Genomic DNA, 72089 nt, shown 5'->3' with positions numbered 1-72089 from the left:
ATGTTTTGGAAGAGGAAAGAAAGGGGTGACCCCTTTATATAACGGTCCGGAGTTACGTGACACGGACCGACTTAAAATTTGCTCGGCGCGATCGCGCTACCGGTGGCATGTTTGCGGGTTGCGGGGTCCCCACGCGCGTTCGCGCCACCTTCTAGCGTGTTCGCACAGGGTTAATTCCTTGCCCTGACAGCCGATCTTAAAACGCGCATAACATCTGATCCTGATATAGTATAAGGGCCCACCACCTATGGTTGGAAAGCTATTTCAATTATCTACAACTTTCATTTTTTGGTGTGACTCCAAATTCCAAACTTATAATGGCGTTTTTTCCTCTCCAAGTCGGATCATTCGAAAACGTATCCTTAAATCATCCTTTTGGAGGGCTTATGCCCATATTCGGCTTAAGAGTCCTTCTTAAGACTTGCTCAACTTTCCATGTACTACTCATATCAATTTTCATGTGTCCTTTATAAAACCCCGGCATGTGGGCCCCACCTTAACTTACGGTTACGAGGGCTACTTCAAAGTCCATACTTGAAACAACCAATACTTACAAATTTCAACGTACAGAACCACGGGGTGTAAAATTCTTCCCCCCTTAAAATCATTCATCCTCGAATGTTGTAATTGCAAATCCACGACGTTTTTACTGATGTCTTGAAGTGACTGCCCTTCTTTTATACTCCGATCGTCTTATTTTTAACATAGGTTGGTCAACCTCTTCTCGTTCTCCCTTAACTCTTTATTGAATTCCTTCATAAATTCTATGGCCTTCTGTTCTTATATAACTAAACTAATATTCAATTAACATTCTATTCCCGTAAAGGTGGTCTTGATTCTCCATGGCTACGGCTATTCGCCGGCTTGCAAGTACTCCCTCTTACTTGCTCTTCATTTCTCTATTAGTGGATAACTCCCTTGCTCGACTATGGCACCTTCCTTTGCTTACTCCCTTGGGGCTATCTTGGCTATCCCTTCTCGTGCTCGCTGATCTCGTATATGCACTATATTGTCTCCTTGTAGCTCATTGGTCAGGCTCCTTGATCCTTTACAATCTCATCATATTTTCACTTATGGTAGTGCTTAAATGACTTGTAATAGCATCTCCTTGCTAATGAATCCCTATTCTTAGTGGTTAGTTACCTCAAATCATCTCTTATACTCGTATATATGTAATGTTTCCCCACCATCATTATTATTCCTCATAGCAGGGTTACACTTATGATAACTAATAATCATAGTTCAAACTAATCCGTAGCTCAAAGTATCTTCGCACTCATATTGGAACTTTCCGTTAATTTCTTCTCCTCAAATCTTGCAATATAACTTTATAAGCATAGCACTGAGGTAAAGCCTCAATCTGTCATAAACCCCTTTCAACACGATGGTGCTCATCCTCGGTTCTCTTATACTGGTGACCATTTGCTTAGCCTTTATCCTGCGTTGACTTTCCCTCGTTGTCCTTACACCATGTTGTTGGGCAGTTCCTTACGACGATTATTCATATCGTTCTATCCTACGTGCTATATTCGGTTTCATTGGCGTCTCATGAGATACTCTCTAATCCCTGGCAACACTGCTGTCTTACTACCCATAATATACTTATTTCCAATCTATTTCTGGTTTTCCTGATACATTCTTGGTAAATTATCATATCTCAAACTTTGGATTCTTCAAACTATTACATCTCTCCCTTTGAGATTTTGGATAGGTCGTAGGTTACTTCAAAATTAAATTTGTTCTCCCCCCCCCCCCCCCCCTTTTTTTGGGAGGTTCTTATATCCCGATAACTTTTGAATGTAAATCACCTTTGACAACCCTCGACGGACTTATACGATCCTTCAATACCTCTGTTTCTTATAATGCTAGAATTCCTTTCATCGCATGGCTTGTCTTATTTTCCTTTCCGCTAGACTAAGTCTGGTATCCCATCAAATGCTCGTACATCTCAGATTCGCTATAAGTGCCTCCTTTATTATCTTTCCACTTTTACCTTTTATGACTAGTAATTCCTTGGGTAAAGGGGACAGCGGAATTCATTAAGTCCCTTCATGGAATATCCGATTATACCTCGCTTCTTTAACACTAGCCTCCTTTCTCTTTTTCTTTCTCACGAATATCTCCTTAATACTCTTAAAATTCTTCTTGCTCTGGGTTCCCAATTCCGATTTATGCCTATATTATACCGTTAACAATTAACATTCCACACCTTTCATTTCCACGACTCGTCCTTTCATCCGCTTAACTTATTGGTCCGCAATTCCCTTAACTACTTATTTGCATCATAACTATGCGTTATAGTTCTTCCAGTGTCCTGCTGCTTCTAGTTCTTATCATAAAATCCTTACAACTACACCTTCTCCTTTCTTCTCCTTCCTGTGGACAAAGCTGGTCCATATTCATAACTATTTCCCATACATCATTCCTTTATGATCGAAGTTTGATACCACTTATCCTCATCCCATGTTATTGATGCACTACCTCCCGGTTAGCTTTGTTAACTTATTATCCTCTCTTTTGTTGCACTTTGTCATTTGATAGTATTGACCCTGAAGTTCGTGAAATATCCCCTTCAAAAGTGCAATCCATTCTATTCTTAAGTCATCTTTTGGGAAGGCATCTCTATTTCCGAGGTAATCATGTCAATATGACTGCACTCTTATCTCTTTAAATACCTCCCACGGGCTGGAGATCCCTTAGTATCATTGCAGGACCTGATTACCTTACATTCCTATTTGTGGTTACTTCCTTTTAATTCCACTTATCGAAATCTATTTTTTGGCTCCGCACATTCATCTCTTGTTCCATGCCACCATACTCTATTCTTTTTGTATGCCTACCTCTGAATTTCATCTCAATAGTCCCTTGCCTTAACCATCGTCTCTCTTGGAAGCTTCGCTTGCCCTCGTTACTTACACTTCTCTCTTTTTCTCAAGGCGTTGCAATCTTTTTACTTTTGTATGCTCACCTTCTATTTTTCCCCGAGATTGTTGCATTAGAATTATCCCGCTCTAACTTTTAGTGAAAATAACGTCAACTTACTCTGTAGCATTTGCCACTTGAACTTCGTTACCCTGTTCGATTAGTACCTTTTATATATCGCAACGTCGGTTGCCGGGTACACATGCTGATTGACGTAGTTACATATGGGATGTCATATATATACACTTGCTTTTTCACACAGCACCCTTGCCAATATACTTTATGCGATAAAAAGCTCTTGTCGACATATGGCTCGTTACTACTGTACATCGTCCTCTTCACCCTTCTACCCTTTGTGCTCGTAATTCATTAGCATACTTATGTTCAAGGGTTGTACTTAAGCATATACTTATCCCCCATTTAATCATACTGACATCTCATTAATAAAATATTTTGAAAGGTTTAATTAACTCAAGTTTCACCCCAATCAGACCATCAATATAAGGAGTAACGTATGATAATGCAGAACCCGAATCAAGCAATGAATACACATCATAAGAAAATATTGACAATATACCTGTAATAACATCGGGTGAAGACTCCAAGTCCTGTCGGCCAGTTACTGCGTAAATACGATTCTGAGGACTACTCAAGTTGGACTACCTCCACCATGACCTGCTGATGTCTGAGTGTATCATCCCGGAGGGCACACTGATGACAACGATCCGGCTGCCAATCCGGTAGGCTACACCATCCTTCGATGGCCTTGAAATAGACACTTACGCATAATATGGCCTGGCTGACCACAGGCATTGCAAACATCCGAACCAAAACGGAACGGTCCGGAATGTGGCTTACCACATTGATTACACTATGATAAGGGCGCTCTTATCTGACCGGATTCACCTCCATACTGGGAACCCGAAACTCTAGAGCTCTAATCCGGTCCAGAATAATCAAACCTCTTGCCTGCAAATCGAGGAGGTGCACTAGCCACTGAGTGGCCTGAGTGCCTATAATTTTCTTTGTCTCTGACTCCCTCTGAACTCATTGGCGGCGCCTGAAGATCTGGCCTTCTTACTACAACCTCTATCAGAATCATGCTCACCTCTTGGCGGCTGCTGCTGTTCTTCCAAATTCTGGGCATGGGCCTGAATACGAGAGATATTCATTCCTTCCTGGAGTGAGGCCGTCAAGCATTCCTTAATCAAATGTGTCCCCAATCCACTCACAAACCGATGTACACGGTCTCCCATATCAGCTATCATAGCTGGGACATACCTTGCCAAGGAATAAAGCGAAGGTTGTACTCTCGAGCACTCATATTCCCTTTTCTAACATCCAAAAACTCATCAGTTCTGGCTCGTCGAACCTCCGGCGGCGCGTAATGTCAGAGAAAAGCATCCACAAACTCTTGCCATACCGGTAGAGGAGCATTGACTCTACGAAGACATCAAGCGCATACCAATGTCCGCAACATCCCGTAATCTATAAGAAGCTAATTCTACTGACTCAGTATCAGAAGCATGCATTATTCGTAACGTTCTCGACATCTCATTTATAAAGCCCGGCGGGTCCTCATCCGGTTTCTACCCAAAGAACTCTGGAGGGTCTAAGCTAATAATATCACGGGCTCAGCAACGACGACTCGTCATCATGTCCGTGCTTTGCCGGCGGGCACGAGCGGCAACTAATTGAGTCGACAAAGAATGGCCTATTTTATCTCCTAGCAGGGGCATGTAAGGAAGGCGGGGTATTAGGCCGGACACGAGGCCCCTTCTTGCTCCTCTGAAATGGGTAAGGTGGGAGAGGTCCGAGATGGGACATTGTTATGAAACTCAACCTCTTCTACTTCTGCTGGTGGTCCCCGCTCAGTTCTTCTTTCGGCCACCGTGTTTCCCCCGGGCCGTGGCTTTCCTTTTCCACGAGCATAACTGAAATCATAACACACGGTTAGGGAAAGGGGGTCCTGATAACATAGCTCTATCGCACGATCTAAGATAGAAGGAAAGGTCAATGATTCCTAAATGCCCCGCAGCCTACTGCTTATAAGTGTGGCGCGTTTCACACCCATAAACAGAACTCTACTGGACACGGCTCGTAGACACTCCCTAGTACGAACTGCTCTAATACCACTTTTGTCACGACCCGACTAGAGGGCCATGACGGGCACCCAGAGCTAACACACCGAGCACCTCTAAACATACATCTTACAATCATTTTTGGGTGGACCATAAAGATAACTCATGGATATCATAATCTGTAAGGATATATATCACAACATAATGACACCTCACTAGATAATCTCCAACAATTATATTCATCATCACCAGCAGACAAGGCTACTAAAATATTATCCAAAAATATGAACTGACAAGGTTATGAAACGTCTACTGTACACACATGTCTAAAAACCTCTAGATAGAATACAAGTAACCATAAGGACCAAAACCCATAGGCTATTTGCGGCTCCGAACGGGTGGAGTGCTCACGAGAAACGTGATAAATCACCTACGGGTCAGATCCGTCTACCTGCGGGCATGAACGCAGCGTCTATAAGAAAGGACGTCAGTACGAGTAATGTACTGAGTATGTAAGGCATAAATAACAACAGAATGAAAGTATGAAGATAACGTAATATAAAAGAGATCAGCTTATGCCTCTGAATGCCTTTTTAAGGCGGATGTCGTGCATGCTTAGCTTTTTAAAAAAAAAAAAGACTTTTCCATATATACATATATAATATCTTGTCCGGCCGTCAAGACGCGGTAATATATATAGCATTTTGTCCGGCCATTAAGGCGCAGTATTATCTTGCCCGACCATAAAAGCACGGTATTATCTTGCCCAGTCATGTAGGCGCGGTGTTATCTTGCCCGACTATGTAGGCTCGGTGTTATCCCCAGCTGATCAGTGGGATGCAATGCATACATACATACATACACATAAAAATACATAAATGAAGCCAACATTATCGTTAGCATTATCATTATCACTATACCATTCCTTGAAGGATCAACCCTCGTAAGATGAAATCGACGATGTCATGGGAGTCTCGAGAATCATAAACTTAGATAGTACTGAGAATAGAATCATTATCTTCGCTATATCTCACTTTGAAGGAACGAGTAACACGAGGTGAGACCATCAACAATAAGTAAGACCAAGGGATTCATGGAATGGTTCAATAATCTCATAATGCTCTCAAATCATAGCTTCGGAATTTCTGGAATAGAGTCACCATCATCGTCACAATCATTATAGAACATTTTTCATTTAACATCATAAGAAGCTTTAAGAGTCATGAACTTCTAGCTTTTGAAAACAAGGAGGATATGGAAACATTTATAGAATCATAACATAGGAATCATGCCTTTGAAAGAAAGGGACGAGCCTTAACATACCTGTTCAACCTCCTAGTATCTATGCTTATCCGTGTTACACCTCGCACTTTCAGATCATGAGCATGACACGTACTTCAACGTATTAATGGAGTATCGGAGATGCCCCATAAAGTTTTGGAAGGTACAAGCCATGGGAAGTACGTAACAATGAAGTAAAGAATGAATTACGATCTCGTAAGTCGTAACCGGGAAGGACAACCTTGAAATCAAAGGAAAAAACTATTATCAAGTATGATCAACGATAAATATCATGTATGGAGAGTTTCGGAAGATTTCGGGATCAAGCAAAGCGGAGAAAATAAGTTTGTCGAAAATTTGGAAAAAGTTAGCAGAATTTTGGGTCAACTTTGGAGGGGTATATCTCAGGGAATATAAGGAGTTTTATGGCGTCTCAAAAGCCTAAAATGAAGTTCTTCGAGTATAGTTCCAACGCAACAAACCGCTCATCAAAACGACATCGGAGTAGGGAGTTATGGCCATTTTAAGATAAAGACTCCAAGCTGCCAAATGGCTTTCGCGGGTCCCACTTGAGAAGGTCGGTAGAACCGACTTATGAGGGGTATAAATACCCCCATTAACTCTATTTTTTTAGCATTTTACATTCTCAATAGTCCTAGAAACTTCTCAACACATCCCCCAAACATTTATAGCCCATTAAATCAAGAATTTAGTAAGATTACACCAAACTAGTCCATGAAAGGTGATTGTTCTTGCTTCTACTTGATGTTGTGGTAAGTTTGGTCTTGAAGAAAGTTGGTGTGGCTGAATTTCTTCAAGTATAAGTTATGTTCTTCATCCTATATCTTATATTGATTTGATTTTAAGGTTTAGCAAGTCTTAAAAGTGAAAATAGTTATGGAGGAAGGGTCATAAAGTGTTGTGTTGTAGTTGTTATGTTTATGGACTGTTTTGAGCATTTTGTGGCCATGTGGCTGGGCTGATTTACATGTATAGAGATGGTATCTAATGTTGTTGGTGTGTTGATGGGATTATGCTCCTTTATTGAGAAGAAAGGAAGTGTATATTGTTGTTATATGTTGAAAAACATCGTGTGGGATGTTTTATGGAATATTTTGGTATTGATGATGATGTGGTTGATATTAGTATTACTATTATTGTTGTTTTGTTGGTATTGTGATTTCTGGCTAGGGATATAAATAGGAAAAATGCTGCTCGAATTTCGGCAGATTTTAAAGGGAATTAATTTGAGGGCTTAAGACAAGCATATGACGATAAGCCTAACGATAATATGAATTCTCTCGAGTGTAGAGTTGTGAGCTTGGAAGAATAAACATTGAACGACTAAGGCGACCGAAAGGTATGTTAAGGCCAGTCCCTTTCTTTCAAAAGGCATAATTCCTATGTTATGATTCCATATATGTTTCCATAACCTTCTTACTTTCAAAAGTTAGAAGTTCATGATTCTTAAAAGCTTCTTATGATACTAAAGATGATATGTTTTCTATGATGAACATGATGATGATGATTTTAATTTTACAAATTCCAAAGCTTATGATTTTAATGCTAAGATGAGATTACTGAGCTTATTTCATGATTTTCTTGATTCCACTCATTGTTGTTGATCTCACCTTATAATCATTGTTCCTTGAGGTGAGTAAAGCGATGATAATCATTCCATAATATAAATCGGAGGCTACGGACCTTACGTCACTCCGATAAAGTGATAACTTTTACTTGGGCTCTCTCATGCTAATTATGTTATATATACATATATATATATATATATATATATATATATATATATATATATATATATATATATATATATATATATATATATATATTATATATGGGGTAAGGGGAAAGGTGAGGCGTTATATACGCATAGCCACGATCGGTTGGATATCGTCCGGACGCGGGATGCCAGGAAGGCGGGATATATGGGATAAATGGATTGGTCGTTCGTTCCGCGCAATATATATAAGATGATGATATGATATATGGATCGGGCGCATTCATGACAATATAAAATATTTATAGATCGGGCTGCACGTTCCGCAGCACTATTATTTATTTATGGATAGGGCTGCACATTCCGCAGCACTATTATTTGTATATATATATATATATGAGGAATGTGTTTTTTTTTTTAAAAAAAAAAAAAAAACTAAGCATGCATGGTATCCGCCTTATGAGGCAATCAGATATACAGGTTATCTTTATTTCATGTTATGTTCTATATTCCTATTATGTTGTTATTCATGCCTTACATACGCGTACATTGTTAAATCGCGTCCTTTCTTGTGGACGACGTGCTCATACCCACGGAGTAGATGGCTCTAATCCATAGAAGCTTCAACAGGCGGAATCTCGGGAGCGCTCCCGCTTCGGAGGCTGCAGTTTATTGGTATTGGTCTCCACGGCCACTTGTATCCTATGTAGAGGCTCGTAGACATGTATGTACAGTTAGACCTTTCATAACCCTACCGGTTCATATCATTGTGTAACATTTTAGTAGCCTTGACGGCGGGTAATGATGGGCATAATTGTCGAAGATTATACAGAGATGTGCAGTTATATTGCGATATATGTCTTTACAGATTATGATATCCATGAGCTATCCTTATGGTCCACCCAGAAATGATTACAAGATGTATGTTTAGAGGTGCTCGGCGTGTTAGCTCCGAGTGCCTATCATGGCCCTTTAGTTAGGTCGTGACAATCAATCCTAGCTCGTAAATCTACATTCAAGAGGATTCGCATTATCGTTAGACTCATTGTTATATACTTATGCTAGGCTTTCATATTAAACCATTCTCTATCCTATCGAAAATCGGGCAGCATCTCCCCTTTTTATATGCCTAGCCCGAGATTATAATTCAGCAACCAATAACAACAACAACAACAACAATGACAATAACATCCTTTCCAACACCAATATGTGTCATAAAATATCCCTCACGACGTTTTCCAATTTTCACAACTAACCAACTCGCTATACGATTATTTAACGACTTTATCTCCATAAATAAATTGAAATTAACATTAATAATAAGAGATTCATACCTTACTCCCAATATTATAGCTATATCTTCACTTCCCTCCTTGAAATTGAACCAGAACTCATGTTATACGATTCTACAACCGCAACTATACGCTGTCTGGGCCGGAATTTGGGGAATTCTACTTGATCCGTGTTAAAATTTGATAAGTGCAGGTTGAGGGAAGTTTCCAGAAGATTTGAGAGGCCTTGGGGGGTGTTTTGGAAGAGGAAAGAAGGGGTGACCCCTTTATATAAGGATCCAGGTTCTGCCTGGACCGATTTAAAATTTGCTCAGCACGATTGCGTTGCCAAGTCGCGCGTTCGCGCTGAGTTGCAGGGTCCTCCCCTGCGCGTTCGCGCCACCTTCTGGCGCGCTCGAGCAGGGTTAATTCCCTGCCCTGACAACCGATCTTAAAACGCGCATAACATTTGATCCCGATATCGTATGAGGGCCCACGACCTATGGTTGGAAAGCTATTTCAATTATCTACAACTTTCATTTTTGGTGTGACTCCAAATTCCAAACTTATAATTGCGTTTTGTCCTCTCCAAATCGGATCATCCGAAAACATATCCTTAAATCATCCTTTTGGAGGGCTTATGCCCATATTCGGCTTAAGGGTCCTTCTTAAGACTTTCTCAACTTCCCATGTACTACTCATATCACTTTTCATATGTACTTTATAAAATCCCGACATGTGGGCCCCACCTTAACATACGGTTACGAGGGCTACTTCAAAGTCCATACTTGAAACAATCAATACTTACGAATTTCAACGTACATAACCACGGGGTGTAACACACCCATAGGATGGTTTGATGTTGGAGAGAATCAGCTAATAGGCCCAGATTTAATACAACGAGCGGTTGACAGAGTACAAGTGATTCAAGAAAGGTTATTAGCAGCACAGAGTCGACAGAAATCCTATACAGATAATCGGCTGCGTAAGTTAGAGTTTGAGGTAGGCGATTAGGTTTTCCTGAAGATCTCGCCTATGAAGGGAGTGATAAGATTTGGAAAGAAGGGTAAGTTGAGCCCTCGATACATTGGGCCATATAGAATTATTCGTACAGTGGGTAAGGTGGCATATGAGCTAGAGCTACCTTCTGATCTGGAGTCTGTACACCAGTATTCCATGTATCCATGCTCTGTAAGTGTATAGGATATCCCTCGAGAGTTGTTTTGGTAGGTGATATCTAGGTGACCGAGCAATTATCATACGAGGAGACCCCAGTGGCTATATTAGATAGACAGGTTCGTCGATTGCGAACTAAGGATATGGCTTCTGTTAAAATGCTCTGGAGAAATAACAATGTTGAAGAAATGACTTGGAAGGCCGAGGAGGAGATGAAGACTAAGTACCTGTACTTGTTTTCATTGTCCCAGGAGGCTCAGTTTGAGGCATCATCACCCCCAGGCATTGGTTTTATTTATAGTCATTGTGATTGGTCATGTGAGGCTATAATGTTGTATATTTTGTATATATTTTGCGTGGCATTGAATTATTCTTTTGCCATGTATATGTCGGATTAGTATAATTACAGGGGAGACTCTGCCAAAATTTTTATAACTCATGACTTGTATGAACATTCGAGGATGAATGTTTCTACGGGGGGGAGAATGTTACGCCTCTCGTTTTTGTCGTAAGAGAGTTTATGGTTTCCTAGTAATTTATACCCCTAGTACGGAGATTTGTACTCGGGTTTTAGAGATATCAAGTGCCTTACCTCACGCTTACCGAACTACAAGTGTGTGTTCCTTGCAATATGATAGGATTAGAAGTTAAATAAATCGAATCAAAGCTAACCGGAGCGACTCAAGGATTCAGGAAACCAGTGCACTTTGACGGTGCAAAAGGACGGCCCGTCAACATGTTGACGTAGCAACATTTCACACCGTCAACATGCTGAGGCCCCTCAATCTGGGGTGGCAAAACGATGGTGCAAGTCGACGGCCGTCGACATGTTGACGTCCCGTCGACCCACTTGTCAACCTGCAGTCGCTGGAACTTATTGTTCCACTTATATATATATAGCCCTCACGTTTTATTTTCTCATTTTTCATTCCACAACCAGAGAAAAACCCTAACATATTTTCTCTCAACATTTTCCATTAAATTAGTGAAGTTTTACTAAGATCCGAGCCCCGTGAACCCGAGCTAATGAAGGGAAAGTTGTTCCTAGGGTTCCATTGAACTTGTTGAGCTTGGGAGTTGGAGTTAAAGTTTGATTCTTGGAGTTCTAGTCCCTTCAAGGTATGTGTATGATTCTTACCTTTGTTTTTGAGTTAACTATCAAGAGTTTTAGTGGTTTAAGGTGAAGAAGATGGTGTTGTGAAGGCATAAACTAGTTTGTTGATATGGTTGCCTTGTGGGCTGATTTTGATTAGATTTTTGGAGAGATTCTTACTTTTTTATGTTTCCATATGATGTTTTTGTTGATTGTCGATGTTGTTGTTGATGCTTGGGTTGAATTGGAAATTGAGGGATTATTAGGTTTACAAAGGAAATGTTGTCTGAAATTCGTTAAGCTCTTTTTGTACTTAAATTGGTTAGTAAGTGAGGTAAATAGTCTAATGGTGGTATATGTTATCTTGATTGTAGACTTACGAATTCGATAAGTAGACGTTAGACGATTAGATACGCTCCAAGGTATGTTAAGGTTGTCCTTTCTATTCTTTTGGCATGATCCTTATCATATGAACGAAAGAAGTAAGCAGGCAAGTTCCAAAGAGTCTACTCCTAGATGGTATAGGATTCATCGTATCATTGATTTCATATGTTTCATGTCTACAGCTTCCAGAATATTCTTTCATGAGTCGTTCATGCATTTATATATATGTATAGCTATTTTCTCACACCGCGCCGCGCTATAGTCGGCCAGGCAGGCACGTAGATGTGCACACCACTGCAGTGGGAAGATTATGAGATTACCCCGGACGCGGAATGATATGATATATGGATCGGGCTGTACGTTCCACAACACTAACATTATGGATCGGGCTGTACTTTCCTCGGAACTAACAGTTATATTATATATGTATATGATTTTTAAAGAGAGCATGCATACCATACGCTGCAGAGGCACTTTCAGACATTGAGATTAGCTTTCTTGTTTCAGATATCTTTCATGATTCTTATGTTGTTCTTATGCCTTACATACTCGGTACATTATCCGTACTGACTCTCCTATTACTCGGGGGGCTGCGTTCATGCCGGCAGGTTCAGGTAGACAGATAGGCGGTCCAGCTCAGTAGGACTTCCACTCAGCGGTAGTCAGTGCGCTCTACTTGGTCCGGAGCTGCAGCTCATTTTTTTTGGTATGCTATTTTTGTCACGTATACATGGGTATGACGGGGCCCTGTCCTGTCCTTTTTGCAGCTTTGTACTCCATTAGAGGTCTGTAGATTGTTGTATGTAGTTGGCATGTGATGTATCCTTATCGGCTCCTATTCTTTTGTGTACAGCATATGTAACGGCCTAGTCGGCTTGCACTGTTATTTCCAGTAAATATATGTACAGGTGGTTGTGAGTTCTTGATGCATAGTTCATGGTGTTGTGCTTGTAAAAGTCAGTATAGCTCAGTTATAAGTCTTATATGGGCCACCCTGTTATTCAGTGATATCCAGATACGAGTATAAGGGTGTCTGGTCAGTAGAGGTCAGACACTCGGCACGACTCATCGGTTTGGGTCGGGACAATACGGTCCGTATAATTCGGCCGTGTAATACCACCCCAGTTTTCTACCTCTCTATTAAATTTTGATATCCTTAAATAAGGTCTAAATCTTAAATTGCGGACCATATCTGTGGGGCATGGTACACTTGTATTAATTATATATGTAGATGAGTGATGCCAAATCAAGACTAATTCATCATTTTATAACTCTAGAAACTTGGAGAAAAACATGGAGAAAAAAGAGAGACTATATTCGGCCATGGCCTGGCCGAATGAGGTCCATGGAAATTGATCACAAAAAAATATTTTCTTCTAGCTTTTCAACCAATTGGAAGGTCCTTGTTAACGTGGAGTGGTTGTTGGAGCAAGAAAAACATTCATTCTTGCAAGGCTCAACCCTAGCCAAGTTGAAGAACTAAGTGGAAAAGGTAAGGTTTAATCTTCTTTTCATATGTTATGGATGGTTTATGCGTGTTGTAATGTGTGGAAGTGGATGAAATTCATGAAATTATGTGTGTTGGTGTTGTAGCCGTGTGGTGGTGTGTGTGTGTAGGAGTGGAAGAACTAATTTTATTCAGTATTTTTGGTTGTTGTTGTTGTGGATTCTATGATGCAAATGAAAGTTTAATGATTCAAGTTGAAGTTGTAATCGTTTGTGGGCTGTTTTAGAAGCTAATGTGATTCTAATATAGTTTCTTGAATTTATGAGAATGATGTTGTTAACGTGTGGATTGTTGGTGTAGTTTATGAATTTGGAAGAAAGAAATGTGTTGTTGTTGTTCTTATTGAATTTGGAAGGTTTCGGGTGGAGTTATGTTGGTTGGGTTGTTTTGAATATTGTGCGGATTGTTTGAAGTGTTCTTGAGTCTTGTTTGAATGGTTTCGGATTAGTACTTGAATGTGTGAGCATTGATGTTGGCTTGATTGTATGTGGTTGATTTGAATATAAATGGAATGTTGTCGAATTATGTAGAAAAGAGTTACTAACGTTAGAATGCGTTTTGAATCAATTGTTGATGTTGTTAGTATGGTTGTTGGTATTGTTGTTGATGATTTGGCCGAGTTGAATTCTCGGGGTTTGTTGAATTTATAGGGGAAATGCTGCCCAAATTTCTGTAAATAAAGTGCTAGCTTGGGATTGAATTCCTAAGTACCTATGACTAATGTTTGGTATCTAATGACGTTGTTGTAGATCTTGGGAAGCCCGAGACTTAAGTTCGGATTAGCTTAGGAAGCGGACGAGGTATGTAAAGCCTAACCTTTCTTTCTTTTGGCATGTCTTAGTTGTAAGTAAGCTATGATACGAGCCTCGGGGTAACTCTATTCTTAAGATCCGAGCATGTCTACGATTCTTATTCACTTCTTGATGTTGGCATTCTTAATATAGTCGAACTATGGTCCTTATGTCTTTTGTATGACTGGATTTTAAAGGTTGCATAAAAAGTTTTGTTCCTAAAGGATTTTATGCTGAATAGTGTCTCTAACTTTCATAGATGGGCTCGGATCGCTTCGATACGTTCGTAGAAGATTCCATAACGAATAATGTCTCTAACTTTCATAGGCGGGCTCGGATTGGTTTGATACTCGTCCGTGGTCCCCGAGACTTTCCTTTGTATAGTTCTAACGACTTTTGAAAGAACTTACATGACTATCGTCTTTTTAAATGATGGTTCGTTTTGATTATCTATCGAGTCTTTAAAATGATTTTTATGCATATAGTTTCTCACAACTCTGCTCGTGCATACTATTGTTACATCTTTCGTCGAGTCCCGGGCCGGTTATGTTATCGTGCGCACTATGCTATATTCTGGAGTATGATGTGTTATGGTACACCGAGTCCCTCGCTAGAGGGCCGGGTACCGTATATATTTCTGGTGTTATGATGTTATGATGTGTTATGGTGTTATGATGTGTTACGGGGATACGGAGATATGAAATCTTCTGGAGTATGATGTGTTATGGCGCCAATGACGGGAGGGCGACCATATTCCCTGAGCCCCATGCATGATTTGTGTTTTAATCAGTAAGCATTTTGGTATTCTGGATATTGCACTTATTTTCTGTACTTTCTTGTTCCGATTATGATCCTGTTTACTGTATTTCATGCTTTGCATACTCAGTACATATTTCGTACTGACCCCCTTTCTTCGGGGGCTGCGTTTCATGCCCGCAGGTACAGATACTCGTTTTGGTGATCCGCCAGCTTAGGATTTCCATTCAGCTATTTTGGAGCGCTCCCTTGTTCCGGAGCCTATATTTTGGGTACAGATACCTTTGTTATATATGTGTATGTATATGTCTATTCAGGGGTACGGCGGGGCCCTGTCCCGTCATATGATTCTGTTATTACTCTTAGAGGTCTGTAGACACATATGTGTGGGTTGTGGGTAGTTATTGTTCAGTTGTGTCTGTGTGATTTGTGTTTGGACGTCCCCCCATATTATGATAGCCTTATCGGCTTATGTGCGATGTATATATATATGTTTATTGATGAAGTTATATATATATATATATATATATATATATATATATATATATATATATTGTGACTACGATATGTATATATATATTGTGTAGCTTTGGGCGACGTTTGATCTCTTTATATGTATAAGTTATTGTGTGCTATTTCTGTTACTGTGTGTGTATGGGTGCCCAGCTCGGACGCTAGTCACGGCCTACGGGGTTGGGTCGTGACAAAAGTGGTATCGAAGCGGTTCGTCCCGGATTGTCTACGGACCGTGTCCCGCGAGTCTTGTTTATGGTGTGAAGCCGGCCACACTTATAAACGGGAGGTCGCGGGGCATTTAGGAATCGGTGACCCTTCTTGTCTTAGATCGTGCGATAGAGCCAAGTCATAGGAAATGAGATTCCTTACACTAACTTTTGATTTCGGCAGAAGGACGACATCGACAGAAGAAAGTGATTGACGATATTGGAAGTTACAAAGCACGCAGGTAAGCAAAGGCACGAAAGATATATGTCGGGTAAGGTATTGAGGTACGATTGAAATGTAAAGTTAAAAATTGGAAAGGAAAAGTGGACTGGAAGGGTAACAGGTGCAGTTCGAGTTGGACATACGAGGTAAGTCCATCATTTTCATATTGTTGTTGATACTGGGAGCCCTGTGTGGCTGTGATATGATATGATATATATATATATATATATATATATATATATATATATATATATATATATATATATATATATATATATATATATATGGCCCTGTGAGGCATTGTTGGTATTTCCTGCGTGCAGGTTTTGAGATAGTAAGAAATATAGAGGAAACTCTGCCAAAATTTTCCAAGAAATAAAAAGAGAATGAGATATGGGTTTGTGATATGCCTTGAAAGGTCGTGTCAATAGTAAGGATAGGATTTGACTAAGTTGCAAGTACGGCTGACCTTGAGAAATAAGTTAACTGCTGAATTGATGGTAATAGTAATTAGGAGGTCGATATCGATATGGTAAAAAGAATTTGGAAAGGGCTTGTGATATTAAGAGATGATTTAGAAGAGGTTGGCAAATCTTGATAGAGTGTTATATTAAGGTACCAACTGAATTGATAAGCAGGGATAAATTATGACGAGTTTATAGTTAGAAGAAATAATAGTATGATTGAGACAAGAGTACAGAGGAAAAAGAATTGTGACGGATATGAATGTATTGATAAGACAACTTGTGAGATATTAAGGATAAGATTGACCAGAAAGGGTAAAAGGTTAAGAAGTGTTACACTATAAGATTGATTACGAACGGGATATTATGTGAATATAATAAGGATTGTTATGAAAATGAGCAAAGCCTAGCGAGGAAGTGACTAAAAGATATGACGTGATCTATGTGACTAAAGTATAAAGGTGAGCTATTGAAAAAAAAAAGGGGGATTTATGAAGTTCTTCTATAGGGAAAGTTCAGAATAGAGATTATGAGATAACGGAAATGATAGCGAGCACAAAAGAAGAAGGGGTTAATTGGAAGAAGGAGATGAAAAGAAAAGCGGGCGAGATAACAGTGCAGTAATAGATGATGACATGTGTAGCCGAGAACACGAGTAATATCTTGACGGAACTGTGAAAGACCAAACTATAGAAAGATGAGCAACGAGGTAGAATGAGTGCTAGGAAATGACTGGTATGATAAGAACAAATAGGGATGAACAGAATATGATTTGAAAATGAGAAAGGGATTATGTAGGAGTAGTATTTTCCGAAGGATATAGAGGTATTATAAAATTCCTCGTGCGCAGAAAAGAAGGATGGACATAGACTGGAGAAATATGGTAAGGGGATACTAAAGGAAGCACCCAAGATAGACGTAATTAAATGAGTACGAATATGGAACGAAAAGGGAATACATAGTTATGAATTTAAAGGTGTAGTACGACGACATGGTGATAAGATAAGACCATTATTGAGACGAACTTGGTATGTTTTTGAGTAAGTTAGAAGCCTGTGTTGGGTACACAATAAGGGTAAAAAGGCATAAAGCATAAAGGGGTACTGCGTGCACACGACTTCACCTCGAAAATAATGGAATCTTTAAGCGACAAAGACGGTAGGCTTAAGGAACAGATGGTGCAATATAATTTCATCAAAAGAAACAGATGATATAGGTTGAGATAAAGATACTATTTCAAGAGAACTTTGGACACTTATCGTTGGAATATAAGTGCCACCTAACTGAGAATTTGGAATGACTACGAGTATTAAATAATTATTGATTGGAGTAAGAGACCCTTTCTAATTCGGAGGGAGATGTGTTATGAGAACGTTTTGAAATCTGTTAAGACTTCAACTTACTCCAGATTAGGTGATGAAGGTCATGCGGTGAGGTGGACGCTATCATACTAGCATTAGAGCATCGTATTTCATCAGAGTTCCAAGGTTAAGCGTGCTGGAGTGAGAGAAATTTTAGGATGGGTGACCCCCTGGGAAGTGTACTAAAAGTCCTATAGAGTCGGACACAGGAGAGACAAATGGGAAGCTAGGGTAGCCTAAGAGAAATCAGAGTATACAGAGTGGGCAGAAACCTTAAGAGGTCACATAGGACGAGGCAGACTGAACCGGTGAAAAGAAAGAAGGTGCATCACAGCTTTAGAAGCAGGGTAAGTTGAATAGCGTTTGGAAATATTTTGTAAACAAGATGGTAGCAATTATGTATACGTATGTATATGATATCCCATACATGGCTATATCAGCGGGTATGTGTATCCCAGCAATCGACGTTGCGGCATATTGGAAGGCATTAATCGGACAGGGTAACGAAGCTCAAGTGAAAAAAAAATGGCACAAATGTTATAAGGCAAGCTGATGCTGTTTTCACTACAGGTTAAGCTCGGAAAGTTCTAATACAATGATATTTGGAAAAGAAAGAAAGTGAGTAGATGGAAGGTAAGGTGACCAAAATGTCGGAAAAAGCGAAAGAGTAAGAAACATGAGGGAGTAAAGCCTCCAAGAGAGACGACGGGCAAAGCACGGCACTATTTGGATAAAAATTTGAGGGTAGGCGTGTGAGAGGGATAGAGTGTGGTAGTATGGAACAAAAGAGGAATGTGTGGGGTTGGAGAACGGAGACTTCGACAAGTGGGATGAAAGGATAGTGACCACGAAATGAGAAGTAAAGGAAAGAATGATTAGGCCGTGCAACGATGCTAAGAGATTTCTAACTCTCGAAAGATAAGTGCCGAAGACGATGGATATCTAAAAACTATTGGTGTATTAGGACCTCCTTAATAAAGGGGGGAAGAACATATTGGACTTGAAAGGGATTATGGCGTTCTCATGCTCCAGAAGGGGAAATTTATTAGCTTGGAGCCAGAGTTCGAAACGATCGCCAATACAAGGAAATCGAAGACACGTATACTTGTGTTATGAGAGAATCGTAAGGGAGTAAGAATTTTCGTAGCCCTATGCTTTTGGGTTGTATTGTAAGATTTGAGGGATAAAGGTTAAAGAAAAATTGTGGCGAAAGCTAAAGGAAAAGTTGTGGCAAGAGCCCAAGGATTTAGTTTGAACTCGAATTATGAGTTGCCATAAGTGTAGGTTGTCTTTGTGAAGGATAGCAAAGGGCGCAAAACCATTACGTATATACATACTTTGGATCGATGGAAGTAGTTCTGGGAAGGAACTAGGAGGAATAGTTTAAGGGACATAACCATTATACTCACTAGCGACAAAGTCATGTTGGGTGAGCACTCGGAATGTAAAGGTAAATGGTGACAAGGATGTAAGGACTAATGACGCTGACCATTGAACCGCAAGGAGTCAGTACAAGAGCATATTCAAGACCATTTATCCAGTTAAAGGCTATGCGAAATTATATAGAGAGACTTCACAAAGCTCTCACATCTATGATCTCAGACAGAGGAGCTCAGTTTACAGCTTCGGAGATCACTAGAAGGATGAGGTCACAAGTGAATCTTGATACAGTATGTCACCCTCAGACTGACGGACAGATTGAGCGTAATATTCAGAAGCTAAGGGATATGTTGCGGGCCTGCGTTATTGATTTCAGAGGCATCTGGGATGATCATTTGCCACTTGTTGAGTTTGCTTATAATAATAGCTACCATTCTAGCATCCAGATAGCCGTATGAGACTTTGTATGGCAGAAAGTGTAGGTCACCAATTGGCTGGTTCGATGTTGGCGAAACTAAGTTAATTGGCCCGGATATGATTCGGCAAGCTATTGATAAAGTGAAACTCATTCGGGAAAGGTTATTAGCGCTCGAGTCGACAGAAATCATATGCAGATAATCGACGTCGACACTTAGAGTTTTAGATCGGCGATTGGGTATTTCTGAAAGTGTCACCCATGAAGGGTGTTATGAGATTCGGCAAAAAAAAAGGGAAGCTAAGCCCGAGGTATATTGGACCTTGTCAGATCGTCCGTAAGGTAGGCAAGGTTGCCTATGAATTAGATCTACCGATCGATTTGGAAAGCGCATGCATCCAGTCTTCCACGTGTCAATGCTTCGCAAATATGTAGGTGACCCTTCCAGGGTATTTCCCATAGATGATATCTAGGTGACAGCGAATTTATCCGACGAGGAGGAGCCTATAGCCATACAGGATCGTTGGGTGAAAAGGGTGCGTACTAAAGATGTAGCTTCCGATAAAGTATTGCGGCGGAATGATGACAGGGAAGAGATGAAGAATAAGTATCCCTACTTATTTCCTATGCCTACAGGTAATCTAAACTCCTTAATTGGTTATGTTGATTGATGAATGAACTGTATGTGATAGCTATAAAAGAGACTCCCCCGAAGTGCTTATAAGACCCTGTAAGACTAGTTTAACATTCGAGGACGAATGTTCTAAAGGGGGGGAGGATGTTATATCCCGTATTTTGTACATTGGGACATTCCGAGCTAACTACGATAAGTTAAGGACAAGACTATTCCGGGATACGAGGTAGAGACTTTTAACCTCCGATTTTGTTTTAAGGCACAAGTTGCTTATGATTTTATTGGTATGAAATATTAAGGAAAATTTGGGGTTAAAAGTGAATTATGGAAAGTTAATAATTTCATGAAAATGGCCAAGGTGGCCGTGTGGCATAGGTGGGGTACCACCCATGGCTTGGCTAATTTTAATTGATCCAAGCCATGAGTGGGCATGGTACACTTGGATTAATTATATATGTAGATGAGTGATGCCAAAGCAAGACTAATTCATCATTTTATAACTCTAGAAACTTGGAGAAACATGGAGAAAAAAAGAGAACTATATTCGGCCATGGTGGCCGAAATGGTCCATGAAAATTGATCAAAAATAATTTTCTTCTAGCTTTTCAACCAATTGGAAGGTCCTTATTAACGTGGGATAATTGTTGGAGCAATCAAAACATTCATTCTTGCAAGGCACAACCCTAGCCAAGTTGAAGAACTAAGTGGAAAAGGTAAGGTTTAATCTTCTTTTACATGTGTTATGGATGGTTTGTGCGTGTTGTAGTGTGTGGAAATGGATGAAATTCATGAAGTTATGTGTGTTGGTGTTGTAGCCGTAGTGGGTGTTTGTTGTGTAGAGAATGATGAACTAATTTTATTTAGTATTTTTGGTTGTTGTTGTTGTGGATTCTATGATGCAAATGAAGGTTTAATGATTCAAGTTGAAGTTGTAATCGTTTGTGGGCTGTTTTAGAAGCTAATGTGATTTTAATATAGTTTCTTGAATTTATGAGAATGATGTTGTTAACGTGTGGATTGTTGGTGTAGTTTATGAATTTGGAAGAAAGAAATGTGTTGTTGTTGTTCTTATTGAATTTGGAAGGTTTCGGGTGGATGTGTATGTTGGTTGGGTTGTTTTGAATATTGTGTGGATTGTTTGAAGTGTTCTTGAGTCTTGTTTGAATGGTTTCGGATTAGTACTTGAATGTGTGAGCATTGATGTTGGCTTGATTGTATGTGGTTGATTTGAATATAAATGGAATGTTGTCGAATTATGTAGAAAAGAGTTACTAACGTTAGAATGCGTTTTGAATTAATTGTTGATGTTGTTAGTATGGTTGTTGGTATTGTTGTTGATGATTTGGCCGAGTTGAATTCTCGGGGTTTGTTGAATTTATAGGGGAAATGCTGCCCAAATTTATGTAAATAAAGTGATAGCTTGGGATTGAATTCCTAAGTGCCTATGGCTAATGTTTGGTATCTAATGACGTTGTTGTAGATCTTGAGAAGCCGAGACTTAAGTTCGGATTAGCTTAGGAAGCGGACGAGGTATGTAAAGCTAACCTTTCTTTCTTTTGGCATGTCTTAGTTGTAAGTAGGCTATGATACGAGCCTCGGGGTAACTCTATTCTTACGATCCGAGCATGTCTACGATTCTTATTCACTTCTTGATGTTGGCATTCTTAATATAGTCGAACTATGGTCCTTATGTCTTTTGTATGATTGGATTTCAAATGTTGCATAAAGGGTTTTGTTCTAAAGGTTCTATGTTGAATAATGTCCCTAACTTTCATAGACGGGCTCGGATCGCTTCGATACGTTCGTAGAAGATTCTATAACGAATAATGTCTCTAACTTTCATAGGCGGGCTCGGATTGGTTTGATACTTGTCCGTGGTCCCCGAGACTTTCCTTTGTATAGTTCTAACGACTTTTTGAAAGAACTTAGTATGACTATTGTCGTGGTTTTTAAATGATGGTTCGTTTTGATTATCTATTGAGTCTTTGTAAATGTTTTTTATGCATATGGTTACTCACGACTCGCTCGTGCATATTGTTGTTACATCTTTCGTCGAGTCCGGGCCGGTTATGTTATCGTGCGCACTATGCTATATATTCGGAGTATGATGTGTTATGGTTCACCGAGTCCCTCGCTAGAGGGCCGGGTACCGTATATATATTTACGGTGTTATGATGTGTTATGTGTTATGGTGTTATGATGTGTTACGGGGATACGGAGATATGAAATCTTCTAGAGTATGATGTGTTATGGCCCCAATGACGGGAGGGCGACCATATTCCCTGAGCCCCATGCATGATTTGTGTTTTAATCAGTAAGCATTTTGGTATTCTGGATATTGCACTTATTTTTACGTACTTTTTGTTCCGATTATGATATATATATTATTGTATTTCATGCTTTATATACTCGGTACATATTTCGTATATGCCCGCGGTACGGATACTCTTTTCGGTGATCCCCGCTTTTCATTCGGCATATTTGGGTTGCGTTTCATGAGCCTATATTTTGGTACGGATACTTGTTATATGTGTGATCCGCCGCTTAGGATTTCCTTAGAGATTCGCGCGCATATGTGTGGGTTATGGGTAGTTATTTTGGAGCGCTCCCTTGTATTATTCGGATGTGCCTATATTTTGGTATTTATATATATGTGTACCTTTGTTATATATGTGTATGTATATGTCTATGGGTGTGTCGGAGTCAGCTCTCGGGGTTGGGTCGTGACAAAACATTCTACCTAAATTTTAATAGAGTTTCTCCTGTAACTGTATCACTACCAACCTGCCACAGCAACCCAAAATATACAGCGCCACACAGGGCCACAACAAGCAATAACAAAAATGGCCCCACACGACCAATAAGAGTAGCTGATAAATAATGCATACCTGAAGACGATCATGATGTAGTCTGGATCTGTTCTGGAGCTGAAAACAGATGAGGATATCTAGACTTCATATCTTCTTCAGCTTCCCAAGTCATCTCCTCCATATTCTTATTTCTCCACAGGACTTTAACTGAAGCTACATCCTTAGTTCTCAATCTCCGAACCTGTCTATCTAGAATGGCAATAGGAACCTCTTCATATGATAGTTTCTCAGTAACCTGAACATCATCAATGGGCGCAACTCTTGAAGGGTCTCCAATACACTTACAAAGCATCGATACATGGAAGTTCGGATGAACGGACTCCAAGTCTGGGGGAAGATTTAATTCACAGGCCACCTGGCCCACTTGACGTACAATCCTATAAAGCCCAATATATCGAGGACTAAGTTTTCCTTTCTTACCAAACCTCATAATGCCTTTCATAGGCGATACCTTCAATAATACCCAGTCATTAACTTAGAACTCTAAGTCTCGGCGGCGATTATCTGCATACGACTTCTGACGACTCTGAGCTGCCAATAGTCGATCTTGACTAAGCTTGACCTTTTCTACTGTTTGTTGAATCAAAACTGGCCCAACTAACTTAGTCTCCCCCACTTTGAACCATCCAATTGGTGACCTGCAATTTCGCCCATATAAGGCTTCATACGGGGCCATCTATATACTGGAATGATAACTGTTATTACGCGAACTCAATAAGCGGTAAATGATCATCCCAGCTACCTTTGAAGTCTAGTACACATTCCCGTAGCATATCTTTGAGAGTCTGAATAGTGCGCTCAGCCTGCCCACCAGTATGGGGGTAGAATGCTGTGCTACGATTCACATGAGTCCCCAAACCCTTCTGGAAAAACCTCCAGAAATTTGCTGTAAACTGCGAACCCCTGTCGGAGATGACAGATACCAGAACACCATGAAGTCGGACTATATTCTTGATATAAAGCTTCGCATAATCCTCAGCTTAGTAAGTAATCCTGACAGGTAGAAAATGGGCCGATGTTGTAAGCCTATCCACAATCACCCAGATAGAGTCAAACTTACGTCGAGAACGAGGCAAGCTTATAATGAAATCCATATTAATTACTTCCCACTTCCAAATTGGGATTTCCATAGCCTGCAATAGCCCGCCAGGCTTCTGATGCTCAATCTTCACCTGCTGACATTTAGGACAGTGGGCTACGAACTCTGCTATGTCTTTCTTCATTCCATTCTACCAATAAACTTCCTTAATATCATGGTACATCTTTATCGTTCCTGGATGGATAGAATAATGGGAACAATGAGCCTCCCCTAAGATCTGGCGACATAATCCTGCAACATCAGGAACACATAGTCGGCCCCGATATTTAAGAACTCCATCTGCAGAAATCTCGAATGGTGACATTTTCTTCTGGGGAGATGTATCTCTATAATGAACTAACATGAGATCCTTATACTGGCGCTTTTCACCTCAGTTACTAAAGATGGAACTGCCGCATTATGAGTAGTAATTCTCGAATCGCCCGAGTCCATTAATCGAATTCCTAGGCTTGCTAACTGCTAAAACTCAAGAACTAACTTCTTTTTCTCTGGCTGCACATCATATAAGATACCCATGGACTTGCGGCTAAGAGCATCGGATACTATGTTTGCCTTTCCAGGATGATACAAAATGCTAACGTCATAATCTTTTAATAACTCTAACCATCGTCTTTGCCGCAAATTCAGCTCCTTCTGCTTGAAAATATACCGGAGACTCTTATGGGATGTGTAGATGTTAACATGGATGCCATACAAATAGTGTCTCCAAATCTTCAATGCATGAATCACCGCAGCCAACTCTAGATCATGGGTCGGGTAGTTTTTCTCATGTTTTTGCAACTGCCTTGAAGTGTAAGCAATAACTTTACCGTGTTGCATCAACACACAACCTAACCCAACGCCTGAGGCATCACAATAGATAACATAGCTTTCCGATCCTTCTAGAAGTGTCAGAACCGGGGCCGAAGTCAATCTGTTCTTCAACTCCTGAAAACTATGCTCACAAGCATCCGTCTATTGACACTTAGCCGATTTCTGAGTCAGCTTCGTGAATGGTGCAGAAATAGAAGAAAAATCCTCTACAAATCTCCTGTAATAACCTGTCAAACCCAGAAAACTATGAACTTTTGTAGGCGTGGTAGGTCTCGGCCAAGTCTTTACAGCTTCAATCTTCTGGGTACCATCAGCTGAAACAATGTGCCCCAGAAAAGTTACAGAATTCAACCAAAACTTACATTTAGAAAACTTTGCATACAGCTTTCGATCTTGAAGAACTTTAAGAACAGAACGTAAATGGTCTACATGCTCTACCTCTGATCTAGAGTATACCAGAATATCATCAATAAACACAATCACAAACAAATATAGGAAAGGCCTGAATACACTGTTCATTAAATCCATGAATACCGTCGGTGCGTTCGTTAACCCAAATGACATTACACGAAATTCAAAATGACCATATCTGGTTCTGAAGGCCGTCTTCGGAATGTCTTGCTCTCTAACTCTCAACTGGTGATACCTAGATCGTAAGTCTATCTTTGAGAACCATTTGGAGCCCTGCAACTAATCAAACAATTCATCAATTCTTGGAAGTGGATATTTATTCTTTATTGTCACCTTGTTCACCTGTATGTAGTCGATACACATCCGTAACGAACCATTTTTCTTTCTTACAAACATCACAGGTGCTCCCCACGGTGACGAGCTAGGCTTTGATAGAGCCTTTCTCAAGCAAATCCTTCAGTTGCTCCTTCAACTCCCTCAATTCAGCAGGTGCCATTCTATAGGGAGGAATGTATATTGGCTTAATATCCGGTAACACATTAATGGAAAAGTCAATCTTCCGTTCTGGTGGAAGCCCTGGAAGCTCATCCTTGGAATACATTCAGAAACTTATTAACTACTGGGATAGACTGGAGAGTCGGCGACTTTGCTTCTGTATCTTGAACCCGGACTAAACGATAAATACAACCTCTAGCAATCATCTTCCTTGCCTTGAGATTGGAAATAAACCTACTTCTCGGCGATGCTATATTACCCTTCCACTCCAACACTGGTTCTCCTGAAAACTGAAATCGAACCACCTTCGTTCTGCAATCAACATTAGCATAACAAGAGGCCAACCAATCCATACCCATAATAACATCAAAATCTACCATACTTAGCTCAATCAAATCTGCCAGGGTATGACGGTCACAGAATATAATCACATAATTTCTATATAGCCGTCTAGCTATCACTGGGTCACCAACGGGTGTAGACACTTCAAAAGGTTTAATTGACTCAGTTTTTACCCCAAACTGACAGTAATATACGACAATGTAGAACCTGGATCAATGAATGCATATACGTCATGAGAAGATACTGATAATATACCTGTAACAATATCAAGCAAAGACTCAAGATCCTGTCATCCAGCCAGTGCATAGATGTGGTTCTGAGGACCGCTTGAACTGGATGCTCCTTCTCTACCTCTAGCACGGCCTGCCGATACCTGAGAGCTTTGCCCCAGAGGGCGTACAGATGATGAAGAACCTGCTGCTAATCTTGTAAGCTGAACTATACCTCTACTACCTCTCGATAGACAGTCACGCATCATATGGCCTACCTGACCGCAGGCATAACAAGCATCTGAACCTAAGCGGCACTGTCCCAGATGTACCGTACCACACTAAGTACATTGTGGTAAAGGTGCCTCATCTGGCCTAAATCACCCCTATACTGAGAACCCGAGATTCTGGAACTCTGATCCTGTTTGGAATAAATAGGTTGATCAAATCTCTGGCCTGCAAATCGTAGAGGTGCACTAGCCGCTGAATGGGCGGAGTGCCTAGAATACTATTGCCTCTAACCCCCTCTCAACTCACTAACAGAATCTGAGGATCTGGCTATCTTACTATAACCCGTATCATGCTCACGATCAACCCTCCACTGCTGCTGTCGCTCCTCAAGATTCTGGGTGTGGGCCTGAATACGAGAAATATCCATATCTTCCTGAAGTGAGGCCGTCAAACAATCATCAATCAGATGTGGTCCCAAATCACTCCCAAACCGATGGACACGATCTCCCATATCAGCTACCATAGCTAGAGCATACCTAGCCAATGAATTAAAACGAAGGCTATACTCCCGAGCACTGATGTTCTCCTATCTATAGTTCAGGAACCTATCAACTCTGGCCCGTAGAATCTCTGGCGGCAAATAATGTTGAAGGAAAGCATCTACAAACTCTTGTCACACAGGTGGAGGCGCGTTAACCCCTCTAGAAGACATCCAGGTATTATGCCAATGAATAACAACATCCTGTAATTTGTAAGAGGCCAACTCTACCGACTCAATATCTGAAGCATGCATTACCCGTAATGTCCTGAACATCCCATCTATAAAGTTCTGCGAGTCCTCATCTGGTTTCGACCCAAAGAATTCTTGAGTGTCTAGATTAATGAAATCACGAACTCTAGCACTAACAGCCCTATCACCATAACCCGTACCCTGTCACTGGGCCTGAGCGGCTACTAACTGGATCAACAACTGAATAGCCTCTCACATCTCTTAGGCTGAGGCATCCGGTGGAGGAATTAGGGGTGCTAGAACATGAGCTCCTCTATGCTCCTCTGGAGCGGGCGGAGTATGAGAGGACCAAGATGGAACCTCATTCTGGGACTCGCCCTCCTCTACATTAGTAAGAGGTACCCTTCCAGTCCTCCTACCTGCCACTGACTTGCCCTTCTGGGCCGCTGTAGCTTTTCTCTTCACAGGCATCGCTGAAATTATAGCATATTGTTAGAAAAGGAGAATCCTTACAACATGGCTCTATCGCACGATCTAAGATAAAAAAAAAAAGAAAGGTCAATCGTTCCTAAATACCCCGTAGCCTCCTGTTTATAAGTGTGGCGCGCTTCACACCCATAAACAAGACTCTATTGGACACGGCTCTTAGACAAATCCTAGGACGAACTGCTCTGATACGACTTTTGTCACGACCCTGCCGGAGAGCCATGATAGCCACCCGAAGCTAACCTACCCAGCACCTCATGACATACGTCTCATAATCGTATCTAAGTAGGCCACATGGCTAACTCATAACTATCATAATCTGTAAGAGACACAAGTCCAAGAGATATATGCACATCTATATAATCACCATCAACTACGCCTATATATACAAGTCGACAAGGCTGCCAAAATAATATACAAAGTATGAACCGATGAGGTTATAGAGCATCTAACTAGATACATTCTGTCTACGAGCCTCTATATAGAGTAAATAACATCATAAGGACGGGACACGACCCCGCCATGCCTATATATATACACAAAAGAATAGTACTAGCCGAACTGTAGCTCTGGAACAAGCTGAGCACTCATGCACAATTGCTGATGAAGCAGCCTAGGGGTCTGGTCCGTCTCCCTGTCTACCTGCGGGTATGAACGCAGCTCCACAACAAAAGGAAGTCAGTACAAATGATGTACTAAGTATGTAAGGCATGAATAACAACACAATAAAGAATGCAAAGAAAACATGAGATAAAAGAAATAACCTGTACATCTGAATGCCTCTTAAGGCGGATGTTATGCATGCTAAGCTTTTTAAAAAAAAACACTTTTGTACATATATATATATATATATATATAGAATCCTGCCTGGACATTTAGGCTCGGTGTTATTATCATATCTGTTATATCCCGTATTTTGCACATTGGGACAATCCGGGTTAACCACGATAAGTTAGGGACAAGACTATTCCGGGATACAAAGTCGAGACTTTTGACCTTCGATTTCGTTTTAAGACACAAGTTGCTTATGAAATTATTGGCATGGAACATTTAGGAAAATTTGGGGCTAAAAGTGAAATATTGGAAAGTTGGCAATTCTTGAAAATTAGCCATGATGGCCGTGTGGCATGGAAATGGTCCCCACACATTTTGTGGCCAAATTTAAGTGGTCCAACCCATGTGTGGGACATAGGACACTTGTATAACTTGTATAAGTATACAAAAGATGACTAATAAGTCATCTTTTCATCTCCCACACTTAGAAAAAAAAATCAAGAACTTGGAGACCAAGAACAAGGCCATTCGGCCAAACCCCCAAAAATTGAAGACCAAAATTAGCCATCAAAAAATTATTTCTTTCTAGCAAACCCACTAATTGAAGGGTCCTTGTTAACGTGGAGTTGTTGTTTGGGTCAACAAACGCTCGTTTTCATCCGTTGCCAACCCTAGCTAAGTTGGAAGTTAAGAAGAAAGGTAAGGTTTAATCTTGTTTTTATGTGTTATGAATGATGTGTGCATTTTGTAGTAGATAAAAATGGATGAAACTCATGAAATATGGCCTATGGAAGTTGAGCCGTGTGCATGGTGTATGGCCGTGTAGGTGTGTGATGTTGTGTTGAAATGATGAATTAATTCTAGTTATCATGTTTGGTTGTTGTAGTGTGAAGAAATGGATGAGAATCATCAATATGTGTGTGTGTAGTGATGGCCGAATATAGGTCATGCTATATGACAAAGAATGGATCAATTCTATTTAGTATTTTGATTGTTGTCGTTATAAATTCTATGTTGGCGATAAGAGTTTAATGATTCAAGTTGATGTTGTAAGTGTTATGGGCTGATTTGGAGGCTAATGTGCATTTGATGTAATTTCTATATTTATGAGAATGACATTGTTAGAGTGTGGATTGTTGGTGCAAATCATGATTCGGAAGTGAGGAATGTGTTATGGTTGAGGTTCTCGGGTTTCAGCGGGTGAATTGGTGCATTGTTGGGTTGTTTGAAATATTGTGTGAATTGTTTAAAGTGTTCTTGAATATTGTTTGAATAGTTTCGGATTAGTAATTGAATGTGTGAACGTTGATGTTGGTTTGCACGTAAGTAGTTAAATTGAATATAATGGAATGTTGTTGAAGTATGTGGAAAGAGCTACTAATGTTAGAATGCGTTCTAAATCGATTGTTGATGTTGCTAGAATGATTGTTGGTGTTGTTGTTGTTGATTTGGCCGAGTTGAATTCTCGGGGTTGTTGCATTTACAGGGGAAATGCTGCCCAAATTTCCGTAGAATTACGTACTAGTTTGGAAATGAACTTCTAAATGCATATAGCTAATGTTTGACGTCCATTGATGTTATGTAGATCTTGGGGAGTTCGAGACATAGGTTTGGTTTGGATTATCTTTGAGAGCGGACGAGGTATGTAAAGCTTAACCCTTCCTTCTTTTGGCATGCCTTAGTTATGAATAGGCTATGACACGAACCTCGAGAAAATTCTATTCTTGCGATCCGAGTATGCCTACGGTTCTTGTTTGCATTTTATCTTTGACATTCGTAATGTAATGGGATAATGGCCCTTATGTCTTTGGAATAATTGGTTTTCAAATGTTGCATAAAAAGTTTTGTTCTTAAAAAGTTCTACGTCGGAAAAAGGGCCGTAACTTTCGTAGACAGAACCGGATCGCCTCGATATGTTCGTAGGAGGTTTTATAGCATATGATGACTATGTTTTCCATAGGCGGGCCTGGCTTGGGTCGACACCCGTCCGTGGGTCCCGTGACTCTCCATTATGTAATTCTGATGACTTTTGAAAGAACATGGTATGACTATTATCCCGACTTCAAGTATGGTCAGTTTGCTTATCTTTTGAGTCTATGATAATGATTTTATGCATATGGTTACTCACGACTCTGCTCGTGCAAATGGTTATTTCATCTTTCGCCGAGTCCCGGGCCGGTTATGTTGTCGTGCGCACTATGTTATGTTCCGGAGTATGATGTGTTCGGTTCGCCGAGCCCCTCCGCTATAGGGCCGGGTACCGTGTATATGGGATATGTGATATGTCGGGTTTTCGGAGACATGAAATCTTCTGGAGTATGATGTGCTATGGCGCCATTGACGGGCGGGCGACCATATTTTCCGAGCCCCATGCATGATTTGTATTTTAAAAGTAAACATTTCGGCATTTTGGATACCGCACTTATTTTTCGTACTGTTTTTTCGATTATGACTCGGTTCGCTTTTTATCGTATCTTCGCTTTGCATACTCGTACATATTCCGCACGACCCCTTTTCTTCGGGGTCGCGTTTATGCCCGCAGTACCGACGCACGCTCCCGGTGATCCGCCGCCTAGGACACCCATTCTCTGTTTGGAGTGCTCCTTTGTTCCGGAGCCCATATTTTGGTATATATGTTCTTCCGTCGCATATGTATTTGTTTATCCAGGTACGGCGGGGCCCCCGTCCCGTCATATGATTCCCGTTGTTCGTTTAGAGGTGGGTAGACATGTATGTGGGTTATGGTTATTTCGTACGTGTGTGTTCGTATGTTTATGTTTTGGGGATCCCATTTCCAGGCAAGGCTCCTGTCGGCCCGCATTTGTATATATATTTTGGTCGTTGCGCATACGATAGCCTTGCTGCTTCGTGATATATATATGTTTGTGTTGAGACGATTTGAGACAGCGTCTCGATATTTGTATACGTATAAGTCATCCGTATGCACTCGGTTAATAAATGTGTTTGGGTGCCCAGCTCGGGCACTAGTCACGGCCTACGGGGTTGGGTCGTGACAATATCATCATCATCCCGCGTCCGGGGTAACATCATAACCTGCCCACTGCAGCGGTGTGTACATCTACTGTCACAACCCAGCTAGAGGATCATGACGGGTACCGCAGCTGGCTACCGAGCACCACTCAGCATGCTAACTGTCATACCCAACCTGAACATATACATATAATTTCCTCAAAGTATTGCTTATTATGAAATGATCACTACACATCTCCCAAAAACGTGCATTTATATACATTGGCCCATAAGGGTCCAAAAATGAGGTATAAATATACACTGAAGAGATTATGGGGCGTCTATTACCCACACATGTGAATCTACGAGCCTCTAACTGGAACACTGTAATCATAAGGACGGGACAGGACCCCGCCCTGCCCCAACATGTACACAAAATAATATACCAATAAGCGGCAACTCCGGAGTAGTGGAGTGCTCCCGCCGTCGCCGAGTAAGTTCCTAAGCGTCCGGGTCGTTCCGTCTGTCTCGCGCGGGCATGAACGCGAGCGTCCATAAAAGAAAAAAAAGTCAGTATGAATAAAGTATTGAGTATGTAAGGCATGTATAATAGCATAATAAAGAAATAAAAGAGCATAACAGGAAGAGAAACCTATGACTGATTGCCTCTTAAGGCGGAGTCATGCGTGCTAACTTTTATAGTAAAAATAGTATCATATCATACATATATAAGTCACGGACTATATGTAAGGTGTGATCATCATTAGCCCGTGTCCGTGCCTCCGTCCGGGGCGTAAGTCGCCACTGCTGGAGTGGTGTGTCTCACCCGGCCACCCATAGTGGCAACGCGGTGTTGCTCACGTCTCGCCATGTAAGTACTGTGATCATACATGAAAATATCATAAAGCATGCATGAGATCCCAAACGAAAGCTACGACTTTATCGGAGTGACGTAAGGTCAGTAACCTCCGATTATGTTATGGTTCAACATCATCGCTAGGTCACACCTTGAAGGAACTAATATCATGAGGTGAGGCAACAACAAGAAATAATATCAATGAAGTCATGAAGGTAGAATTATCAAGCTCATAATCGCATCATCTCATAGGCTTTGGAATATTTGAAATAGCATCATTATCATCATCATTATCATGGAATGTATCTCATCTCTATCTCATAAGAAGCTCTTAAGAATCATAAACTTTCAACTTGTGGGATGTAAGAAGGCCATGGAAGTATATAAGAGATGGTGGTATAAGAGTCATGCCTTTTTGAAAGAAAGGGACTAGCCTTACATACCTTTATGTCTTCTAAATGACTAGACGTTCTCCCTCCAAGCTCACAACTCTACATTCAAGAGAATTCGTATTACATTAGATCATTGGAAACATGCTTAGGACTAAGCTAAGGCGGCTAAGAGCTAACGAAAATTGGGCGGCATTTCCTTTGTTTCAACAACTTCCTCCATTTAATAAACAATTCCCAAACATCAATAACAACACCCATAATATTATAATCAATAAACTTCTTCAAGTTAAACATTATTCAATCCTCACAATTCCCTACCAAATCATCCACAACCATAGCTACAGCACAACACCATATTCATTCTCATATAATACTTCCTCAAAGTTATTAGTATCATTCACAACAAGATTATACTCACCTCATACTAAGAATCATGACTCAAATGAACCTACTACTCAAAATCTCATTATCTCCATATTTAAGCTCATATTCTATTTCCTTCTCTCATCCAAGTCTTTCAACCACTCAAATACCCTTAATAAAATGAAATAGATATAAAACTCACCTTTTTATGGAGGTATGAACTTTGGATGAATATACTTTACTTGAGAGAAACCCTAACTTCAATTCCAATGGAATTCTTGGCTTCTATTAACCCTAGTGAGCCTCCTTTCCACTTGATTCTCTTGATTCTTGGTAATTAGTCCTTGATTCCCTTGGATTTGTATTAATATGGTGTGGAGAATATTCTAGAGTCTTCAGGACTTGTAGAAAAAGTGGAAACTGAAAAATAAGAGCAATGGTCGTCTATTTATAACTGGAACTGAAAAGTTCCAGCGAGGCGGTTCGACGAGCGGGTCGACGGTCCGTCGACTAGCTCTGTCGACTTACGCCTGCAGATCTCTGATTGCAGAAACATATTGACGGTGCACAGCGACGGTCCGTCGACACCGACCGATGTCCGTGCACTTCGATTCGGTTCTAAATTCGTCGATTCGATTCGTTCAACTTATAATCCCGTGACTACCAGAATATTGTACATTTGTGTACGGGGTAAGACACTCTCTACCTCCAAAACTCAGGCACAGGTCTCCATTCCTAAGGCATACCCGACTAGGAACCATAAGTTCTACTATGACGAAAATGAGGGGCATAACATTCTCCCCTCCTTAGAAACATTCGTCCTCGAATGTTGGGTTCTCGGGATTCTATAAAATTTTGACAGAGTTTTCCCTATAATATGGCACTACCATCCTATCACAACAACCTAAAATAACATCGGCTCACAGGGCTACAACAACAATAGCAAGATAACATGGCCACACACGACCAAGAGCATCAAAAGAAAGCATTACATACCTTACGAAAATGGCGTCTTATCGTGAACCTCTTCTGGGGGAAGAAACAAATGCGGATATCTGGACCTCATATATTTTTCTGCTTCCCAAGTCATTTCCTCTCTGTTGTTGTTTTTCTACAAAACTTTAACTGAGGCTACATCTTTGGTTTTGAGTTTCCGCACTTGCCTATCTAATATGGCAATGGGTACTTCTTCATAAGCCAATTTCTCAGTAATTTGAACATCATCTACTGGCACAATTCTGGAAGGATCTCCAACATATTTATGGAGCATCGATACATGAAAAACTAGATGGACTGATTTAAGTTCTGGAGGTAAATCTAGCTCATAAGCTACTTGGCCCACCTTGCGCACAATCTTATAAGCTCTAATATATCGAAGACTAAGCTTGCCCTTCTTACCGAATCTCATTACTCCTTTCATCGGCGACACTTTTAGGAATACCCAATCATTAACCTGGAATTTCAAGTTTCGTCGACGATTGTCCGCATAAGATTTCTGGCGACTCTGGGCTGTCAACAACAGGTCTCGAATAAGCTTGATCTTTTCTACTGTTTGCTGAATCAATTCTGGACCTATTAGTTGTGTCTCTCCTACTTCAAACCATCCAATTGGCGATCTATACTTCCTTCCGTATAAAGCTTCATACAGGGTCATTTGGATACTAGAATGATAACTGTTGTTATATGCAAATTCGACAAGTGGCAAATGATCATCCCAATTACCTCCGAAATCTAATACACATGCCCGCAACATATCTTCCAATGTCTGAATAGTGTGTTCAGCTTGTCCATCAGTCTGTGGATGAAATGCGGTGCTGAGTCTCACTTGAGTTCCCAAACCTTCTTGAAAGGACTTCCAGAAATTAGCGGTAAATTATCCTCCTCTATCTATGATAATAGATACTGGAACACCATGAAGTCGCATTATCTCTCTAAGATACAACTTTGCATAATCTTCCGTTGAGTATGTAGTCCTGACTGGAAAAAAATGAGCTGACTTCGTGAGTCGGTCAACAATTACCCATATGGAGTCATACTTACGCTGAGAACGAGGCAAGCCTACAATAAAGTTCATGTTGATCACTTCCCATTTCGTGTTGGAATTTCCATAGCCTGTAACAATCCTACTAGTTTTTGATGCTTGATTTTCACTTGTTGGCAATTTGGGCACTGAGCTACGAACTCTGCTATACCACGATCGCACAATTTCTATATATTTGTCTGGCTATTACCGGGTCACCAACAGGAGTAGATACCTCAAAAGGTTTGATTGGCTCAGGTTTCACCCCAATACGGCCAGCAATATAAGGAGTGATATATGACAAAGTCGAACCCGGATCAATTAAGGCATAAACGTCATGAGAGAATACGGATAATATACCTATGACAACGTCAGAGGAGGACTCAAGATCCTGTCGTCTGGCTAATGCATATATACGGGGTTGAGGGCCTCCCGAACCGGACGCTCCCCCCTCGCCCTGCGCTCGACTGCCGAAGTTTTGGGGAGTTTGCCTACAGGCACACGGACGAAGAAGAACCGTTGCGATCGTAGGGCCGAGCCTCACCTCTACCACTCATCGAGTGACAATCACGCATCATGTGCCCAATCTGACCACAGGCATAACAAGCATCTGAGCCTCGACGACACGGACCCGAATGTAATCTACCGCACTGGCTGCATCGTGGTAACAGTTATCTCCTCTGACTGGGATCACCTCCAAACTGGGAATCAAAAACTCTCGAACTCTGACCCGATTCGAAATAAATAGGGAGATTAAATCTTTGGCTCGCAAATCGAGAAGGTGCACTAGCCATAGACTGGACTGAATATCCAAAATACTGTCGCCTCTGTCCCCCTCTATACTCACCACTAGCACCAACAGATCTGCCCTCTTACTATGCCCTCTGTCGATATCGCGCTCACTCCTATGCGGCTGCTGCTGCTCTTTTAAATTCTGGGCATGGGCCTGAATACGGGAAATGTCCATCCCTTCCTGGAGTGAAGCTGTCAAGCAATCTTTGATCAAATATGGCCCTAAGCCACTCACAAATCGATGTACCCGGTCTCCCATATCGGCTACCATGGTCGGAGCATACCTAGCCAATGAGTTAAAATGGAGACTATACTCCCGACACTCATATTTTCTTGCTTTAGATTCAAAAACCTGTTAGCTCGGGCCCGACGGACCTCAGGTTGCAAATAATGGCGGATGAAAGCATCTACGAATTCCTTCCATACCGGGGGAGGTGCCTTGTCTTTTCTCGAAGATATCCAATTATTATACCATAAAACGGCTACATCCCGCAATCTATATGATGTTAACTCCACTGACTCAGTATCGGCAGCATGTATTATTCTCAGTGTCCTCAACATCTCACCTATAAAGCCCTGTGGGTCTTCATCCATTTTTTACCCGAAAAATTCTGGAGAATTCAGACTCATAAAATCACGGGCTCTGGCACTAGCGGCTCTGTCACCCGGACCCGCACTCTGCCGCTGAGCTTGAGCAGCAACTAGCTAGGTCAACAACTGAATAGCCTCGGTCGCCGGGCAAGCACACAGTGGGGAACCGGATTTGTGAGCCGGGAGCCGAGACCCTTTCTGTCTTCGATAAAGGCGGAGTATGAGAGGTATGAGATGGAGCCTTATTATGGGACTCACGCTCTTCCATATTCACCGGTGGCTCCTGTTCAATCCGTCTTCCTGTCGCAGTCTTGCCCTTCTGGGCAACTGTTGCTTTCCTCTTCATTGGCATCGTTGAAATCATAACGCACAATTAGGGAAAGAAAAAGTCTTATTTTACAGCTCTATCGCACTATCTATAAAGAAGAAGGAAGGTCATTATTTCTAAATGCCCCGCAGCCTCTTGTTTATAAGTATGGCGCGCTTCACACCCATAAACAAGACTCTACCGGACACGGATCGTAGACACACCCTAGGACGGAACTGCTCTGATACCACTTTTGTCACGACCCAGCTAGAGGGCCATGATGGGTACCCTGAGCTGGCTACCAAGCGCCACTCAGCATGCTAACTGTCATACCCAACCTGAACATATACACATAATTTCCTCAAAGTATTGCTTATTATGAAATGATCACGACACATCTCCCAAAAACGTGCATTTATATACATAGTGCCCAAGGGTCCAAAATGAGGTACAAATATACACCGAAGAGATCACGGGCGTTCATTACCCACACGGTGAATCTATGAGCCTCTTAACTGAACACTATATCATAAGGATGACAGACCGCCGTGCCCAACACGTGACACAAAAGTACCAATAAGTCGGCAACTTCGGGTGAGTAGAGTGCTCGCAATCGTACGAGTAAGCTCTTAAGTCAGTGCGGGCCATCTCCCGTTCTTACCCTGGGCATGAACATAACATCCATAAAAGAAAAAAAAACATCGGTACGAAACAACGTCATCGAGCATGTAAGGCATGTATAACAAAGATAATACGTAAATAAAAAGGCATAAGAGGAAAAAAAAACACAGGATGATTGCCTCTTGGCGGAGTCATGCATGCTAACTTTTATAGTAAAAATAGTATCATATCATACATATATAAGTTGCACGACCATATAGTGCGGTGTGATCATTATTAGCCCGATTCAGGTTCCGGGCCTCGAGTTCCTGGCGTAAGCTACCTTTGCTTGGTGGTGTGTACGCGGCACACCTATAGGGCGGCGCGGTGTATCTTGCCGCCGCCGTATGTAGGCACGGTGTGATCATACATGAAAATATCATAAAGCATGCATGAGATCCCAAGCGAAAGCTACGACTCTATCGGGATGCATTTGACGTAAGGTCGGTAACCTTTGATTATGTTATGGATCAACGTCATCGCTAGGTCTCACCTTGAAGGAACTATATCATGAGGTGAGGCAACAACAAGAAATAATATCAATGAAGTCATGAAGGTAGAATTATCAAGCTCATAATAGCATCATCTCATAGGCTTTGGAATCTCTGAAATAGCATCATTATCATCATCATTATCATGGAACATATCTCATCTCTATCTCATAAGAAGCTCTTAAGAATCATAAACTTTCAACTTGTGGGATGTAAGAAGGTCATGGAAGTATATACGATATGGTGGTATAACAGTCATGCCTTTTTGAAAGAAAGGGACTAGCCTTACATACCTTTGTGTCTTCTTAACGACTAGACGTTCTCCCTCCAAGCTCACAACTCTACATTCAAGAGAATTCGTATTACATTAGATCATTGGAAACATGCTTAAGACTAAGCTAAGGCGACTAAGAGCTAACGAAAATTGAGCGACATTTCCTTTGTTTCAACAACTTCCTCCATATAATAAACAGCTCCTAAACATCAATAACAACACCCATAATATTATAATCAATAAACTTCTTCAAGTTAAACATTATTCAATCCTCACAATTCCCTACCAAATCATCCACAACCATAGCTACAACACAACACCATATTCATTCTCATATAATACTTCCTCAACGTTATTAGTATCATTCACAACAAGATTATACTCACCTCATACTAAGAATCATGACTCAAATGAGAATCATGACTCAAATGAACCTACTACTCAAAATCTCATTATCTCCATATTTAAGCTCATATTCTATTTCCTTCTCTGATCCAAGTCTTTCTACCACTCAAATACCCTTAATAACATGAAATAGATATAAAACTCATCTTTGATCATGTAGGGATGAACTTTGGATGAATATACTTTACTTGAGAGAAACCCTAACTTCAATACCAATAGAATTCTTAGCTTCTATCAACCCTAGTGAGCCTTCTTTCCACTTGATTCTTGGTAATTAGTCCTTGATTTCCCTTGGATTTGTGTTAATATGGTGTGGAGAATATTCTAGAGTCTTCAAGACTTGTAGAAAAAGTGGAAGCTGAAAAATAAGAGCAAGGGTCGTCTATTTATAACTGGAACTGGAAAGTTCCAGCGAAGCGGTTCGACGAGCGGGTCGACGACCCGTCGACGTGTCGACGGTCCATCGACTAGCTCCGTCGACTTACCCCTGCAGATCTCTGATTGCAGAAACATATTAACGGTGCACAGCGACGGTCCGTCTACATGTCGACGGCTAGTCGACACTCCGACCGATGTCCGTTGCACTCGATTCGGCCTCGCATTGCGTCGATTCGATTCGTTCAACTTATAATCCTGTGTATTACTAGGAATACCTGCTTGTACATTTGTGTACGGGGTAAGACACTCTCTACCTCCAAAACTCAGGCACAGGTCTCCATTTCTAAGGCATACCCGACTAGGAACCATAAGTTCTACAATGACGAAAACGAAGGGCGTAACATCTACGTGCCTGCCCAGCCGACTATAGCGCGGTTCGGTGTGAGAAAATACATACATAAATATAAAGCATGTATGAGAGCCCAAATAAAAGATATAACTTTATCGGAGTGACGTAAGGTCGGTAACCTCCGATTATCATTACGAAACTATCATCATGAACATATCTCACCTTGAAAGAAACAATAATCATAAGATGAGATCAACATCAATAATAAGATCAATAACCAACAATCATAAGATAAGGATCAACAATATCATACGAACATCAAGAACATAAGCTTCTAATATTTCTAAGAGAGGGATCACATATACTTTGTGTAAGCTCGAAGCAGAAAGGGACAGCCTTAACATACCTCATTGTCTCCTTAACTACTCAACGCCTATCCTCCCGAGCTTGTAAATCTACATTCAAGATGATTCGCACTAAGGGTAAGTCATTGAAACACTTATAAGGTCAAACTAGATTAATTGGTAAGCTAATGAAAATCGGACAGCATTTCCCTTATATCTTCTACTCCCTCCAGTCTTCAAAACAACTCCCAAAACCACAATAAAACATCAATAATTCCATAATCAAAAGATTACATTCAAATTATACTCAATTCAATCCCAAAACTTCTTTTCATAATATCCATAACAACAACTTTAACACAACCCCTTATATACTTGTATATGACACTTTCTTAACATCATTATTATCCCTCATAACAAGATTATGCTCAAAACATGCTAATAATTATAGCTCAAGTTAATTTACAGCTCAAAATATCATCAAATTCATATTTGAACTTTTCCTCCAATTTTCTTCTCCTCAAATCTTAACATAATTACCACACAAACTCATAAACATGAAACTAAGATGAAATCTTACCTCAAAATGCAAGAACACTTCAATTTCAAGGTTGCTCCTCCTTAAAATACTCACCCAAAGATTCTTCAAAGAGAGAAGTTAGATTTAAACCTCACTTTGAAACCCTAAATACTTTTATCTTCACTTTGATCTTTGATTTTGGCTTGGAGAAATGTTGGAATATGTTTGGAGAGGTTTCTAGAGCTCTCTTGAACTTGGGAGTGTGTTTAAAATGACTAAAATGAAGAGGGGTCGTCGTACTTAAATTCTGGAAATTTCTACCGACTTTGTATTACCTTTGGCCGTATAACATTATACGACCAACTTGCTAGCCGTATAATATTATATGGTCCGTATAATTCAGCCGCGTAATACCACCTCAGTTTTCTGCTTCTCTGTTAAATTTTGATATCCTTAAATACGGTCCATATCTTAAAATACGGACCATATCTCACTTATACGAGCAGTATATCATGTTTTCCAAAAATAACTTTTGACGAACCTTCCCGCTTCGATTCACTTATTCTCTAATTCTTCCGTAACTTACCAAACACGAATTTAAACATCTATAATCACAAGTTAAGCATGTCCAACCTCATATATCCTTGAAAGAAGTCCCGGTGTCCAAAATTAAGGCACCAACGTACTACGAATCTCAATGCACAAAACTACAAGGTGTAACACATCTTAGGCTTTATATCTCGGAATTAGGTGATTCCAACTTCCAAGAGGAGATGGAACATGATAATTTGTAGTATGAAAATAACTATTTACTCTTTTAAAACTAGTAAATATTGAGGGTGAAACGATGGAAAGAAAGTTAAGGTTCTGCGTACGAAATATAATGCATTTTAATCAAAATACGTGTTCTTGAATGATCAAGTCACTTGAATTAATTAGCGTGATAAAGAAACACGACACGCTATTAAAAACAAGACAAAGACTATCAACACGTTGCTTGGAACAAAAAACAAGGATAAAGAAGAAGAAATCGATAAAATAACTTTATTCAAACTCAAAAAACGTGAGGTCCAATATTGCATGGCACGAGAACTCTTTATATGGTCTAGGACCTCTTCTTTGATGACAGCAAATCTCTATTCTACTCTAGAAAGTAAATAGCTAAAACTAAGAAAAGTAAAAATTCCTATTCTACAAGAAAATAGGAAAGAAAACTAAAATTATAATACTAACCAAATTAGAAGATTAATAATAATAATAAGAAATTAAATTTCGACTACAATATAAATCAAGAAACAAGAAGTCTCCAATCTTAGAATGAAAGGATCTTCAAACTTGTGATTTTAGGACTTTTTTGGCCTTGAATATTAATCTTGTGCTCGTGGTTTTGTTGATCTTTCATCATATAGTTCTAACGGAGCGGGACTTTATTTGAACCATGTAGGTAATAATGACAGTATTTTTATACAGATAGTTTAACATAGGCTAAAATTAATCCTTTTGACTTAGTAGAGGGGCAAATTTAACCATTTTTCCTTTTTATGTTTTAATGGTTTCATTAGATGAACTGAAAAATAAGAATTAATTTGTTTCAATTTTGTAACGACGAGGGCATGACGATTGACCTTAAGTTCATACGTAAGGCAAAAGGCATCATTCACAAACGCAAATTTGGACCTTTCCTCTATTATAAATTCTTAATTCTCATCTACGCTATATATCTCCACCTCATATTTTTTTTTCTTTTAAAAAAGCCACCATAAAGGTGGAGATTTATTCATAATCAAATAAGTTCTGTACAGAATCTGCAAAAAAAAAAAAAAAAAAAAAAAAAAAAAAAAAAAAATACTGCAGCACAAAAAGAAAGAAAGAAAATAAAGGAGCTATACAAGAGGAAATGTAAACTAGACAACTGCCAAAACTTGACAAAAACTAGGCAGAAATCTATCAACTAATAAAGCTCGATATGTCTTGATTTGTATCCATCTTTCACACCAACAAGTCTCACAGGTGGAATGGATCAAATCTCTTGAAGAACTCTTCAGACAAATATGGATGTAACTGATTCAATCTGCTGAGAATGTCAATATCAGAAGCATCCAGTTTTTGACTTTGATCAGATTTAGCTGGAAACTTGTTTGCAGTAGCTACTGCATGCATGAATATATCAAAGCCAAGCTAACCTGCTTTGCATCCCCAAACCAATCATAAACACATCTTTAATAAAATGAATCAAGAGATTAATACCACACACTAAAGATGATTCTATGATCAGTTTGTTCCCTTCCCTGAAAACTGTATTATGTCATAGCTGATCTTATTCTGAGGTTTGGAACTTATGCTTTGTCCAGATTAATGAATCTTCTACCTTGAGTTGGAACTTCCTCAAAATGCCTGAATTGAATCATACATTCAGTAAAATCAAAAACTAAGTTAGCAAAATAATCACCAAGCGGGTTTCCTTCTCTCAAACATGCTCTACTTGAACTCGCTCGTCTTTCTTTAAGTGTTGTATCCTCTCGAACCACCAAAGATATATTCCAAGGAACCTCCCATATCCCATCCAAGACTTTCTTCATGGTTAATGAATCAGTTTCCAATATTACTGGTAAGAGTTGCTGATCAATACAATATTGTAAACCTTCCTCTATGGCAACTGCCTCTGCCACCTGATTTGTAGTGTTTGTTAATCTCTTAGCTTTAGCATATATCAGATCCCCTTCATGATTTCTGATACAAAAAGCTGTTGAACTAGGGCCTGGATTCCTCTTGATGCTCCATCTGTATTGCATTTGTATCCTATGCTTGGCTTCTTCCAACTGACTTGCTTACACACCAATGGCACCTTATGATTTTCCATGAACTGAATCATACCTGGCCAGATTTTTGGAAGGTTTTGTATCCTTGGATATCTCATCTGAGGAAAGGAATATAAACTCCTTGTTGTTTCATGAATCACCTTGCTATATGAGATAGATCCACCATGCCTCAATGTATTTCTGCTCTTCCATATCTGCCACATGATCAATGCTGGAGCTGCTTGGTATAATGGTTTCAATCTCCACCTCATATTGCTTGTTCATTTGCCACATTCTTTCTATCCGTTTTCATCTCCATTTACATTTTTTTTTTGCTGAGACTTTTTTCTGGATTGATTTTAGTTAATCATTTTGTTTTTGGAAAAGGATTAAAAATGCCATTACGTAGCAAAAATGTTTCAAAACTCTCTCCTTCCACCTATTGGATCAAATTTTCCCTTCTTCTACCTATTTGAATAAAATTGCCCTCAACATATTAGAAATGACTCAAAAATCTCCTCTTCATCAAATTTGCCCCTAACAGTATTTTCAGACTTAAAATTGTCCCTCCATTAATGATAGAATTATAAAAACATTTAATTAAACACATGACCTTTATTTATTGGTCTACATAATTTCTGACCTTTATTTATTGCTCTACATAATTTCTTACTCCCTCCATTTCAATTTAAATATATTAGTTTGACTGGACACAAAATTTAAAAAATATTTATTTATTGGTCTACACAATTTCTTACTCCCTCCATCTTAATTTAAATGTATTAGTTTAACTGGACACAAAAATTTTAAAAAAATAAAATTGAATCGGTTCTGGATTAAAGATGTTGTAATTTAAATGTATTAGTTTGACTGGACACAAAATTAAAAATAAAAAAAAAATTGCATGGGTTCTGGATTAAAGATGTTGTAATGTACTAAAAGTCCCGTAGTGAATTGTCAACTTGACCAACTAAAACTGTCAACCAACAAAAACTGTCAACTTGACTGGAAGAAGTATTAAATAGATCGTCAAAAAGTGTTCTATAATTCACAATCGAATCTGCACCTTTTCTACATAGTTAATTAAGGAATTTCTACAAAAAGATTTAGAACTAAGAATTGGGGGTGGGTGTGGGGAGGCCCGCACAAGCGAGTTCTGCAAAGTAGGCAGCGTCAACACTTGGCCAGCCTATAACCCCTCCATAAATTCTTGCGCAAACATTGAGTTTCACAAGCGCTGCGTCCGGCTCTCACCGTCCGCTTTGTTTTCCTTACTCATTAGTTTAAGGCAAGTTTTAAAGTTGATATACTTCCTATCCCTTTATACTAGTTCCATATTCATTGATAACATTCTTGTCCTCGATGTGGGACTCAAAATGCTTTGCTTTGTATGTGAATCTATTTCTTTTTTAATTCGTGTCAAAATAAATGACGTCTTTCCTAATTTGAAAATAAATTCACTTTATGAAATGATTTACAGCCACATAAATATTCAAAATTTATTTTGAATCACAAGTTTCAAAAGTCTTCACTCTTTCTTAAATGTCGTGTTCAGTCAAATGGGTTCACATAAATTAAAACAGAGGAAACTTTAAGTGTCTTAATTTGACTAGACACATAGTATACGGAATAAAAGGAAACTTTTGAATGTTGTGCTCCTAAACTAAATATCCTTGAATCTTATGGTTTTAAAACTTGTCATGTAAGATATTTTAATTGTCAACTTACTAAATACAGAAATAAACATTCTTTTTTAGACAAATCAAAAAGAATGTAAGACACTTAATTTGGGACGAAAGGAATATTAATTACGGATTGGTGCCTAGTAAAAACATGATTCTAACATTTTGTTAGCACCGCTTTTTATTGGCTCTTTTTTGATTGGATGTAGAAGCTTTAATTAAAAAACATCTGGTAAGTTGGATGAAGTCAGTATCTCAATAAATTTACCAGGCATGATTGCAGATAAGTTTGAAAAAAAATTATCTTATATTTTTTTAATCGGAAAAGGGCCAAAATTACCCCTGAACTTTGAAAAATAGTTCATCCATACCCTTCGTTATACTTTAGGGCTAATTATACCCTTACGCTATTATACTTATGGGGTCAATTATACCCTCTGTTGTCAAGCCCCGCTAGCACGTGGCATCATCCTAGCCCTTCAAAATTATTTTACCCTCAAATAATTTTTTACTCACTAAAATAACTCAATCTGACCCGATTTTTTTTTTCAGCAAAAATAATACGGAATTATTTTTCAAAATTGACATTTCAGATTTTTTTGGTTAAAAGACATTGTACGTAGGTGTTATATGTGTGTACTTTTTCTTTTTTGGACAATAAAGTGCATAAGTTACTTTGCTGGAAGATGGGTTCACACTAGATTCTACGCTACACGTTGCATTTGCAGCCTTTTCAAATGACTCATCAAAAAACGTGGGTCACTCGAAAAAATTTATGTGGAAGTCTCTGTTTGCAGGTTTTACTTGTCCATCTCTCCATAGCTTTTTTAATAAATATCCTGCACATTAGCTTTCAAGTGTCTTAAATAGACAGAGAAACGTAAGCAGGGATTCATTTTATCAAAATCAGTTTTTTAACGAAGTAACGTCACTTAATGTTATTTTGTGATCAAATTATTTAAATGTGTTTACACTTTACTACAATGTTTAATGTTCTATAAAGAAATTAAGATAAATATCCAATGTACTAAGTTTCTAATTATGGAGCATGAAAATAGCCAAAATAATTTATTAGTAAATACATAATTATGACAGGTCAAGTAAAAATAAAGGATAGAAGGAGTATTTTATATCACATTTCCCATGTTATATGCCACCATATACTCATATAATTACCCTATATATGAGACATTGATTTATAATAAATACCTAGAGTTTGAACTGCATATTTCAAATTTTATAAATAATTTTTGGAGTATGAACCGTGTTAATATTGTTTCTAGGAATTTTTTATGTAGTCCTTGTATTTCAAGTTATGCATATATGCGAAGTTTAAAGATTTTCACGTTTTAATTTAGGAGTATGATCGTTCAAATGATGTTTTCGAATTTAAAAAATGTAATTAAATTTTAATATGTTTTGAAATGTTAGTTAAGGTTTGATTAGCAGTTTAAAAAATGATTATTAACATATTTCTTTCAAAAATAATAAGAATAAGGTTACATTACTTGAAACAAATAGATACACTATAACACAAATTGTTGAATCTATGCTCCCAAAACTTCTAATTTTTACACGTAATTTTTAAAAAATTCATAAAATACTTTGAAAGATTCTTATAATTGCATAGAGAAAAAAATTATGGGAAAATGACATAGGGTACCTACTCAAGACTCTTTATTACAAAGTATATAGATAGTTTTTCTTATTTACAAAATATAACGATATTTTACGAAAGATGACGGATTTTCATATATTTTTCGTTTTTTTTTATTTTTTTCAGAAAATAATTTTTTTAAAATTTTTTTTGTAAGAATTTATTTTTTTAGACATTTATTATTTATTTTTGCTCAAAGGCTTAAAAAATTATCTGAAATTTTTGTGCATAAAAGCTGTATGAAAAATGTATGAAATGTGTATGTGTGAATGAAATTTTTAATATGTATATATATATATGTGCTTTACCCTTTACAATATATGTTGGGCCCGTGCTGACACGGGCTTCGATATCTAGTAGAATTAAGATATTTTAGTAAACTTATCTGTTGTAATTCAACGTAATGCAGTCAAATCGAACAATTCAAAATATTATTAAAGCAGGTAAACGATGCAATACAATGTATCAAGACGATATTGCATCCACAAAATAATATAAACTACATATGGTACGACATAACACAATATAAAATGGTGCATTATGAAATATTGGGTAACAACCATCCAAATAAGTAGTTAGCCGTTGGATTAGTCTATTTCCAAAAATAGAGAAATTGGCATAAATAGTCACCCAATAAAACAATAGTCACAAATGTATATATTTTTTGTATATTGATATAGGATATACATAAATGATATATTTTAATACATAATATATTTTAACACGTAATAGTATATATGTTTTGTATATTTGGCTAGAACATGTAAATATTTTGGTTGATCGGCCAACTGCCTAACTTGCCGGAACAAAAAGAGGATTAAAATAAAGAGAAGTGAGATAAATAGCAGCCCACCAAAATAATAGTGAGCAAATATATATTTTTCATATGTATTAGTATGATATACATAAAATTACATTTTTGAAATACAAAATAGTGTGTGTTTAAATATTTTTGGGCGACCAGCCAAATCCAAATAAAACGAGGACAAACAGATTTGAGGGGCTTGTGTATGTGTAGATATAGCCCAATAACAAGGGCAATTTGCAGGATTGTCCTTCGCTGCGGGTGGTCTTTAATTTTTGTCCATCAAATATTTTTATCCTCTGTCTTTACAAATTCTTCCTTACATGGTCATATTTGTAAAATTCTGCCTGAAGATAAAATTTGTAAAGACAGAGGAAAAAAGTTAAAGACCACCAATTTGAAAGGCAAAACTTAAAGAGTGCCAATTTGAAGGACAAAAATTAAAGACCACCCAAATGAAGGACAAAAAAAAAAAAAAAAAAAAAAGCGATAAGAATAGGTGTTTCCATGCGTCCATTGACATAAAACCCGTTTGGACCATCGAATTTCCCGCGCATCCATCCATCGCAATCGGCAGCAATAGTTTGATAATGCTCAACAACAATTCCCCTACTATCGACATAGATGGAGGCGAAATGGCAAGTGAAGTTGACAGAGACGAAGAAGAAGCCGTTACCGAATTACTCCGTGATCGTTTCCGGCTATGCACAATCTCCATTGCCCAATCACAGGGTACGTTATTTTCCCAATTATTCATTTTGAAATGATGCCGTCTTTTAACTTGTTCATTTTGGTGCATTATTTTTTAATAACAGCAAAACAATCTGCTATGGAGGTTTCTCAACCCATCATCACCTGTATTTCTGATTTAGCCTTCAAGTTTGCAGGTATGTTCAATTTGTGCTTTTAAATATATACTATTTTTATGATTTGATAATCATATTAAATATATTTTGGAGGTGTCATTTTTCTTATCAGACAACAAAATATGACAAAAAAAATATATCATATGAGATGAACATATTAAGTACTATTAAAGATTAAAAATATTATTAACTGATTGAAAATGTGCTTTGATCAAAATCCTAGAAATTAATAATATTACTATGTGTTATTATGAGCAAGTTATAGTTTATAAAGTTAATAATATACTAGCATGGGGTTGAAAAAAGGATAATTATAAGAAAATGACTTCCGTTAATGATGAGGAAACTCAGTTTCTCGTCTTATTGCGCTTCAGTGTCGTCATCAAGGCTTTACGACAAACTTTTCCTTGTGAACGAGCGTTTTTGATGAGGCGACACTAAATCTATCGATATTTCACTTTATCGTGAAAAGAAAATTTAATTTCTTTGTCCACATATTTGTTATTCATGCTTATAATTATTAGTCTTGGGCTAAACATATTTATTTATATTTTTTTTTCTCCATTTGGGCCTTTTTGCATTAAAGCCCCCGCTCTATTTGCGCTTAAAGCCCTGATGGACCTTAGAGCTTTTTTGCGCTTTTCGCTTTTGATAACACCGATCTTATCTAATACATTTAGTTTGTTATAGTTCGATTTCATTTATTTGAATTATTTTGAACACCTTATCTAATCTTTATCTAGAAGATTAGAGTATTAGATTTGGTTGTTAGGTTAGCTCTTAGAATATCTCAAGTTAGTTACAGTTTCATGTATTTAAAGGAGATTCACTCAATTGCTCCACTTCTCGAATACTCTAGGTTTTAGTTAGAATTGTTTTAATAGCAATGAGGTTCCATCCCATGTTGGTTTTATTCCTATTTGCACTAGAGGCTTGAGGGCTAAGGAAAATACATATGGACTTTAAGCGCATATGATGTGACTTGAGATATAGAGAGCCTGTCAGGAAAAGAAAAATGCCTTGAGGTATAGAAGTTATTGGTTGTTTTTTCATAGGACATTCAACATTCACTTTCGTTTGATTGAGGATGACACTTCAATCTGTCTAAGGAGTGATATGCTGACCCTGCATGTTGACGCTATCTGCACTTTCCATCATAAAATGGACAATATATTTGAAGATTTCATTTGCGACTAACACGAAACCTGTTTCATTTTCAATGTGTACAGTTAGTCACTAACAATACAAACACTGAAGGCCCATCAAAAAGTGTCACCACATGTAGTAGGCAACTTCAAGGCTGTTCTTGTACCAAATGTTATTGATCTCGTATCTTACTGGCTGGTCTGTTTTGTACAAAATCCCATATGCTACAAACTCCATGCAATCGTACAATTTTGTCATCCACTATAGCTGCTCGTCTGAGAACTGTAATTTTATGCACTACTGCTTTAAAATCTTAGCAATAGCTCCCCCAAAAAATAAAAGTAAAAAACAAAAAAAAAGAATCTTAGCAATCTTAGCTGTTCTGGGATGTGAGGTGGGGGCCTTTCCTTGGGCTCTAAAAACAAGGCCATGGAAATATGGAATGGAGTGATTGAAAAATGTGAGAAAAGATTGGCTTCCTGGACAAGTCAGTACTTGTCTTTGGGTGGTAGAGTTATATTGGTAAATAGTGTGATAGATGCATTACCTACTTATGTGATGTCTCTGTTCCCCTTACCTGGCAAGGTAAGGGATAGAATTGATGCTTTAAGAAGAAACTTCATTTGGCAAGGAAATAAGGACAAGCAAGCTATGCATTTGGTCGAATGGAAGTCCATAATCACCTCCAAATAAAAGTGGGGTTTGGGAATTAGGGATTTAAATGCTCAAAATGCAAGTTTATTGATGAAGTGGCTCTGGAGGTATAATGTGGAGGAGAATAGCTTATGGAGAAGGTTAATCCAAGACAAATACGGCCAGGTAGGGATGTGGTGCACAGATATTGTTACTAGTCCTTATGGAGTAGGGGTGCGGAGATCCATCAGATCTCATTGGGACACACTTTTAAAGAACTCAAAGATTCAGGTTGGTAATGGAAGAAAGACTTTGTTTTGGGCAGACAATTGGCTCGGGCATGGAAGTTTGAAAGATCTTTTTCCTGATTTGCTGAGTATCTCTACCTCTCCAAATGATTATTTATCTACAGTTAAGGGATTGCAAGGATGGAACATTACATTTAGGAGGGCTCTAAATGATTGGGAAATTGAAATAGTGGAGTTTTTTAAGACCTTGGAAGTCTTCCAGGGGTTATCAGAAGCAGAGGAGAAGCTGATTTGGAATCCAAGCAAAGATGGGGCCTTCACAGTCAAATCTGCCTACTTATCAATCAGCGACTATGCTCATCAGATAGTCGACTGGCCATGGAAGTTTATCTGGAAGACTTATGCTCCTACAAAGGTTCTATGTTTCACCTGGCTGGTGGCTAGGCAGGCAGTTTTGACTCGAGAAAGGTTGAAGTTACACTAGAATTACATCTTATTCAAGGAATAAAATAATAATTTTTTAAACAACAATGAAAAATGTCTTGGGGCTCTTGAGGTTTGAGATGGCTACATCAAGGAGCACAAGTGGTTGACAGTAAAGGTAGTTAGTAGTGGTGGTTGTGCGGTGGAGGCTGGTGGTAATGGCTAGAGCAGTGGTAAAATGTCACGTTTATAAGACTATCTAAATAAACATCTTCTTTATGATTTTAAGACTTCATACAAGATTTGAATGAACCAGACCTAGTAATAGCAAATAAGGGGTCGTATATAAAAACAAATGTACTTAATGAGTTGAGATGTTAATGATTCATTGAGAACTCTATTAAGTGGAAACAAATGAGGCCGTAGTTGTCTCGTTGCCGTTTTAATTGAATATCATGTTCAGGCATGTCTCTAACTATATATCTTGATTGCTGAAGCAATTAACTTACACAGTACTCTTTTTCAAGCGCAGAACAGCTAGCGAAGGACCTTGAATTATTTGCACAGCATGCTGGTCGTAAGTCCGTAAACATGGAAGATGTTATTGTTTCCGGTGAGTTCTTACTAGTCAATATCCGTAAATGTAGATCGTAGACATCACTCCTTATAAGCACAACTTAGTTTTATGTCTACTTGGCCTTGTCTATACTCACAACCTAGCTTTATCCACTTTCTGTTAAATTTACAGTCACTTTTCCCAGATACTCAAGAGTATTTTAAAAGTTTACTTAGCAGTTCACTGGAAGAACAATGCTGCTTCATGTATATGGAATCATGTGTGTTTCATCTGATCAGTTTAAAAGTATTGCATGTGTCCCTAATTTTTTTCCCGCCCTGTCCATAAGAAAGGTTGATAATCATTTGCTACTACAGTCAATTATTTCAAAATTGATAGTGTTTGCCCTTTGCACAGCTCATTTTAGGTTCATTCAAGATAGACAACATTCAATTTTCCATAGCATGTGTCTTGTCAGAGCAGTTCATTTTCAAAATTGATTTAACAATGCTCCTTTTTATGAACCTACGAGCTACTAATGTTTTTAATACATACTTCCTAGCACATCGGAATGATCACCTGGCTGCCTCATTGAGGTCCTTCAGCAATGACCTAAAAGCAAAAGAGCCCAATTTGGAGAGGAAGAGGAAGAAAAATTCCAGAAGGGAAGATAGAGTTGCTCGAGAGTTACTTCGTACTCCGGACACTTAGTTTAGAGGTGTGCCCAGTTTCACTATGTGTCCAGTAGCCTAATAGCTTGGTAAGAGGAGCATCTGTGCAGCAACCACAACTTTTTAAAGTAAACAGGTTGACAGCATTACTGAAAAGCTGCCTCAAAGTAGCGCCTCAAGTGCAACATGGTGCATTCTTTCTGAAAAAACGTTCATTTTTTACTATCAATTAAACCAGAAATTTGGTGATGAATTAGAGAAGATAAAGCAACTTAAACAAATTGGTCTGGTTGTACTGTTGATGTTGTAAAATATCACATTGTACTATAAAAGAAATTTCCAAGCTTATCTAGTTTCTCTATTATATGCAGGAAAGGGCAACTTGGAAGCAGGGAGAGAAGAGTATGAAGTGGAAGGATAGGAAGAACTTTTGGATTTGAACTTCCATGTCTCATTAATCTGGGACAAGCTCACATATTGGAGCTTGGAATAGTATTGGACAATATTGATATCATGCTAGGCACATAATGTAGCTGCTGAGAAGCATTCTCTGTACATGAATGTAGCACTTTTGCACAAATAGAGTATTTTCTGTATAAGTAATCAGTTTATAAAAAAAATTACTGTATTATACTTTTTTTAGTGAAGATCGAAATTGTAACAAGGCAATCTGAGCAATCTCGCCAATCCGTCCCACAATCGGAAATGAGGCACAGTCGTTGGTAAAAGCATTCATCAGTTAGTTTGGCCCTTTTCAATTTGGTTTTGTTGCCTATGTTTTGATAAAATGGTCTTATCATCTAAATCAACAGCACCGCAAGAAGCAATGGAAAGGATTTTGACGCCTCTATTTAGGGATGAAGCAGAACCGATATCATTCGAGAATCTCTTTCTATATTAGCTAATTAAGTTGGCTTTCCTTTTTCAACTTCAGAAAACAAAAAGCTAATGTGCGACAAAGAAAATAACTACGTGAGGGTTGTGGTGGGAGGATTGAGTTCCCTTCATCTTTAACCCGAGTTCTCCGGTTTCAGCTATGAGGATAGAGAGCTTTTGCTAGGAAAATTTTACGCCCTTTAGTGAATCAGCTTTGATAGAATTTGGATTAATCATACCCCTTTTAGTGAGTTAGCTCAGATGAATCCGAATTAATCACACTAATGAAGTTAGCATACTAGATCCTTGAAGAAAAGAAAAGAAAAGAAAAAAAAAGGTCTATGAAAAATGAAATATGACTTTTTTATCCCTCGATTTATTTTAAGACTTAAATATCGTATTATAGAAGAGTTTAATATCGGTTATATGTATCAAGAATTAGCATTATAAGGGAAGCTGGAAAGACTTTTTCTCTCAGTTGTACAAAATTAAATAACGTATGTAACTTAAATCCCATATAAATTGGTCCAATCAGAACTGTTTTCCAACTTAGCCAGTTCTTACAAAAGGTGGTAAAAAACCCAGAAGAATAATATCTAAACCGATTAAAACACTTAAAGAGTAACAATAACTGCTCATTAAGCACATCAGATATCTTCATTTTTAAGCATAAGATGAAATAAATACAGGTTTAAAGTTTGAAGTTTGAACAACATTTGAATTAGTATTTAGTGCAATCAGTTGGCTGGAAGGACACTTTATTGGCCACAAGATCATATCCAATTAGGAAATTGGCCTGTGCCAAGTTTCCAAATATAGCAATGTCCTCTGCTGGCACCATTGTAAGACAAACCAAACCTTCCTCCACTTGTGCAAACGTGCTTGAAGGTGATAACTCTAAATCCGCATTTGTAAAATGTGCAACAACCGTTGGACATCGATAGTGCCATTCTTTGACTCGTAACATAGACCAAATGTTCCCGAAGGATCGTCCTTCTTCGTAGCATTGATCCAATCCACCAACATTGATTCCAAATTCGTGTAAAAATCGTTAGGAAGAAGTGTTAGCGTTATAATATTACCTTCGTCACCACCACCACCAGCCGCAGAAGAAGAGCCAATTTTAGAAGATTCGAATGTCAACGTCTTATTCGCAAAACTGACACCTTTCAAATTTACATAGTAGAACGTATGTGGTTCTTTCTTTATCAATGTAACACTTCGTAAACTTGAACTAGGTGTGAATGTGAAAAAAATCTAGTATTAAGATGATATTATGTCGATATGAATCCATTCTTGATGAATTCGGGTGGAAGATGGTCGTTTTGAAGCCAAACCAACTAGTGAAGTTCTTAAGGCCTCTTAAATTCGCCTAAGTTTTGGTAGGTCTGTCTTCTAGGCGATTTTTATGAAAATGTGTTACGAATTTGGAAACACTTCCTAATGAAAGTTGTAGATCTTTGAAATATCTTTCCAACGGTAGGTCGCCCATTATGTCCATTTTACCGAACACTGTGCAGAACCGACACCCGTCGCATTTTCAGGCGCGTGGGGGCGCGTGCGATGGCCCCGCATCGCGAGCCGATCACGCAAGTCTGAGTATTGAGCTGCAAAACATTGCGCGATGGTCCCGCATCGCGGACCCATCCGTAACGGTCGGATTTAGGTCAAAAAGTCAGGTTTACGCGTTTTCGTTATATTTAAGGTTTGGGGTTTATTTCCCCAAAGACCCCATTCACGAAAATTTACCCTAAAGTCAATAAGAACAAGTCCCAAGCCTCAAGAACCACACAAGGTAAATGATATCATGATTCTAGGTTGAATTCAAGTTCCTAATCCCTTTCTAACATGATTTTATGACCAAAACCTAGGGTTTACAACATAATTCTTCCCAAAGTGATTCAAGCTAGGGTTTAGGTGTTCTTCATTAGAAAAGTGATTTGTTAAACCTTGTTTAACAAATTAAGGTATGTCTCCCTTTTAAAAACCTTATTTTGGATGTATGTCTCCCTTTTTAAAAACTTTATTTTGGATGTATGTCTCCCTTTTAAAAACCTTATTTTGGATGTATGTCTCTTTTGAACATACTATTTCTATCGGTTTTTACGAACTCTTTGGTTGTGATTGGTATGTCTCTTTTAAAATCATTGTTGACTATAAAGGTGATTTGTATGTCTCTCTCTTTTTTTTTTAAACTTATTTTTGGTTGAAAATCACTTTTTGAAACTCTTTGTTGGAAGTATAAATTTTCTTCAAGGATTCTTTAATGAATGGGAGGAAAAGTAATCTTTTCATGTTTCTTGAACCCTAATTCATGTCTAAATGGTGGTTAATGTGTGTGAGGGGACAAACCCACATTAAACCTATATTGTAACAAACCCTATATATATGTATGAGATATTATGAACGTTTTCTTCTACGAGAGATGCTTATGAATGCTAGTTAATAGTTGGTAACAACATTCTCATTGATAAATTGGGACATGAAAATCTTTTTAAAGAAGTTGTACGTTTTCAAAATATTGATTGGAATGGATTACTCTTTTGAAATGGCATAATGAACTTTAACGTTAAATGATGGTGTGACTACTCGAGACAAGTTGTGAGTCGGCTTCTATGCCATGGACCTTGTTGTTATGTTTGCCTTGCTATTCGGGACGAAGAGTAGCCACTATGGATCCTAGTGTATTAATTGCCTTGCCATTCGGGAGGAAGAGTGGCCACTTCGGGTTCGCTACAGGGTGTATTAATTGCCTTGCTATTCGGGAGGAAGAGTAGCCACCGTGAATCCATATTCCGGTGTATTACGCAATGTTGTTGATATTGAGTTGGGCCCATGTATGGGCGATTGTGATGTCCATCTTTATTATGGACCGTATTTATGCCGATCGATTTAAAGCATAATTGAAATTGGGATTTTGTACGGCTTATAAAGCGTTCAACAAACGGTATTAAGAATCATAAAGTGGAATGACAGTTCTTTTTTTACTATCTTTTCGGAACTGGATTTCTTTACGTGGTATTATATTTTATTTTTATATTACTCATTGTCCCGAGGCACTCACTGAGTACGAAGTACCTGTGCATACCATTGTCGTTTTTGATGGTATGTTAGGTAACGAAGGAGAGAGGTTCGTGATACTTCTGTGCGCTTAGGAAGGACTTGCTATTGCCGTTTATTTGGCGAGCCCACACGTTCATTCGTGGGACACCCTATTATTTGTTCATTTATTATTAGTTTTTGGGCTGCGTCCCGATGAGTTAAACTATTACCTCTTTATCTTAGAAGCTCCATAGTATACATTCTTGTGGGTAGTTGTTGAGTTTTGTTAACTCTTGGGCATCGTCGCGTTTGATTAACTTTTATGATATTAAAGACTTCCGCTGATTTAGTTTATGTATTCATGATTTGTTACATTTAATGTATAAACTGTTGGAGGCGAATGTTGAACCTGGCGGGTTCAAGTATTATTATTATGTTGTTTAGGTTCTTCCGATGTTGTTTATGACATCGGATGCCGGTCACGTCTAGGGTGGGTTTTGGGGCGTGACAATCAAGGAAGTTGAAACGACGTTAGAGCTTGACACGATGTCACTATTGCCAAAGTTGATGTGACTGCTAGCATTGGAAATTGATGATTCTAATGGAATTGGGATCAAACAATAATAGAATTTCCCATTGATTTCATTAACTAATTGGTTGATAATTGAAACTTCACCACCACCTAGTCCAATAATACCAGAGGTATAGTTATTAAACATACCACCATTGTCATGACCGCAACTAAAGACAATATTAGGAATGTCAACGTTATTGCCAGAAGTAGAAGGAAACGTGAATTTTTCAAAAGCAAGGTCACCACTAGTGTGTGACTGATCACCGCAACTCATTTGATATTCACAAATATTTCCTCCTACACAAGAAGAAGTCCCTAGTGATGTACATTCTTCACGTTGCACCCCACAGTTTTATAAGTAGAGCTTTTGTTGGAATCGAAAAGAGGCGCTGATCGTTGGAAACAATTAACGCAAGGTTTGCATTGCGTCCATGTTAAGTCACTTTGCCGATTGTCGCCTATTGCTAGAATTTCCACCGATGGAGTTCCAATTGATATTTTCATGAGGTATTCGCCTGGGATTGGAGAAATATCTGATTGGATTGTGTTGTTAGTAACAAAGGGATTTTTTTTGAAAAATAAAGCTCGTGAAAATGATCGATGGAAGGCATTTCGAAGGCGGCTTAATGGAGTGTTTGAAGGAGTGTAGAAAGGTGAAAGAGGAGAATCGCGGTGGATAAGATCAAGAGTGAAGTCATATTCACCACGCTTATTGCTTATTATTTTGCGACAAGAAACAAAAGAGAGATCAAAGAAAATTAAAAAGACTAATGTAGGAGAAATAGTGCTAGCTTTAGTATTCATCTTCGTGACAAGGATTTATGAGAGTTGTATGGTATTCGAGAATGGTGAGAAATAATGAAGAAAATTAGCTATTGATTAGTACCATTTTATAGGTAAAAATAAGAGAGTGGAAATGCATATAAGAATGTGGAAAGTTAAGGGAAATATGTGATTTTGAGGTAATGCATTGGAAGAAATTTTAATAAATATACCAAAGGCAGAGTATAATTAAGAAGTGAAACATTTTTTTAAAAAAAATTTGTTCAATGATGAGTTTCACTTTCCATAGAATACGTGAACACAATTCAAGTTTAAGGGCCCATAATAACCCATATCCAGGAGGATTCATTTAATATATTCCCGCAAATATAATACCATGCATTAATTTTCTAGGCATTAATTAATACTTATTAATATATATAACTAGTTTAGTATACGTGCGTTGCACGTGCATATCGTGTTCAAACAATAAGCATATACATAGATTATTGAAAAGCAAAAATTGACGTAGTTAATTAGATCATGGCATGATAATAATTAGAAAATCATGAAGCAACAAACATATAATTTTCAAGACTAAATTCATGTATAACAACAATATAAATGAAGAAAATAAACATCATGACTCTAAACATTCACGCAAATATATAATAATGGTATCAACATAAAAAGTGTAAGGTCAATATGCATAACAAAAAATAAAACGACGACATATACCTTCAACCTAAAATCCTAGCCAAAACTATTTCATGTAACTTTAAAAACAAAAAAAACAAAAAAACAAAAAACAAAAAACAAAAAGCAAATTTGTCCAACCTTCCATGAATTGAGTTTTCTACGAAAGAAACATCATCATCCACCTCATAGTTGGCTCTGCACCAATCTGATTTAGTTTCACTTGCCCCTACATAAAATTGCAAACAAAAACACACGATCGGTTTATCATGGTACACAACTACACACGTTCAATTTGAGTTGGAAAGTAATTCGGATCCCGACGGCGGATTTTCTTTCGTGGATCCCGACGGCGGCTTTTCTTTCGTAAAAAAGTAAGGCAGTTTTCTTTTGCCAAAAATTAAGGCATTTTACCAAAAGTAACGACAGATTTTTATTAAAGTTTTTATTTTAACATGAAATTTTAAGTTGAAATCAATTGCTATATATATATATATATATGTATATTATTTTTGGTTAAAATTTGCTATATACTAACTTGGCATGTATATGCTTGTGGTGATGGTCACGAAAATTCAAAGTGGATAAAATTTTAATTCCATTCTACGCACTTTCAACATTAAAGTACAATTTTATGTGTCCAAAAAATTATTGTCCCAGTGTTTTCTTGCATATCTTTTTCTTAAATTCTAAAAATAAGTTTTAGTAGGAATTTTTATTTTATTCCAAATTATTAAGCATTAATGGAGGTTCTAAGGGGAAATACTTTTTTTTTAAAACTCTAAATTAATAAGTATTAGTAGGAGTTCTAGAATTCTTCTATAATTTACCTTTTTGTTTTATTAAGCATTAATGGAAGCTCTAAGGGGAAAGATCTTAACATGCAGCAATCGAGTTAATAAAATTACCTACAAATATGCAACAACCGAATAGGATCAAACTTATTTTCCTTTTGTAACGAAAATAGACTTCCTGAAGAGAAAAACTCCTCGAACAATTATGAGTACTATGTGCATAATTAAATACTTAATTATTTAAGGAAAATAGTAAATGAGAATTTTGTCTAATTTAGTGTACGTGCAGCTGTATCGCGTCAAACAATAAATATATACATATATTATTGAAAAACAAAAATTTACATTAAAATAAATGCAATATCTATGTAAATGATGAATAAATATTATATAATATAACAAAAAGAAAAATATCTATAACTGGAAATCTTATAAAAACAATTTAGAATCTAAAACATACCAATATTGTTGTTCATTCAGGCACAAAGTGCATTAGACAAAGAAGAAGAAATTCACCATGTTAAATGAGTACTTCTGACTTTTTCATCCTGAAATCTACTTATTGATTTGGGAAAAATAACAATTCATAAACATACAACAAATAACATGATTTGTTCTCTGCATTGAAAAAGTCATGATGAAATTAACTTCTTTTGTCTATTTCGTCAACTAAACAAAATTAATAAACATCATGTTCAATTTCAATATAAAGCTACAATTTACTTTGATTATTACAAGTCAAAGACCGAAGAAGAATTACCTCTAAAAATAGCGGTTTTGAAGTCCTAAATATTAGAAAAATAATTAAATATTTATTCCTAAATATAAAGAATATAATTAAACTATAATTCTATTTTGATATATTTAATTATCTCAAACTCTATTTGTCTATATATATATATATATATTAGAATCTGAAAGTTCTACGATTCGACCCCATCTTAATAACTCAAAAGTACACGGCTTTGTTCATTCGTGATACTTAATGATATTAACCATTGAAGAGTGTCTTCTCATTCCTTCTCTGAAAAATCAATTGTGCTCCATATATTATAAATGAGAAACCACATCATAAGTAAAAAATTCTCAAAACTTTGAATGATTAAAGGCATACCTGACCCTTTAGATTGCTGGTAAAAGCAAGGAGAGCTTAAGCAAGAAATTTAACGAAGCGAAGTTTTATAATTGAAAATCCTGCAATGAATAAAGCAAAAATAAAAAGTTAAACCTAAATCAAACCAAAACAAACTATAAAATAAATCGGACAAACATAAATTTCTTTGGGTACGCTTATATAGCCGACTTCTTCTTCAGGTCTCCAAATTTCTTAAAATACGCTCATACATGACTTCTTCAAGTCTCCAAATTTGGAATGAAATGAAAGGGAATAAGGGCTTTCTTTAATAAAACTAAGCATAATTATTATAGAATATTTAAAAATGTTTGCTTACTCGTGCAAATGTGCGTATAAATTTGATTTCCATGGTATGGTAAACTTCATTATTAAAAGACTTATAATTAGATCTGAATTCTTATTAGCTATTAGTAAAAATCTAATGGACGTTACATTATACGCACCTTTTTTAACTAATGGAAAGAAGCTATTACTTTACCAAAATCAAATAAGGAACAAATTCATTTAACCTAAATATACTAAAAATAACAGTGGGTTTTTTACTTTTCCAAAAAAAAAAATATATATATATATATATATATATATATATATATATATATATATATATATATTAGTGCTTATGAAAATGGTAAATAATAATTTTGTCTATTGTGGAGTCTTTTAATAAATAGCAAAAAGTTCAATCAACATTTCTAAAGTCCTTCGTGCTTTTTATATAATATAGGTTATATTCCAGTGTGAAATGATACAATTGCTACTACCTGGTTCACAATATTACTCGTGTGAATAACATCTACTTGGCTTTTCGTTTACCCTCCGCATTTGTAACGGAGGATATTTTTAGCGCTTTTCCTAAATATCGGGCATTTTTTACCCTTTTCCCTAATAAAAACGTTCCTTTCATTATAAACATTAAGTGCAAGGTTTACAAAGTTTGATTTAAGATAAAGAACGGGAAAGGTTCAAATATGTCATTGAACTATTGGAAATGACTCATTTATGCCACTCATCGATAGTTTGACTCATTTATGCCATCGCCCGTTACCAAAATGACTTATCCATGCCATTTTTCATTAACACCAGATTTACAATATCAGATATGACACGTGGCCTCCAACTAGATTATGCTTGTGGGTGGGTCGGATGTATGAGTCAAATTTTTTATTAATTTGGAATTTTAAATTGGGCTGGTTTAATTAAACAGCGTAGACCTCTAATTGGAGGCCACATGTCATATCTGGTATTATAAAAATCGGCGTTGATGAAATATGGCATGGATGATTCATTTTGGTGACGGCTGATGGCATAAATGAGCCAAACTAGTGATAAGTGACATAAATGAGCCATTTCCGATAGTTCGATGGCATAAACGAGCCAAACTATTGATGAGTGGCATAAATGAGCCTTTTCCGATAGTTCGATGGTATATTTGAGCCTTTTCCGAATAAAGAATTTTGAAAGTTTCTTACTGAGGAATAAATATTTCCATTTGAACAACATTGTCATAAATTTACCTTTTGGCTTCTATCAATGAATATGTTAGGTTTTGTCTCCCCAAAATATCCAAAGTGCTAAGATAACCTTATTATAACAAATACATAAAATGAATTCTCGCCTTAATTTATTACTCCCTCAGGATAAAAAAAAGAGTCCACTTAGCCATTTGCACACCCCTTAAGAAAATACTAACCCCTTAAGAAAATACTAACTCCTAGACAAAAATAGGTAATTTGACTAAACTATCCCTAATTAAATAGACATTGAGATTTGATTATATAACACTTAATAGAGGCAAATCTGAAAAAATAAGTTTAATTCTTTCTTGATTTAATAAGTGAACACTTTTTTTACCCAACAAAAAAAGGCTAAGTGGACACTCTTTTTGATCGGAGGGAGTATTACTTACTGGGATTAATAAGAGAATGGAGGAGCTTCAGGTCAATGTGAATTAACCAAAAATTCCTCACTCTCAGTAGTAATTTCGAGATTATCTTTGTCAGCCAAATAACTACACTTCTCTCACCTGAAGATTAAATTATTAAAAACGCTCTCTTCTCTCACCTCCTATTTTCATGCAAACCCTAGTACGTAGATCTCAAGCTTGGTGAACATGGCCTCTATGGCCGGTGGTCAGTCCACACTGGTGGCTGGCCAACCAACACACAATACGACTGACCTTAATGTCAAACCTAATCCTTTACAATATTCAGATCTTTTCAAACCACAAACTTTGAATGACCCAATACATAATAAAAAACAACCACTGCCCCAAATTCCCATAAAGCCAATAACTTTTCTACATGGGGTGCCGTACATCAAATACACAGAATCAGAAGTTGATCAAATGAATGTTATTAAAGAACTCCAGTATGCCGTGGTTGGGAAATTTCATATGGACAGCCAGATATTGAACAACTTCGCCGAATAATCCCTGCACAATGTGGAATAAAAGGTGAGTGTAGAATAGGTTTTCTAAGAAACCGACATGTGCTTATCAGATGTACTCTCTTTGAAGACTTTGTGAATTTCACATCAAAACCTGTATATTACATTCAAGATAGAGAGGGATACTCGTACCAATTGAGACCTTTGATCTATGATGCGAAGTTCAAAATTGATGAAGAAACATCAAAGACAATGGCATGGATTTCATTTCCAAATTTGTTGCCTACATATTTTGTGAAGGAAACTCTTTTCTCAATTGCATCGGCAGTGGGAATTCCAATACAGTTGGATATGGCTACTATCAATAAGACTAGACCTAGTTGTGCTAGGGTCAAGGTTTTAGTAGATTTGGTAGCAGAGTTACCCAAAACAGTGAGGATGGATATTGAAAATGAAAAGACAGGAGCAATACGGACTGTAAATGTTCAGATCCAATATGATTACCTTCCTAAGTATTGCAAGGAATGTAAATTACAGGGACATAATGAATTTGATTGTAGAATTATTCATCCGGAGCTTGCCCAATATGAGGGGAAAGAAGAAGATCAGGTGGATACTAATGGAAAACATCCAGACGAAGAAAGGGCTAACAATGAAGAAAGTAGTAAAAAACCTAAGGAGGATAAAGAGGTTGAATCCACAGAAAAGACAAAGTTACAAGTAGATGAACAACAAAATGGCAAGCAGGCTAATGACAAAGGCAAGCAAAAACAACAAACAGGGAAGCAGCAAGGTTATGATGGGCACAAAAACAATGGGAGATACAATCATAGAGGGTACAATAATCATTACAATCACTCAGCTAGAATTTTACCTAGTGGAAGAGTTCTTGGCAATCCTGGAAATTGGAATGCCATCAAAGATAACAGGAATTTCAGTGCTGATGAGAGAACTGCTCACCAAAGCAAACAAAGGGAGACATCAGTCACTAGTACAAGTAACAAATTCAACACATTAGTGGACTTAGAGGAGGAAGATCACAAGAAAGCTGAAAGAGGGATCACTGATACTACTGCTAATGCTATCAAAGAGACAACAAGGCCATGGGTAGAAACTGCTTTTGGGAAACAAAGCAATAATAACAAGGGAGCAGAACAGGTCATGAAGGAGCAAGTCCCAGTCAATAGTCAGGAATAGGTCATGAAGGAACAAGTCCCAATCAATAGTCAGGAGCAAGACAAGATAGAGCAACAAGTACCAGTCAATAGTCAAGAGCAAGATAAGATAGAGGAAAAGAGGGTAGAAGATGATCAACCAGTAGAGACAACCACACATGATACAGAGAGAACTATTACAGATATTGTGGAAACTGGCAACAAAGAGGAAAGCTACAACAAAGGTAAACAGGATTCAGAAGGGCAAGGAGTACCCCTACATATAGAGGTACAAGATAGTGTCAATTCAACTTCTGAACAACTAAAGGAAATATCAGTGGGGCAGTACATAAATCAAGAGAAAGAAATACCTGAAAAACCACCAAATGCTGAATTGGAAGCAGGAAAAATGATGGAAGATGGAGATACTGCATCATCTGCAAATGAAAATGGGAAACATGAATGCAGAAAAGAGGTGGGCGATAAAAAAAAATGGTAATACCAATAGGGGATCAAGGAGGCCTAAACAGTAATGATACAGTAGAAGAGGAACAGGCAAGTTCAGAAAAAAATAATTCCCAACTGGTAGCTAAAGATCATGAAGTTAAGAATACTGCACATAATGAAGAAAAGCTCATGGAAATAGACATTGGAGAAGAGGAAGAAGGAGACACTCTTACATCAGCTCTTATGGAGGACAAAAATAGTGGGGATATCTCTCCTAAACATTTATCAAAAGCTAAAAGGGGCCACAAAATAAGGGATAGAAGTGTTCCACCCAAGACATTGGGGGGAGTACAAACAAGGACAGCCTATGCAAAAGGAGTTTCCCAATGAATAGCTCACTTATTTGGAACATAAGGTCTGTAAACACTCAACAGGCCTTTGAGAGGGTGATATTATTACATAGACAGAAACATTTCAATTATGTTGCATTAATGGAGCCTTTCCAACATGTGAGGCATATAAATATGTACAGGTTATGGCTTAATATGGGAACAACTTGGCATAATGTAAATGGGAAAATCTGGCTATTTGTAGAACCTGACATACAAGTTGAAATTCAAGAAGACACTGAACAAATGTTATCTTGCAAATTTACACATCTGGTGGATGGACATGAAATATTGGTTACATTTGTGTATGCAATCGAAAGAAGTGGCAGAATTGCTTTATGGGAAGATTTGTATAATATTTCATCTCATGTCACTATTCCATGGCTTGTGGGGGGAGACTTCAATGTAATTACTGATGCCATTGAGAAGTTTGGAGGATTACCAGTGCAGTTTCTTTGAAACTGAGGACTTTAGGCATTGTATTGACACATGTTTATTGGTGGATTTGGGGTTTCTTTGGAAGCATATTTACATGGTGGAATGGGAGATCAGATGAGGCCTGTATTTTTAAAAGGTTGGATAGATGTTTGGGAAATCAGGCTCTTCAAAATAAATTTCCTAATTTAGGCATTGAGCATCTTATTAAACAAGGGTTTGATCACTCTCCATTGTTGGTGAACATGAAGGCTGATAGTAGAGTTATTAAGAAGTCTTTTAGATTTCTTAACTTCTGGGTTGAACATGAGTCATTTCAAAATGTGGTCAAAGAAAACTGGGAGGAATCTTATGGTTCAGATCCGTTCTTTAACTTTCATAATAAGTTAAAAAAAGGTGGGAAGAGCCCTTTCTAAGTGGAGCAGGGATTCATATGGTGATATATTTACACAAATAGCTTCTCTTGAGGAAGTGGTGCAAGTTCATGAGAGGGAATTTGAACAGAATCCTACAGGGCTGAATAGAGAGAGGTTGCAGAAGGTACAAGCTGATTTGATTAGATTTTATGCTATTGAAGAGAAATTTTGGAAGCAAAAAGCTGGTATGCAGTGGTTTCAAGATGGGGACAGAAACACAAAATTCTTTCATGCTCATGTTAATGGAAAAAGGAGGAAACTACAGTTGCAAAGAATTCAAGATCAAACAGGTACATGGTTAGAATCTGAAGAGGAGATAGCTCAGGAAGCAATCAGATTCTTCTCTGATCAATTTAGAGAAGAGAATAATCCTACTGACTTTTCTATGCTGGATAAGATTCCTAGAATGGTTACAGAAGATCAAAATCAGAAGCTTTATGAAATGCCGGAAGAAGAAGAAATTAAAAGGGCAGTATTTGGATTAAATGGGGATAGTGCAGGCGGTCCAGATGGATTTACAGGAAAATTCTTCCAAGCTTGTTGGGACACTATATCCAAAGACATGGTGAAAATGGTGAGATCTTTTTTCTGTGGACATGAACTACCTAGGTATATCACTTGTACCAACTTAGTTTTGTTACCTAAGAAGAAAGAAATCAACACTTTTTCTGATATGAGGCCAATTAGTTTGAGTAATTTCACAAGTAAGTGTTCTCAAGAATTCTTCATGAAAGGTTGGTACAGTTTCTACCTAATATTATTTCTCCTCAACAATCTGGCTTTGTTAAAGGTAGAAGTATTGTAGAGAATATTGTACTGGTTTAGGAAATTGTACATGATATTAGAATTAGAGGAAAGCCTGCTAATGTGGTCATCAAGTTGGACATGGCTAAGGCTTATGACAGGGTATCATGGTTATTCTTGACCAAAGTGTTAAGGAAAATAGGATTTGGTGAATTCACCATTGATCTAGTGTTCAGAATCATTTCTAACAATTGGTATTCTATTTTGATCAATGGGCAACCACATGATTTCTTCAGATCTTCAAGGGGGGTAAAGCAAGGGGACCCATTATCTCCTACTCTTTTTATACTAGCTGCTGAATGTTTGTCTAGGGCCCTGAATGCATTGTTTAATGAAGCTAGCTACAAGGAGTATGGAATGCCAAAATGGAGTCCATATGTCAATCATTTGGCATATGCTGATGACACTATTATCTTTACTTCTGCTAATGAGGAATCTTTGAGGCTGGTTATGAAGACTCTAACAAACTATGAAAAGGTGAGTGGCCAGAGGATTAACAAACATAAAAGTGCAGTGTATATGCATCACTTGACCTCACAGAGGATCAAGGAGGTGGTGCATAATGTTACTCAAATTCCAGAAAAAGAATTTCCTTTTACTTATTTGGGAGTGCCAGTGTATTATGGGAGGAGAATGAATATTCATTATAAAGAGCTGATTGAAAAGATTCAAAATAGGCTTAGCTCTTGGACTGGAAAGTTGTTATCTATTGGGGGGAGAACAACACTAATCAAGCATGTCTTACAAAGTATGCCCATCCACTTGTTATCAGCCTGTGACCCTCCTGATGGAGTACTTGCACAGATACACAGGTTGTTTGCAAAGTTTTTTTTGGAGTAACTCAGTTGGTAATTCAAGCAAGCACTGGGCAACCTGGACAACTTTATGTCATCCAACAGAGGAGGGGGGTATGGGATTCAGAAGTTTACAAGATATGTCTAAATCCTTGTTTGCAAAACTGTGGTGGAACATGAGGACTAAGCAGTCCCTTTGGAGGACTTTTATGAGCAATAAATATTTGAAGAAGTTTCATGCATTGATGGCTCCTATTAAGTCAGGTACTTATGTGTGGAAGAAGATGATTAAGCATAGAGATGAGATTGAACATGAAATTTGGTGGAAGGTTCAACAAGGCAATTCCTATTTCTGGTTTGATAATTGGTCAGGTTTGGGAGCTCTTTATTACATTACTCCACCAGATTTTGTATGTGATCCAACTATTATTCTTGTAAAAGAAGCAGCAAAAGAAGGGCTTTGGGATGAGGAGATGCTTAGAAGAGCTCTTCCTACAGAACTGGCTGATCACATTGTGCAAAATATTAAACCTCCAGATGAGAATATGCAAGAAGACAAGGCATACTGGAAGTTGGACTCTAGAGGCATGTTTACAGTAAGTTCTGCTTTTCAACTTCTAAGACAAAGAAGGGAATCTAGCATTCTTTATAAGCACATGTGGTTGAAAGGACTACCTATAAAGATTTCTTTTTTTATGTGGAAGTTTTGGAAATTTAAATTGCCTTTGGATGATAAATTGAAGAAATGGGGTCATCAATTCCCTTCTAGATGTTACTGTTGCCAACACCCTGAAGTGGAAGATTTCTCTCATGTGTTCTTAAAATCACCAACTGCTCAGGCTATCTGGAAGCATTTTTGTAATCCAGTTGGGATAAATATTGATAATCTACAGGTTACTCAAATAATTAATAGTTGGTGGGATATGCCTGGAAAGCCTCATGTCAAATGTATTTATCAAGCTGTCCCTGCTATTATTATTTGGGAACTTTGGAAAAGAAGAAATACCATGAGACATGATGGGAAAGTATCAATCACTAAACTCATCTATCAAGTGATGCATACTTTGATTCAGTTTATGAAAGTGAGAAGAAGGAACTTCAAATATGCACCTTATAGATGGAGTGTTGTTGTGGAAGCTCTACTGAGATACTCTTCAAAGGTGAAAGTAACTAAAGTTCTCTGGAAATTACCAGAAGTTGGATGGTTAAAGGTTAATAATGATGGTGCTTCTCCAAAGGTTAATACCAGAACCTGGGAATTTTGTGTAAGGAATGAGATGGGCAATGTGTACAAGCCCAGGCTAAAGAGATGGAGGACCCTCTAAGTACAAACACAGAAGCAGAAGCAATAGCTATTCTTAAAGATCTCAGATATTTGAAGGATACTTAGTGGGATAAAATCATGATTGAAATAGATTCATTACTGTTGAAAAACATCATTCAGAGGAATTGGGAAATACCCAGGCAAGTTGTTACCATGGTGGAAGAAATATGTAGGATTATGAAAGATAAAATAGTGGTGATAGAGCATATTTATAGGGAGGGTAATAAATTAGCAGATTATCTTGCTAATTTAGCTCCGGATAATGGTGAGGTACAGTTCAATTCATTTCACGATATGGAGAGTCAATGTAGAAGATTAGTGAATAGCGACAAATTGCAAATACCCTTCCTAAGAATCAAGAGATGAGCAAGTCAATTCTAAGGGAGGTTTGGAGTAGAGGAAATCTTCACATTCAAATCTTTTGGGAGGAGAATGTGAAGAAGGTTTATAATAACAGTTTGTTAATGTTTGCAGGTATTCTAAACATACATAGAGGCACTTTAAGGTCAATAGTAACAAAGCAAACTATCACAGGGAAAAAAATCAGCAACCATTCAAAGCATATACATGAGACACAAGTCAGCAACAACAAACATAGGGACAACAATCACTTTCAATATGCAATTCAGAAAAGCATTAATAGTGGCATTGATTTGTTTAAGTTGATGGAAGTTCGATTTGTGGTATTAGAACCATTGGTGCTCAATCGAATAAGGTAAATCAATTTATATGGGTTGAGACCAATAAAAGGAAGAGTAACAGCTATCTCCATGTTCATATGGACAAGGATACACGAAGAAAGCATCAAGGAAATCGTACCTCTTTCAGTCAGCAGAAGATGAAACGACACCAAACTAAGAAAGAGAGAGAGAGAAGAGAGAGAGAGGCGGATCCGGGAGTTTTTTGCTATAAATGCAGCTCGGATGGGTCATGGAAATACAAGAAAACAAGATTCAGGTGATATGCAGAGCCAAATCAACATAAATTGTGAGAGGAGAAGAGTGGGTCACCTGAAAATACCAAGTCACCAAGAAGAGATAACTCATATTAGAGGTGGGGAACCGACAGGCTTAAGCATCAACGAGCTCAAAACAAGTTGATAAAGGCTAAATTTTCACATAAATATGTGAAATTGATAGAGAGCAAGAACAGAAAATGAAGAGGATGCACCAATTTAGGGATTTGGCAATAGTGAACTTTCCCGTTTCATTTTATGCCTTCTTTTTTATTTTCTTTTAATTAAGTTGTTTGGACCTCTTTCTTTTGAATAATACAAAATCAACCCCTCGGGGTCTTAGCTTAAAAAAAATAGCTGCACTTCAGCTTTTTTACGTCACCATGCTTTTCAATTATGGGTCCCAGGCTATTCATAATTAAGCTATCTCTGTTTTCTCTACATTTGTTTGGTTTTCTTTTGAACGTATGGTTCCCAATCACAACCTTAAAAATGCATTGTTTCAAATTTCAATGATGTCTCAATATTTGACAGATTGGGTTTTAAAAGAATATATGTAAAGTTTTAACTCAAGCCTATTAAGATTGATCAGAGTAGTGAGTTACAGTATGCCGAGGGAGTTAAAAAAGATTTGTGCCTTTCATGTACTGTTATTTGTATAAAAGAATTTTATGAAAATTAAAGCTCTACATCTTAAACAACGTAACTTTTAATTTTATACTATAAACAGCTGAAATCGCTAATATAAATTTTTAACTTTAGGATATAATGCTGGAGAATATGAAAATTGAAAGAAACAAGAGTTTCATTTTGAAATACAAAATGCTACTATTATTTTATGGAATACATGTAGTTAGATAGATGAGAGAACTTTTTTACACATTAGTGCAGCTATCACATTAGCAAGAAATCATCCATGGCAGTTGTGCATACCGTATAGATGAAGTCATGAAGTTACATACACTGTTTTTAAAAGATGAGATTTAAAACTGCATAACTGCATTTTCTACCTAGTGCACATATTTCTTCATTTACGAGCTTATTGTGAATATTAAAGTCAGAGTACATTGGTGAACACTTCATATGTTTAATTAGTTGCAAATAGAGAAATAAGAATAATCACACGCGCTAATGAAATGTAATACTATAATTTAGGGTTTTTCCTCATTTTTCATTATAATGAAATGAAATTCAATATTTATAAATATTAAAATGTATGATATATTTATTTTTTTTGAAACAGATTAAAAAGAAAAATATGACTTATAAATAGAAACAAAAGAATACTTCACATGACTTACAAGAGAGAAAAGGCCAATTTTTTTTTTTTAAAAAAACAACAGTAAATTTAATTTTTATGTTGGGCCCGTGCAATAGAATTACTAGTAGTTATCATAAGAGAGAACATGACAAAAACTGTAGTAAATGCTAAAATTCTGACAATGGAGCACTTGTTTACTATCATATCCTGATGCTAAATTTGTATATTACAGCTTGAGAAAATTCATCTTTCTTTTATTCATTTTTTTTTTTTTGATCTCAGGCGGAGGTGGATCGAGGATTTGAGCTTTATGGGTTTAATCTTCAAGGTTTTTAGCAGTGAATTGATCTTACTTTTAAAGTTATGGGTTTATATCTACTATTTGTTGTAGTTTTGTAGATTTTACACATAAATTTATGTTCTATGCGTCGAAAGTACTGGGTTTAGATAATCCGGTACCGGTACTCTACATCCGCCTCTAGTCTCAGGGGTCAACCTCGACTAGAATTATAAGGTAAGCCCTGGCTCCTTTATTATTATAAAAGAACCTCTCAGCGTAAATACCTGAATGGACCAATATTCAATTAAAAAAAAAAAAACTTGACCAAGCATAGAGGCTGACAGACTAACTAGGGCTGGGCGGAAAAGCCTATATTTTAGATGGATCTGAAAAATCCTATTCCTAGATCTGTCCAACAATCAGGTTGGGTTGGGCTGATTTTATGGGCCAAGCTCATTTTTATGACACTACTCAATTCCAAGAGAACTCTTCAATTTGCTCAAGTGTTTGATTTGCAAATTTGCAATTGTTAATTCAAATGCTACTTCAACTTGATCATTTTACTTGGGAAAAACTATATTAACAACATATACAAGGAGAGAAATGTCCCACAAATTTAGCAATGGGACAAACACATTATTTTTACATTCCTTGTAATATTGATAATTTACAGCATTAGTCCTTAGTTTAGCAATTATAAATAATGTAGCTTGTACATAGATTTGAGCAGAGAAATATGCTACAAGAAAATTCCCAATTGTTTTTTGTGTTCTTAATTTCTCTCAATTCCTTTATGGTATCAGAGCAGGTCTGATCCAGATCTGTTTTCTTCATTCCCTATTTTATCTTTTCTCTCCAAAAGATCAGTAGAATGCCAGGAAACACTGGAATCACTGAACACTCCGGTTTAGCCACTGAGAAGATGTCTTCTAATGTTGTTCCACTCAATCATCCTTATTATTTGAATGCATCAGATTAACCTGGGATGAATCTTTTCAATGTTAGCTTTGATGACACTAGTTATGGAAATTGGAAGAGAGGAATACTCATCTCACTCTCTGCCAAAAACAAATTGTGCTTTATAAATGATAAATCAGAAATTCCAAAACAGGATTCACCTCTGTTTGATCAGTGGAGAAGATGCAATGACATGGTCATTGCATGGTTGCTGAATTCCCTTAGCAAGGATATTGCCGAAAGCTTGATCTACTCCTGGAAGCCTCGGATCCGTGGAATGAGTTAGAGGAAAGGTATGGTCAGCGAGATGGATCTAAACTATTCCAACTTCAAAGGGATTTAAACAACATCACGCAAGGAACAAGTGACATTGGAAGTTATTTTAATAAACTGAAAAAATTATGGGACCAATTGAAAGTTCTTAATAACTTTATGGTGTGTAGTTGTGATTGTAAGTGTGGTGCAAAAGAGCATAATCACAAAATGAATGAGGATATTAAGCTTGTTCAATTTTTAATGGGTTTAAATCAGGGATACTCAAGTGTGAGAGCCAATATTTTGATGATGAAACCACTCCCCTCCACCGGTTACGCCTATTCCATCTTGCTAAACCAAGAATCACAGAGAGAGGTGCATTCTGGGAATCTAGTGGAATGATAAGAGAAGCTTCAACACAAAGAAAGAAACTACACAAAGCTCCTACCCAGATTCCTCCTATCCTAGGAATTCCCAGAAAACTAACCAAGGCAACTTATT

General features: G+C 37.9%; 1 protein-coding gene, 1 non-coding gene and 1 pseudogene across 4 annotated transcripts; 1 reads left to right on the top strand and 2 right to left on the bottom strand.

The window, feature by feature from the left end:
* Positions 1-44298: 44298 nt before the first annotated feature.
* On the bottom strand, positions 44299-44458 carry LOC132041249 (U12 minor spliceosomal RNA). Its single transcript, XR_009410952.1, has one exon. It is a non-coding gene; the product is annotated as a U12 minor spliceosomal RNA (small nuclear RNA).
* A 3342-nt stretch (positions 44459-47800) lies between these two features.
* On the top strand, positions 47801-52522 carry LOC132040782 (protein MHF1 homolog). 3 transcript variants are annotated; one of them, XM_059431454.1, is made up of 5 exons: positions 47801-48042; positions 48126-48197; positions 51159-51239; positions 51745-51900; positions 52225-52522. In XM_059431454.1, exons 1-4 carry the CDS (start codon positions 47901-47903, stop codon positions 51891-51893), a joined length of 444 nt encoding a protein of 147 aa, XP_059287437.1. In that variant the 5' UTR covers positions 47801-47900; the 3' UTR covers positions 51894-51900; positions 52225-52522. The 3 variants fall into 3 exon arrangements, with proteins under 3 accessions (XP_059287437.1, XP_059287436.1, XP_059287438.1); XM_059431453.1 differs by having other exon boundaries at positions 51745-51942; XM_059431455.1 differs by lacking the exon at positions 51745-51900.
* Positions 52523-53450: 928 nt separating this feature from the next.
* On the bottom strand, positions 53451-57149 carry LOC132039484 (aspartic proteinase CDR1-like; annotated as a pseudogene).
* Positions 57150-72089: the final 14940 nt, after the last annotated feature.

Source organism: Lycium ferocissimum, chromosome 12 (genome assembly GCF_029784015.1).
Source record: "Lycium ferocissimum isolate CSIRO_LF1 chromosome 12, AGI_CSIRO_Lferr_CH_V1, whole genome shotgun sequence".
Lineage (NCBI taxonomy): Eukaryota > Viridiplantae > Streptophyta > Magnoliopsida > Solanales > Solanaceae > Lycium > Lycium ferocissimum.
Note: the sequence above shows the minus strand (reverse complement) of the source record. Positions and strands in the feature narration are given on the sequence as shown.

Excerpts from the sequence above, each read along its gene's own strand:
- LOC132040782 (XM_059431454.1), top strand. The coding sequence starts at position 47,901 with ATGCTCAACAACAATTCCCCTACTATCGACATAGATGGAGGCGAAATG. Across the intron at positions 48,043-48,125 it reads CTCCATTGCCCAATCACAGG|CAAAACAATCTGCTATGGAG; the intron begins GTACGTTATTTT and ends TTTTAATAACAG. Across the intron at positions 48,198-51,158 it reads TTTAGCCTTCAAGTTTGCAG|AACAGCTAGCGAAGGACCTT; the intron begins GTATGTTCAATT and ends TTTCAAGCGCAG.